At 44.0% G+C, this 72,089-nt stretch overlaps 1 protein-coding gene and 2 pseudogenes across 1 annotated transcript in view; 1 reads left to right on the top strand and 2 right to left on the bottom strand.

Moving 5' to 3' along the window:
* Nucleotides 1-2,780, bottom strand: part of LOC101002128 (putative golgin subfamily A member 8F/8G) — an 11,535-nt gene extending 8,755 nt beyond the window's left edge. Inside the window, 3 exon segments of the mRNA XM_031661785.1 lie at nt 1-43; nt 629-748; nt 2,413-2,780. The exon segment at nt 1-43 is cut by the window's left edge and continues 17 nt beyond it. Coding sequence (XP_031517645.1) covers nt 1-43; nt 629-748; nt 2,413-2,460 — 211 coding nt within the window. The 5' untranslated portion in view covers nt 2,461-2,780.
* A 29,128-nt stretch (nt 2,781-31,908) lies between these two features.
* On the top strand, nt 31,909-35,961 carry LOC101018951 (annotated as a pseudogene).
* Nucleotides 35,962-37,530: 1,569 nt separating this feature from the next.
* Nucleotides 37,531-46,996, bottom strand: LOC101001552 (annotated as a pseudogene).
* Nucleotides 46,997-72,089: the final 25,093 nt, after the last annotated feature.

The following is a 72,089-nucleotide window of genomic DNA, read 5'->3' as shown; positions in this document are numbered from 1 at the left end:
GTGCAGATGACGTAGGGCCCTCTCCGTTGATATCTGTTGCTGACTACAAGAGATGAGAGTGCACATGGAGATGTTCTGTCCCTCTCAGTGTCTAAGCCCTCTGACTTCCTTTCTTCCCCCATCAACTGGCACAACTTTCTTTTCTGCCTATCTTAGACCATTCCTCCTGTAACTCCTTTGTGCCAACTTCTCTCATGGTTCTTATCTCCCCACCATCCCACCCTGGGGCCCTTTCAGTGACTCCTGATGGCAAGTGGCTGTTCTCATTGTCCTGGCTTCCCCTTGAGACTGGGGATGAGGAAAATCAAACAGCAATGACCATATCCTGGTGTCCCGGGTGTTTACAGTAGGCCATGTAGTAGGGATTAACATAAAACAGTAACAAATCTCATTTAAACCTTACAAATGAAAGTCAAACAATAATATCGCCTGTATTATACAGATGTGCAAAGAGAGGCCCAAAGAGCTCAAGCAACTTGCCCTAAATTATATCCCTAGCAGACAGAGAGGCAGGATTCAAACCCAGAATTCTTAACCAGTACCCAACAGTCTATCCACAATCTTAACAATTACCCTCTACTGCCCCTTAGGCCCCCTGTCCCCAGGAGCCTGGTCAGCCAAGACTCACATCCTCAGGTGAGTGGCAACCAGCAGAAGTGGCTGTCTCAGGGACACTGCCATTTGTTTTCCTGTTCTTCTTCACTCCTGCTGGACCACCAGGGCTGTTTCTCTGCCAATATTCTTTTAACTGTGGGAAAGAAGAGCAGTAATCCTCATGAGAACTATCAGCCCCTACAGCCACATCCCATCTTACAGTTTTAACAAAATGCTCTTATACACCATCTGATTTAATGATGCCAACAACTGTACAAGGTGTTGTCACCATCATTTAGTGACTGAGAGGGATTGATATAATGGCTAGGAAAAAAAGAAAAATAAAAAGGTGATACTGGAACTTTGAAACTCAGTCTTCTGACTCCAAGCTCTGGGGTTTTGCAAGAATCATGCCCAGGGATAAAACCAGAGGTAGAGTTAGAAAAGTAAACGATAGAGTAGAGCAGGAACTGCATGGTTTAAGAGTTATACATCCTCACACATCTGTTAGTATCAAAAGTGCACCAGTACCTCTCAAACTTTGCTTATATCACTGTGTCCTCATGGCAGAGCAGCCTTTCTGACAAATCACAAGGAATTCATCAGAAGAGGGATAGCTCAAGCCTCATTTCAGAGAGAATCTGGTATACTCTCAAGAAGCCTATGTGACTGTCATCCCTAATTACATTAATGTTTTTTCTCCTGATCTCCAAAGAGAATGAAACTGGTAGCTTCAGAAAGATGTCCCTTCAATATTTATCCGTGGCACTCAAAGTTCCACAGGGCCGAGAATGTGCTTGAGAGAAAATTCAGGCACACATCAAGTTCAGTTTCCCAAGATCCTCATTCCACAGAAAGATGAGCAAATCTCACTTCAGAGACCACTGACTGAAGGGCAGTCTGGTCCCCAGAACCATGGAGAGTAGAATGTAAGTGGAGAACTCAGAAAAAATGTTAAAATCTCTCTGGAAAGAGAGAGTAGAAGCCTGGGAGAAAACCAACCAAACCCATTCTCCCGCCATGCACCCAGAGATACTGTCCAGCGTTTTGAGCTCGCAGGAAGTGTAGGCTTTTTCCCCTGTGTCTATGTTGAGGTGAGGCGGCCTGGAAATGCAGCTGAATCCCCATAGTCTCCATTCCCCTTGGCTGCAAATTTGTGCTGTGGAGGAACAAGAAATGGGGTGACAGCAGGACTGGGTCATAAGATCAGTACAGTCTTCCAGTATGTGTGGCAGTTAGTGGTTGCCATTCCACTCCCTCCTGGTTGGGGGTACAGGGGGCACATCAGCGCAATGTCGAGTCCCACTCCACTATGGGGGAGGGAAACACAGGGTTGGGACCCAGGTCCTTGCAGACACCAGCACAAAGAGCCCAGGGAGTTTGACCTTGAGGCAGCAGGAGGGGAGGACAGAGTCTACAGTAGGGAGCCCCAGGAATCACCAGCCCAAAGTCACCCATGGACAACTGGCGAGGGTGGGGCCTAGGGCTGGGGGATCCAGGTGCTTGTTAACGTGAGCCCAAAGAACCCAGGGAGGTCAAGTTTGGGTAGGCAGGAGGTGAGAGCCCAGTGATGGAGTGGGAAGCCCCAGTAGTCACACACCCAAAGTCACCGTGGGGTGATTGGTGAGGGCAGGGACTGGGCTTCTTGCTGAAGGGGCAGGGCTGATTGACAAGACTTTGGTGGGGGGAGCCCAGAGGTGCCGGGGTTGGGGGGCCCAGTTTGGTGTGCCTCAGGAGTGATATGGACTCTGGTAGTGGTCTTGTCGTCAGAGGGGATCTGTGGCTGGGTTGGGGGGCTATGACCTGGTGCATTTTTACCTTTCTCTTGGCTAAGGCCAGTTTACTCTGTCGAGTTTCTTCTGCCATCGTAGGGTGGGAAGGGAAGCTTGATTGGGGCCACGTCAGCAAAATCCCAGCGAGCACTGATCAACGCCTCCAGTCACCTACCAGGCAGCTGAGCGACTGAACCAGAGGAGGCGTAACCAGGGCTCCAGTAGAATGCAGAAAAGGGGCGTGGCCTTAATGCTCCAAGCCCATTGGTCAATTAGAAAGATGAAAGGGAATTGGGGCGTGGCCAGGCAGCAGGCAGCAATGTGTCCAGAGGGACCTGTGGCTCACAAGGAAAGCTGCCCATGCAACCACTGTCCCCACCCACTCTGAGAGAGGGAAGGGGCCGCCCAATCTGGGAGAGGGAAGGGGCGACTTTTGTTTTAAAAAGCACAAAACTTTTTTTTTTAAAATGTGTGTATACTTTGCCACCTTGTGTGTCTGTGTGTATGTATGTGTTCCTCCAGAGCTGTCTTCATTATCCAGCTTCTATGCAACGTCTTTGATTTTGGTTTGTATTTACCATCTTCAAATACAGTACAAAAATTACCAGTATTAACTGAGATACAGAGCCTATAAAAATGGAAAATCTATAGCATGCTTGATGGTTAATGAAGCAGACTATATTATCCAACATTCAATAGAAAATGAGATAATCACAATGATTTCTCTTTTTTGGAAAACATTTGTTTATTCTCTTATGTTCTTATTCGATTTTTTTTTTCTTAAACAAGAAAGAAGTCTAATATCTGTAAAAGCCACAAAGCTTTTGTACTGGAGTGCAGTGGTTCCACGCCTGTAATCCCAGCACTTCCGGACTGTGTGGGTGGATCACGCGAGGTCAGGGAAATGGGAGACCAGTCCTGGCTAACATGGTGAAATCCTGTCTCTATTAAAAATACAGAAAATTAATGAGGGTGGGGTGACAGGCACCTGTAGTCCCAGCTACTTGGGAGGCAGAGGTGGGAGAATGGTGTTTACAGGAGGCCAGAGCTTTCTGTGAGCCAAGATCGCACCACTGCACGGCAGCCCGGGCTACAAAGAGAGACTCTGTCTCAAAAAAACAAAACAAAAAAATAACTTCTATTTCTCTCACTTTCTAATAAAATTTTAATATCTCCTCCTGGGATTCCACTAAGACTTATTTTAGACCTTATTCTGATCTCCCTCTCCCCTTCAACCCCACCAACTTCTGCTCAATCATCTCTTCTCAAGTCTCTCTGTGTAACATACTAACATACTTTTTGGAGAGAATTGCCTAACCAATGAATTATTTCTTCTGGTGTCTAATCCATCCACTGAATTTCTTATTTCAACAATTACATTTTTTACTTCTTTATTTCATTTTATTCTGGGACAGAGTCTCACTCTGTCACCCAGGCTGGACTGCAGTGGCACAAACCTGCAGTCACAGCCTCCTGAACTCAAGTGATCCTCCACCTCAGCCTCCTGAGTAGCTGGGACTATAGGCAGGTGCCCCACACCCAGCTAATTTTTCTTTTCTTTTTTTTTTTTTTGGTGATGGTGAGGTATTTTTTGTAGAAACAAGTTCTCACCCTGTTGCCCAGGCTTGTCTCCAACTCCTGGGCTCATGCCATGCTCCCACCTCAGCCTCCCAAAAAGGGCTGGGATTACAGGTGTGAGCCACCCTACCCAGCTATATATTTTATTTCTGTAAGTTCTGTTTCTTCCATTTTCTTTTCAGATCTTCCTCATCACTCCTGGTGGTCTTACTGCTTCCTCAATTTTATGAGTGAATTTTTTTTTACATATATTAGATTTCACGTGTAACTATTTTCTCACAATTCTAATATTTGAAGTCTGTGTTCTGTATCTGATCATTCCAAAACCTATAGTCTTTGGGAAACATATGATTCATTGTTTCTGATCATTCTCAAGTATGTTGGGTTGACTACTTGAATGCTATGATTTCACTGAATTCCTAGTTGCCTGCTCTTAATCTTCAGGGATACTACGGGCTTAAGTTAGAGATAATTTCCTACAGAAAGTATCTGTGTCTGCTTTTGATGAGAGCTGTGGAGACAACTAACATAAGCCCACTTTACCACCAAGCGTAATCCTGACATTCTCTTGAATTCTCTTGGAGAATCTCAGAATTACACAAGGTTCTCAAATTTGGCTGCCCAACCTTGCTCATTTATACACAGAAGACTAGACTGCTTAGTATTGTTGGTGACTCACTTCCTCCTACCCTGGAAAAAACAAAACAGATCTCTCATCTGAATGTGATCACAGAAGATTAAAATCTGAAGGTGAATAACTGGAGGCTGTGGGCAGCAAGGAAAGACAGGTGTCTTTCCTCACCACAGAAATAGGTCAGAACCTGCCCTAAAGGCTGTGTGCTCCAGGATTTCACTATTTAGCTCAACTACCAGTCCCTCCATAAGCGTGAACGGAAGCTTGTTAGAGCACCATGTGGCCTTTAAACCACAAACTCTTGCTAAAAGTCATGCTCATGGTAAAAATCCTATGGCTTTGGAAGGCTTTCTCGGTAATGTGCTGGAATGAAGGTTACAGCCTGCGTTTCATGTTAACTGAACCGAAAACCAGCCTGAACAACATCCTTCTGCCCCGTGCAGGCTCTCAGCTCCTCTCGGTTGGGCCTTGGGCAGCCAGACTGTCTGGTTTTAATCCTTGCTCTGCCACCTGTGACCTTGGATAAGTTACCGACCTTGAGTTACCTCATCCACAAGATGCAGATATTAGTAATACCCTCTTTTTAAGTTCTTAAGAGGATTGAAAGAGTAAATAAAAAGTAAAAATTAAAAAGACTTGGTAAGCATAGGCACAGAGGGGGGAAAAAAGTAAAAAATAAATAAATAAATAAATAAATAAATAAAAAGACTAGTGCCTAGCACATAAAAGTTCATCAGGAATTAATTCTATAATATGAACTCAACTTTGCAAAACTTCAAAGTACATATAACTTTTAACTTACTAGGGTATACATACCAATAATAAATTTACAACTGTAGATATGTTTGTCTACAGTAAATATAACAAAGACTAAACAAGCAGATACTAAATCATTAAGTGATTATCAGTTAGTATCTTTAATTTTCCTGTACTTCTATATTTTCTTTTTTTTTTTTTTGAGACGGAGTCTTGCTCTGTCACCGGGGCTGGAGTGCAGCGGCCAGATCTCAGCTCCCTGTAAGCTCCGCCTCCCAGGTTTACGCCATTCTCCTGCCTCAAACTCCCGTGTAGCTGGGACTACAGGCGCCTGCCACCTCGCCCAGCTAGTTTTTTGTATTTTTTAGCAGAGACGGGATTTCACCGTGTTAGCCAGGATGGTCTCGATCTCCTGACCTCGTGATCCGCCCGTCTCGGCTTCCCAAAGTGCTGGGATTACAGGCTTGAGCCACCGCACCCGGTCTACTTCTATATTTTCTACAGATCGTCTTTGTAACAAGAAGAAAGCAAACCAAATGAAAATGAAATGAATCCTCTCAAAAAGAATTAAGGTAACAAGAAGGCACACAAAGTAAGATAAAATATATCTTATGGTTTATATAAAATTCTTAATAAAAGTACCTTCTTTGCTCCAAGCTACACTCTGGCTTTGCCTTTGAGTCAGGTGGCATTTCTTTGCACGATGACCGGTTCTATTGAGTAGGCACTGCTTCAGCCCTACCGGAAACAAAACATCTCTGGAACACAGTAGCATTCCTGATTCCCATTTGAGAAGGCCTAACAAAATGTATGCCTCAACAGCAGCAGATCAGTGGTAAATGTCTGGAGATAGGGAAAAGTAAAATTGGACATTTTCCGAGAGCTCTGCAAAGCCAACAAACTGACATTCTAAATTGCCCAGCCATGAGCAAGTTAGAACCTTAAATAAAGGTCACTCTTAATGCCGATCCTAGCATAGATTCACCACCAAGTACAATCTCATTTTACTGGTTGATCTTTTTCATTCTTTAAAGTAGGGGCTATGAAAAAAAAAGAACACACACTAAAATTTCTTTAAGAGAATCTAGCTTAAATCTAGCTTACATAATCAAAACACTCTATTGAGGGTGAAAATTGAGTATCATAAGAAAATCACCTGTTTAGGTGAAGTTCTGCCATAATGCTCTTCTGCAATATAAAGAAAAAAGGAAACATACAAAAGGTATCTCGAGGGTATTCCTGCTTAAACAATTTCTACGTGCCATTACTCAGAAAGCAAGCACACAGTAAAATTGAGAAGAGAACATGTAAGCACGAACATACTGGTTAGGGATATAGGAGCTACATGAGTAATTTAAAATTCTAATATATTACTCTCATGTAATTTGCTCTGAAATTCTAGTCAATTGTTGTTTGAAATGGCTCTTAGAGACAGGATGCTTTGACATTTTTATGATGTCAGGAGGGAGGCTTAAATTTAACCTAAATATTCAAAGCATAGGTACAGAACTTCCGTTTCCTTAAATGGCATTTGGTATTCACACAGCTGCAGCTTTCTCTCCCATTCTGTGATGGCCAAGAGTTTCCTCTGACCAGCACTGACACCCGATCAAAATCTGAACATCTGCATCGTTTCACCATGGTTGGAATTGTTTTTATCCATTCTGTGTGAGGAATCAAAGGGTTCAGACCATGTAGCTCTCTCTGGGACTCCTCAAGTCGCTTTAAGATCCTGAAGACTATTCCATACAGAACCGAGAATCAACTTCTAGGGATGTACCGTCTCCCATTAGAAAATTACTTATATCAAGACATTTTATCCTTTTAACTCTTTCTCAAACAAAATAATTTCATTTCTCCTTTACCATTACTTTAAATTTCAAATACACATTGAATGCTTGTGCCTAAATACAATCCAAGGGAGCAGTTTAGAACACAAACTGTGGTAATTTTAAAACACAAAGCTAAGACCACTAGTGGGTCTATGTGGACTGGAGTCCACCCACAGCCTGTTCTGTCCTCTGGGGCTTTTGCCCACACATTTCCACTGCCTCAGGGATTCCTTCTGCTTCCCACCTTCCAAATGCTGTATTTCCCCAGAAAACCTGCAGAGCACTCCAGCCTGCACATCTTCCATTTCAGCTTATTAAAGGCATCATGTGTTGACTAAACCGAATTATTTTGCAGAGAAGGCATCTAAAACTTCTGCAGACCTGTTCACCTTCATAATTGTCATCATGACATTATTCAATAATACAACAAGGCAGAGGCGAAGTCCTCTTCACTCCCTTATCCTGGAGAATCAAAGCCAGTGTCTTTCCCACTTGCTTTCCCCCAAACCCTACAGGACCTTTCAAATGCAAAGGATTTAATGGAAGGGAAAAGAAATCTAAAAGAAAAACTCTCCAAAAATTAAGCTCAGGCAAAAGAACCATGGGATTAAAAATTTTTGTCTTTATGTATTTCATTTCTGAAGCGTGAAATCTATCTCCCCTCCTTAAAATCTGCCACTGGGCTAAGAGGTATTATGGAATGTGCACTTACTGAGTTTAACAGAATTAGAACATCAGAGCACTCACTGAGATTTGCTTTACAACCACTCCAAAATCCTAGTGATTAGTTAATAGATTAACACCACAGTTGATCTTCATTTTGGAAATACTGGCCGGTAGACAGGACTTATTTTAGGAAAAGAAATTCTCCCAAATGCGTCACAAGCTGCATTACCCACAGCCACCACCACCTTTCCTTTAAAGTACCCCCACTCTTCCTTTAAGGTTTTCAGAGTCTCAGAAGAATTGGGAAGAAAGGAAGTTTTTGCATTTCAGATCAAAAGAAAGTACATTTGTACAACCACATAATACCTGCAAGGTTTGTTGAAATCTAAACACAAGACAGAAGTAGTTCTAGCACCTCCACCAAAGTAGGTAGTAAACTTTCCTTAATATACACTTTCCAGCAGCATCAAGCCTAAAAGGGTGTTAGAGCTTTACCCTACTGTACTTCAAATTAAATTACATTCATTTTTGTCAATATGTGTTCCAAATTCTACTGCTCTTTGTCTCCAAGGGGTTCCTGCTGAATATTGAGACAGTTGAAGATTACTAGGGGAAAAAATTCTTAATAATTGAAGTAAGGGTCATCTAAAGATAATATGCCACATATACAGTCACAGTCATATTTTCAACTTTAACAAGATTCAGTTGTCAAAGTTGTACAGCGACTTACTATCCTAAAAAGCTTAGCCTGCTTCCATTTCATTTATAAATGCACTGTAAAAGGCAGGTGCAAGTACCACATTTTGTGATTATGTTATATGAAATGAAACCAAAGAACACAATCTACAGAGAGAAATTAGATCGAGGATCAGCGGTGGGGAGATGCGTTACAGGGCGTGACTGCTAATGGGGCGCAGTTTCTTTTGGGGAGATAACGTTCTGAAATTAAAGGGAGTGGTAATGGTTAGCGTAACTTTCTGAATACCTAAAACCACTAGACTGTACCTTGAAAGGGTGACGCTTATCATACAAAAACTATATCGCAATAAAGCTGTTAGTTTAAAAAATGTTTGGCTATGTCAAGAAACAAAGAAATAGGGTCATAGCTAGAAGATGTGGGATATAAAATACATGGAACAAAACTGCTCAATAATCTATCTAGAATCACACAGTGCTTAAGCTTTACCCTGACTAAAATCATGAGCTTTGTGTTTTATTGATATTTCACATTTTTTACTTCTTCTGAGTCAGCCAATAATTCCTCTTCCTCACTTAATAGTTGACTACAAAGACCAAGACATTTTGATTCTGCCGCCAATGAGCTTTCACATTTCATTCCTCCTGCCATTCCCATGACTACCAAACCAATGTAAGTTCTCCTCACTTCACTCTAAGACAACAGTGTGGCCCTCAACTACCGTCACACTCTTCAAGGCTCTGTGAGGACAATGTGTCTCATATTCTCTTCTGCTGCCACCAGATTTATTCTGAGACAGTTTCTTTACTGTTACTTCCCTGTTTCTCAACCAGTTACACAGAAAGATGAATATCCAGGCATGCTGTCATGTGACTGTAGTCCCAGCTACTCAGGAGGCTGAGGTGGCAGGATCGCTTGAGAATGGGAGGTTCAGACTGCAGTGAGCCATGATCATGCCACTGCACTCCAGCCTGGGCAACAGAGTGAGATTGTCTCAATAACTAATTAATCACCTAACTAAATAAATGTGGTCTATCCATGCAATGGAATATTATAATATTATGAGCCTTAAAAAAGAAAGCAGCCCTGTCACGTGCTGCAACATAGATGAACCTTGAAAATATTATACTAATTGAAATGAGCCAGTCACACAAAGACAAATAGTGTATGATTTCTCTTACATTAGGTTCGAAATTAGTCAAACTTATAGAAACAGAAAATAGAACGGTCGTTTCCGGAAGCCAGGGGAGAGAGAAATGGAGTTGTTGTATAGTGGGTATAGTTTCAGATCTCCAAGAGGAGCAAGTTCTAGAAACTCGTTACTCAACAGCATGTATACACTTAACACTACTGCACTGTATACCTACAAATGGTTAATACGGTAAAGTTTATGTTGTGCGTTATCACCATAATATTTTCAAAATAAGGGGCTTGTGTTTCCCTTCGTTGTGATCTCGCATTTTTCACTTCAGCATTTTGAACTTTAGGTTTCCTGTAGCTGTTTTCCTGAGGCCTGGAGTTACCGGCTGAGAATGTCTCCACCACCTTGTAACCTTGTAGGCAGACACTTCTCAGCATCTTATTGGGCTCCTTGTGCTTGACGCTTAAAGTGACATGGAGACATGCCACTTGCTGAGAGGCAAAGCAAGGCAAAAGGTGACTGCCTTCCTGGCATCGATGAAGGCAGAGAGAAGGGATCTTGGAGACACAGATGTTAAGGCATAAACAATAACAAGAGTTGCCAGCAAAAGAACTAATCCCTCTCCTGGTAACATTTGCAGGTGTTTTTCACACGGCCAGTGGATTTCATAATGTGAGCGCTGTCCAGCACCAAAGGGAATGGCCAACAGGCATGGAGCAGCCTGCAGTGTCCAGCACCCAGGAGGATGGCCAGCAGGCACAGAGCAGCCTTCAGCGTCCAGCACCCAGGGGGATGGCCAGCAGGTAGGGAGCAGCCTTCAGCGTCCAGCACCCAGGGGGATGGCCAGCAGGCATGGAGCAGCCTGCCTGTCCCAGGAAAGCAGGAGTCACAGGACATAGCTGGACCCAGGTAGGCATGTGTATCAGTTTTCTGTGGCTGTTAGAGCAAATTACCAAAACTTTGGTGACTCAAAACAACAGAAATTTATTTTCTCACAGTTGTGGATACCAGAAGTCCAAAATCAGTATCACTGGGCTGAAATCTAGGTATTGGCAGAGCCAGTGCTCTCAGAGGCTAAGGAGAAAAATCCATCCTTTGACTTTCCCAGCTTCTGGTGGCTGCTGGCATTCATTGGCTTGCAGCTCCACCACTCCGGGCTCTGCCTCCGTGGTCACACGGCCTCCTTCTCTTCTGTCTGAAGTTAAATCTCCTTTATCTCCCTCTTATAAGGATACACGTGTCGGGATTTAATGCCCACAGAGACAATCCAGGATATAGCTCCTCAAGATCCTTAACTTAATCGTACCGGAAAAGATGCTTTTTCCAAATGAGGTAACATTTACAGGTTCTAGGAATTAGGACTTAATTATTAGTTTCCACTTATAAGTGAGAACATGCAGTATTTGGTTTTCTTTCTCTGGTTTAGTTTGCTTAGGATCATGGCCTCCAACTGCATCCATGTTGCTGAAAAGGACATGATTTTGTTCCTTTTTATAGCTTCATAGTCTTCCTTGATGTGTATGTGCCACATTTTCTTAAAAAGAGATTGATTATGGGGTCATGGCTTACATTATTACGAAGGCAAAGAATGTGCCATCTGGAAGCTGGAACACTCAGGAAAATCGGTGATTTAATTCTGTCCAAGTCAGAAGGCCTGGGAACCAGGAGAGCTGATGGTGTACATCCCAGTCCCAGGGCAGGAGAAGATAAGATGAGATGTCCCAGCACACGGAAAGAGGCAGAAAGAAAGGGGGCAAATTTCTCTTTCCTCCTTTTGTTCTACTCAAGCCCTCACCAGGTTGGAGGATGTCCATCTCCATGGGGCCATCTACTACTGAACTCACTCACTCAAAAGCTAATGTCATCTGGGAACACAAACACACCCAGAAACAATGTTTAATCTGAGCACCTTGTGACCCAGTCAAGTTGGCACATAAAATTAACCTTCACTGTGTAATCCCAGGAGCAAGGCCCACGCTGGAGTGCAATGACGGCTCACCGCAACCTCAGTCTCCCAGGTTTAAGTGATCCTCCTGCCTCAGCCTCCCGAGTGGCTGGGATTGCAGGCGTGACCCACCATGCCTTGAGAATTTTTTTTTTTTTTTTTGGTTGAGATGGGGTTTCTCCACATTGGTCAAGCTGGTCTCAAACTCCTGACCTCAGGTTATCCACCCACCTCAGCCTCCCAGGGTGCTGGGATTGCAGGCGTGAGCCACCAAGCCCGGCCCAATTTATTAATCAGAAAGGAAGGAATCTACCTGGCGTGGTGGCTCACCCTTGTGATCCCAGGACTGTGGATGGTGGAGCCCGGGAGATTGGTTGAGCCTAGGAGTTCCAGACCCGCCTGGGCAACATGGTGAAACTCAGTCTTTTTTTTTTTTTTGAGATGGAGTTTCCCTCTTGTTTTCCAGGCTGGAGTGTAGTGGTGTGGTCTCGGCTCGCAGTGGCCTCTGCCTCCCTGGTTTAGGTGATTCTCCTCCCTCAGCCTCCCTAGTAGCTGGGATTTCAGGCATGGGCCACCATGCCAGCTAATTTTGGTTTTATTTTTTTGGTACAGATGGGGTTTCTGCATGTTGGTCGGGCTGATCTGGAACTCCTGACCTCAGGTGATCCCCCTGCCTCCGCCTCGGGCGGTACTGGGATTGCAGGCGTGAGCCAGCGCCCAAGGCCTAATTTATTAATCAGAAAGGAATGAATCGGCCTGGTGTAGGGGCTCACGTTTGGAGTCCCAGGACTTTGGACTGCTGAGCAAAGCGGATCGCTTGAGCCTCGGTGTTCCAGACCGGCCTGGGCAACGTGGTGAAACCCGGTCTCATTTTTGGTGTATTTTTAAGACGGAGTTTCGCTCTTGTTGCCCAGGATGGAGTGCAATGGCGCGATCTCAGCTCACCACAACCTCTGCCTCCTGGGTTTAGGTGATTCTCCTGCCTCGACCTCCCGAGTAGCTGGGATTACAGGCAAGAGCCACCATGCCCGGCTAATTTTGTATTTTCTTTAGTAGAGATGGGGTTTCTCCATGTTGGTCGGGCTGGTCTCCAGCTCCCAACCTCGGGTGATCCGCCCGCCTGGGCCTCCCAAAGTGCCGGGATTGCAGGCGTGAGCCACCCTGCCCAGCCGAAACCCAGAACGGAAAAACAAAGCAAAACCCACAAAGATTAGCCCAGCTTGGTGGGCCGCAGGCAGGTAGTCCCAGCTACTCTGAAGGCTGATGTAGGAGGATTGCTTCAGCCCAGGGGTCTAGCTGGCAGTGAGCTATGCTGGCGCTGCTGCACTCCGGACTGGGCGACAGAGCGGGACTCTGTCACAGGAAAAGGGAAAGGAAAAAATAAAAAAGAAAAATTTAAAAAAGAAAAAATGTAAATAAAATCGCTAACTCAAGGAACAGCTTGACAGTGTATTATTGAGACAAACAGAGGCGAAGGTTAGCTGACACCAGTGTTCACTTAGTGGGAACTGCAGGTGTTCTCCCGACAGGAGGCTGCTACTTTTCCACAAGAAATCCATTACTGACTACCAGTAAAAACACATTGTAGGTTTGTTACAATATATAAATAGTAAAACTTTATATAGCCACGATCATATTCTAGCACTGCTCTAAGCCATTTCCTGCTGTGAAATAGCTACTATTGTACCTCCATTGTAGAGAAAACAGATGCCCAGAGGTGGTTGTGGAAGGACCAGGGAAACTGACTATGAAATTGACTTGTTGTAAGTTTCCGACTTAAAGGTTCTTCCTGCTCTGCTCCTTACATTGCCACATTTTAGTTAACATACCTCTTACAATACTGGTCCTTTCTATATTTGGAGGGACTTCTCTTGCAAATTGAAGTTTTTTTTTGGGCTAAGCATTTGGCCATAAGATTATCTGTGTTTTATGTCAGTTTAAGTACCTCTTTAGACATTGTTCAGTTAGGAATGTAAATAGGAGCTAACATTGTGGAAAAGCAAAGAACATCTGCTTACAACCATTTTTGTTTCATAATACAAATGTAAATTGATATGTTAATGAAAATGCAGGCTGGGAGGGGAGGGAAAATATGCAGAGAGAAAAGCCCCATCTCTGCTTGGAGTTCAGCACCGGTTCTCTTTTCCCTTCCCTTCCTTGTCAAGGCTGCCACAGTGACAGAAGCACACGTCTGCCTTTTAGTGACACCTGCTGGGACAGACCTGGCAGAAGGGATTGCCGATGTGCATGTTTCCTGGCTGCCTCTGCCAGCCTGACTCAGCAGCCCACTCCAGTTCATGCTGAGCTTGGACAGCTCAGGTTTGAAAACTTCCCCCTTCCCTTGGAGCAACCGCTTTCCAGCCTCATCATCATTCCTAAAGGAGAATGACCTACATGCCAGCGTGACAGAGATTTAGAAATTTATAGAAGCTTCATCGTGAGCCTAAATCCTTAACAGGGGCTCAAACTGCCAACACGGAATGAAGAGAGAGGTTTCGCAGTAAAGCAGGAAGTCATTGCAATAATGAATCACCCGGCTGGGTTTTGAGCTCCTTTCCCATTAATTTAATGGAAAGTTTTATTGTCTTTACAATGTACACTTTCATAAATTTTGCATAAATTTATTACTCACGTCTTAAGTAACTCCTTTGTGTTTTATCACTGAGCAAATTACATGTAGCAAACCAATGCTATATTTCAGCAAACTCATAGCTTGGAAAATACTAAAGACTCATTGTAAACTGAGGGCAGCATTAAGCAAATTATATTTACCTTTGTGACTGCAAAACTTAATGATTCAATGCTTTTCCCATGAAATTTATCTTTCAATACTGACAGTTTTTTTAAACAAAAAATATGAATTAAATAGCGATTAAAACTTTGCCATTGTTTTTAGAAACTGTGACTTCAGTAGTTATGTATGAACAGACTTGAAATGTCCGGTTTTTAAGTTTGGAAATTCTTTGTAGTTTCATTTCCTTTTCCAGGAAAAGAGTGAGATAGTTTTTGCCACTTTTTCCTGGTTTTTGTTTGTTTTTTGATCATAAACAAAATTTAATGGAGCCCCAAATCTACTAACTCAGTCCTCCTTTGGCAATATGCCTTTTTCTGATTTCTAGACATTACTTGTTATTTTTAACACACTAATTTTATTATTTAAAAATGTATAAAAGTCCTAAAAAGCAAGAAGCAAATTAAATTTGAAACCTTAATAGTAATACCATCATCCAAAATCATCAATAATATTTTGGCATATTTTATTTTAAAATGCATTTTAGCACAGTTTAGTTATATTTGTTATATTATGTCGGTATCAATAAACTATTTTCCTATGTCATTACTTTTCTGAATACAATTTTTAATGTGTGAATAATACTAAATCTTATATACTTGCTATAGTTGACCTTGTAAGAAATTTGGACTTTCAACTGTTCAGTACTTTAATAATCAGTTTTTATTCTAATATCTTATTATTAGAATATTACTATAGCATTATGATGATTATTGTAGCAATAGCTTGTTTTGAGAATAAATATCTTATTGCTCATTTAACTTGATTGGATCTGTGCATGGACAATTATGTTGGGAATATAGAATGTAATTGGCCCTATTTCAACCCCTTAGAAGTGGCCCTCAGTTCAGGGAAGGGAGGGGTTCTCTACTGGGCTGATAAAGCAGAACTCAGAAACATTGTTTTCTTTTTTACCTGGGGTTTTACAAAACCGGAATTAAGATGTGGGTGTGACTTGTAACAAGAGCATGTATATTAAATGCAAAAGCAGCCTGAAACATTTTATTCACAGTCAGATAGGGGAGGCTTGACTCCCTGCTAATTTGAAATACTTTGTGGGGAGGGGCCAGGGAAACCAAAACAAAATTTCAAAAGTAGAATGAGCTATTTGGTGTATGTCTCCAAGGCCAATAAATAACAAGAAGGAAAAATAAATTTCTTTGCTAACAATAAGAAGGAAAAATAAATTTTTTTGCTCTAAAACATTTTCTGATTATCTCCATGACACTGGAGGGAAGGACTAACAACAACAAAAAAGGCCTGGCACAGTGGCTCAGGCCTATAATCCCAGCACTTTGGGAGGCTGAGGTGGCTGGATCACGAGGTCAGGAGATCGAGACCATCCTGGCTAACACGGTGAAACCCCATCTCTACTAAAAATACAAAAAATTAGCCAGGCATGGTGGCGGGCGCCTGTAGTCCCAACTACTTGGGAGGCTAAGGCAGGAGAATGGTGTGAACCCGGGAGGCGGAGCTTGCAGTGAGCGGAGATCCTGCCACTGTACTCCAGCCTGGGTGACAGAGTGAGACTGTCTCAAAAAAACAAAAAAAACAAAACAAAAAAAAAAATTAACAATCACAGAGGAGCAGAGAAAAAACTTCTCAAAGACAGAAGACAGAAGTCATTGATTTATTTCCAACCCGGCACAAGCTCCTTAATTCTGTAACTGGTCCACAATGGTTTCCTGTCACTGTAGCTTCTGCATCAGAACATCCTCTTATGCAAAGCTAAAAAACTCCAAATCACCTCTGTTAACTATGCAATGCTCCATGGTTTTGCACAGTCCAGAGCTGGTTGTGTTTATCAAAAATGAAGCTGAAAATAAAATTCTTCCTTCACACAACCACCACATTCCATTGCACATTTACCAAAAACATTGACCACGTTGGCATTATTTGTGCATCCATCAAGGAGTGCTGAAAAGCATTCCCCTCGCACACTGCATGTGTCCTGTCAGTGGATCTTCCATTTCACTTGCTAGCTCTGGAAAACTTTGAATTTGTGTGTCGATGGAAAATTAAAGTTTAGTGGCATCTTTGCCCCACATTCACCCAACATTTCTAAGAACCATTGCAAGGCTATTTTTCACTAGTGTCACTTTTCAGTCTTAGCCTCCTGGAGTACATGTTTATTAGAAGCCAGCAAAGCACTCGTGTTAAAATGAGAAATAGTAAACATCTGATTCTGTTGTCTTTTAACTCCATGCTTTTCTCTAATGTTTCATTGTTTTGAATTTAATTCTTTGTGCTTCCCACGTGAATGCAACTTACATTTTGAATGTCTTCTTGCTTCACTAGCCAATGCACCTGTGCCAGTAACACACTGTGATTCTATCCTTTCACCTTCAGTTATGCCTGTAAAACCAAATTCAAGACAGATGATCCTCAACTTACAAAGGGGTTATAGCCCATCATCAGTTGAAAATATAAGCCAAAAATGCATTTAAGGCCAGGTGCAGTGGCTCAGCCTGTAATCCCAACTCTTTGGGAGGCTGAGGCGGGTGGATCACCTGAGGTCGGGAGTTCGAGACCAGCCTGGCTAACATGGTGAAACCCTGTCTCTCCTAAAAATACAAAAATTAGCCGGGCATGTTGGTGTATGTCTGTAATCCCAGCTACTGGGGAGGCTGAGGCAAGAAAATGGCTTGAACCCGAGAGGCGGAGGTTGCAGTGAGCCAAGATTGCACCATTGCACTCCAGCCTGGGTAACAAGAATGAAGCACCATCTCAAAATAAAACGAAATAAAATAAAATAAAATAAAATAAAATGCATTTAACACACCTAAGCTAACATCATAGCTTAGCCTAGCTTACCTTAAACATTCTCAGAAAATTTACGTTCACCTTCTGTTGAGCAAAAATTATCTCTCACAAACCCATTTTAAAGTGTCGAATATCTCATGTAATTTATTGACTACTGAAGTATGGTTTCTGCTGAATGCATATCACTTTCACACCATCATAAAGTCAAAAAATGGTAAGTCAAACCATTGTATGTCGGGGATCACCTGTCCATTAGAAATAGCACTTCTGAGTAAAACGAGGACAAACACCTTTGGTCTTCATTTCTCCAGAATCACTTCCATAATCATCTCTTGGTTTACAAGGTGCATCTTTTGTTGGTTAAAAAAATTAATACAATTTGTTTCACTATAAAATTAGGATTAATAATAAATAATACAACTTCCTTTTGTTTTCACTAACAATGCTAACACTGGCTTGATTGAAAATTAAAATTATTGCAAAAATAAGACTTTATAGAGTATATGCTCCCATTTCTCAGATGTGTGAGATTATACTATAGTTGACAGACTAACCTTAAAGAACGCAGCTTGCAGTGTGGTCCCTGTGCACGTGATTCAGTTGCAGTTGACAGCCTCTGCATCTTTCCATCAAGTCTGACAATACCTGAGTTGGTCTGTAACTGCTCATTGAGACAAGTCCCCTGATGTTACATACAGATGCTGGGAGAATGTCAGGTTTCTATAGAAATTTCTAAACATCTACCCTGAATTTCTATGTTTCTATCATCACATAGAGATGACAGAGTGTTGACAGATTCTGAGTGGACTTTAGTAACGAATTGTTGAAAGTCTGGTTTAACTCTACTAGTTTGCAAATACCTCAGCAGGTGCCTTTGCTACAGGAATTCTCAGGGTCTCTAAATACTAATGAGCATTGGAAATCTGCAGGGGAAAATAGAGTATGCAGTATCCCCCAGGAGGATTCAACCCCACATTTTATTTTTCACTGAGCATCTCACACTTAGTAGTGTATCTTTTCTATGCATTAGGCACTTTGCACTGGACACAGACCTGGCCTTCAGACTCCACCACTCACTGCCGCTCTGTCCAGGCAAGCATCAGCTTGGACTGTTTCAGAAACAAAACGAAAATGAACCACAGCCACTGAAGTCCCTCAGAACTGAGGAAAAGTTCACTGACTTTCCTGATTTGTGTTCAGTCCGGCTGGCCATGGGTACAGACACAACTGGTTTCTCCATTTGTGAGTTGGACGGATTTAATTCCTGGCTGTTTGAATGATGTATTTCCTCATCAGTGAAACCAACAGAGTAACTCAACTCAATTTTCTCTTTCTATGGCATGCCATTTATACCCATTCAATTATGCCTGTGTCAATAAAGTCAAACATTCTTACTGTCTCTATTTCTAATAAAACGTGGTAAATACTCAAAAACCCCTTTCATAAATAGGAATGTATAAAAGCGATGACCTTAGTAAAAATGTTGGACTTAATAAAATTATTTTAAAAAACAGTAGGAGCCCTAAGATAACAAAGGCCTCATTTTGCAGGTGAGGACACTGTAGAGTATAGAAGAAAGAAAGGCTTCGTGCAAGACCACCTTCCCGATTGTTGCTAGAACCAAGCCCATGACCTGGAACTCAAGTCTCTCTACTTATAGTAGACGCTCAAAGAATTACAATAATTTGTAACAACATGTCATAATCATTTGACATTTCTAAGCTGGTCACGTTTTATTTCATGTGTACTTCTCCCCTCTCAACAGTTACTGTGCCCTTGGCAATTTAATAAAGCAATGATAATATTGAACTCAATGACCTACACCTTGGCAAGCATCTCCTGCTCCCAGAAAACAGGTGTTTTGTCAAACTAACACTAAATAATAATTTTCTGTACTCCTAGAACCTCTGGACTTCCCAATTACATAGCCAATAATCCCCCTCATTGTTTAAGCCAGTTTGAGCTGGGCAATCTGCCTGGAAGTCTAGAACATCCTAACTGGCACAGAGGTCCTTAAGATGACCCTAATCCACCTGTCTGGCTTTCTCTCTTGTCACTTCCCTCTGCATCCTCTCTGGAACAACCAAATTAGATTACTCACCATTCCCCACACTGCCCTTCCCTTCCCTTCCCTTCCTTTTTTTTTTTTTTTTTTTTTTTCTTTTTTTTTGAGATGCAGTTTCACTCTTGTTGCCCAGGCTGGAGTGCAGTGGTGTGATCTTGGATAACTGCAACCTCTGCCTCCTGGGTTCTAGTGATTCTCCTGCCTCAGCCTCCTGAGTAGCTGGAATTACAGGTGCCCGCCACCACACCCAGCTAAATTTTGTGTTTTTATTAGAGACGGGGTTTCACCGTGTTGGCCAGGCTGGTCTTGAACTCCTGACCTCAGGTGATCCACCTGCCTCAGCCTCCCCACCAAAAAAAAAAAAAGCCTTCTTTTTTCACTCATGCATTTGCCCAGGCAGACTTTCTGGCTAAAATCTTTCCCCTGGCCTTGAATCCTCTATATCCGTCTGTCCAAACTTCCCTCACTCTCCAAAGTCTCATTTTAAATGTTGCTTTTCCCTGAAGTTTCTCCTGGAATGACCCATCTCTCCCTCCTCATTGTGATCATTTCCTCTTTGAACTCCCGTAGTATGAGGTGTGCCCCCCTCTTCCAGCACTGAATCCAACCTGGCCTTGAATTAGAGTTGCTTGTATACCTGACGTTAATCCCCCTGAGGGCAGGGATAGTTTGTGTTTATCCCAAAGTCCTGAAACAACTACTATAGAACCTGAGACACAGGGAGACCCCAGAATTGCCTGCTGAATAGAACAGTGATAGTGCGAATAGAACAGTGATAGTGCGAATAGAACAGTGATAGTGTGAATAGAACAGTGATAGTGCTGAATTTGGTTCCTCCTTTAACCTGCGTGACCCCAGACATTTGTTTTCTATGAAGCCTCAAAACATGGTTATGTTTCCTACTTTACAACTAACACATGGAAACCCATGTTTGAAAATGGGGGTGGGGAGGATCAACTGAAGGCAGGCTCTTCACCCAAGTTCCAAAGGCCAGGTGGCCCATTGTGAACCTTGTTTAACCACACAGAACACATGAATAGCTAGAACAAGGGATCTAACAGTTACCAGAATGTTTTCAGAAAGGTGACTTCAGAAGTGCCAAGCTTCAGGAAGACCCAGACTGAGAAGGAATCAGACAACTTTAGAAAAGTAGGCGCCGGCCGGGCACGGTGGCTCAAGCCTGTAATCCCAGCACTTTGGGAGGCTGAGACAGGCGGATCACGAGGTCGAGAGATCGAGACCATCCTGGCTAATATGGTGAAACCCCGTCTCCACTAAAAAAAATACAAAAAACTAGCCAGGCGAGGTGGCGGGCGCCTGTAGTCCCAGCTACTCGGGAGGCTGAGGCAGGAGAATGGTGTGAACCCGGGAGGCGGAGCTTGCAGTGAGCTGAGATCCCGCCACTGCACTCCAGCCTGGGTGACAGAGCGAGACTCCATCTCAAAAAAAAAAAAAAAAAAGAAAAGTAGGTGCCAAACAGCCCTTTTACAGTTTACACACAGGCCTTGGTGTCAGATAAATACTGGTTTGAGTACTGGTTATGCATCAGAGATGTGACTCTGGACAAGCTCCCCATGCTCTCTGGGACTCAGCTTTCTCATCTAAAAAATAGGGATAATAAGGCCAGGCACAGTGGCTCATGCCTGTAATCCCAGCACTTTGGGAGGCTGAGGTGTGGGGGGTGGATCACCTGAGGTCGGGAGTTTGAGATCAGCCTGAGTAACATGGAGAAACTCTGTCTCTACTAAAAATACAAAATTAGCCAGGCATGGTGGCACATGCCTGTAATCCCAGCTACTCAGGAGGCTGAGGCAGGAGAATTGCTTGAATCCAGGAGGCAGAGGTTGCAGTGAGCTGAGATTGTGCCATTGCACTCCAGCCTGGGCAATAAGAGCAAAACTCTGTCTCAAAAAAAAATAAAAAAATTAAAATGGGGATAATAGTCAGGCATGGTGGCTCACACCTGTAATCCCAGCATTTTGGGGGTCGAGATGGGTTGATCACCTGAGGTCAGGAGTTCGAGACCAGCCTGGCCAACATGGCAGAACCCCGTCCCTGGTAAAAATACAAGAATTAGCCAGGCATGGTGGTGGGTGTCTGTACTTGCAGCAGCTTCTTGGGAGGCTGAGGCAGAACTGCTTGAACCTGGGTGGTGGAGGTTGCAGTGAGCTGAGATCACGCAAGAACTGCACTCCAGCCTGGGCAACAGAGTGAGACTCTGTCAAAAAAAAAAAAAAAAAAAAAGGAGGAGACAATAATAGTGCCTCCCTCAAGAGGCTGCTGTGAACACCAAAAGAGCAATGTATAAAGTAAGTCTACAGATGGGAAGCACTTCAGAGAATGTAAGTGCTGCTAACAATGAATATGATTATTCACAGGTCAGTGAAAAAGGAGTGGAAAGTAGGAATGGTGGGAACAGAATAGGAGGAAACAAAGCACCTCTGAGTAGACCTTTCTGTATAGCTCCGACTCTTACTATGTTTCACCCTAATAATTCATTAAAACTAGGATAGGAAGGCTGAGGGTGTTTCTGGAACATAAACACTAATGAACCAAACTGCATTATAAATAACGGCCGTATGGAGAGGGATGAAGAAGAAAATAAGTAATTTTAGAAAACAGTATTTTGACTGGACACTGTAAGGCAAACTTGTCGGAATTTACTGATTTGCATTTGAAAGGAACTGCTGACAAAGATTATTCAACTGTAATAATCTGAACAAGTTGGAAACTACAGGCAACACTACTGAAACACTACTAAAATAATTCCAGGACATAGGTTTATTTGGCAGAACAAAACTCAGATGCTGTCTTTAATGTGAAAATTGACTGTTTCTTTCTTTTCTAAACACACAGTGGTATAATTAACAATATTCAATCACCTCTGTTCTTTCCTGAGTATATAAAAATTAAAATATCATTTAAAAAACTAATATATCTTCTCTTTATATCTTACAGATATGATTTCAATGTTTCACTCAACAGTGGTGTGGTTTAAGTGACTTCTTTCATTTACGAGTTAAACCACAATCCACCCAAAGGGAACTGACAGTCTATAGGCTCATAGTGCAAATAAACACTTTAGGAATGTAGCAACTGACATTTCTAAAGTACAAAACAGATACAGTTCTTAGAAGTTACATGCAAGAAGCTCTGCTACAGATGGCCACAGAATTAGAACATTGATAATTTTATCATGTATGTCCATAGGACTCAGATGTTTCCAAACGTAACTTGAACTCTCAACTGAGGCTTGTTTGTATTTTGCTTCCCAGCTTCACTAATGACACAAACATGCTATAAAATGAAAAATCCAGACATTCACATTTAAAAGTATATTCCTGAAATGAAAGGCAAGAACAACATTTTACATATAAGAACACTGTTATGTTGCCAGGTTCTTACTAAACAAACAGAGATGGTACTACTGTATTTTAGACCAGGAACTTTTGGGGAGTGTATCTTTTGAAAACAAAGCAGTAGTCTATCTATCAGTTTAATTTGTTTCTTGTCTTAATATGTAGTTTTTTGGGTTTTTTTGGTTTTTTGTTTTTTTGAGACAGAGTCTTGCTCTGTCACCCAGGCTAGAGTACAGTGGCACGATCTTGGCTCACTGCACCCTCTGCCTCCTGGGTTCTAGTGATTCCCCTGCCTCAGCCTCCCAGGTAGCTGGAATTACAAGCACACACCACTACACCTGGCTAATTTTTGTGTTTTCAGTAGAGACGGGGTTTCAGCATGTTGGCCAGGCTGGTCTCCAGCTCCTGACCTCAGGTGATCCACCTGCCTCAGCCTCCCATGATGCTAGGATTACAGGCGTGAGCCACCACAACTGGCCTCAATATGTAGTTTTGAAAGACAAATAAAGTAGGCAATTTTAAGCATATGAAAGTGGGAGGCCAGGGTAAGTGGCATAAAAAGATGGAGTAAAAAACCTGCTTTAGGTAGTGTGCTGTTGCAGTCTTCCCAAATCTTCCTCAACCATGTTCATAAACACTCCATGGGACTCCTGCCTCCAGAGTAAGAGGCAGGTATTCAAAGGACAGTGAATTAAAAGATTAAACTCGATCATTTATTTCTTACTTATGACCAGATTTATCATCTGAAATAATAATGCAACAGTTATTGTATATTAAAGCTGTTCAACTATTTCAGTCAACAAGAAGTGTCACCCTAGCCTGGCCAGGTTCCAGTTCTAAGGACGTCGATACTAGACTACAGCTTTATCTGACTAGTGGGAACCATCATTCTGTTCAAATTATGAGGTGCTAGAAGGAGAAAAAACAATTATCTTTCCTAAATTTTTATGCAGGTTTTGACAATGAGTGAGAAAAAGAAGTAATTACTTACATTCAAATCCCTGAGGTATTCATTATAGTCAAGGGCATATCCTCCAACAAACTTGTCTGGAATTTCAAATCCAACAACTGTAAAGAATCATAAGTCATCATGTAGATGCAGAAAACATCACTTTAAATCCAATACAAGCAAATGTGCCTCTCTACAAATATTCTGTAAGCCATTATAAGCCATTTCACATAAAACTCTTTTAGGTTAAAGATGGTTAAATGATTGACAGAAATAGTAATCCACTTACAGTCTGGCTTATATCCAACACTTTGGTTGGGTCCTTTTCACCAGCAAGTTGTTAATTACAAAGTGACGTATAACATACAGAGAGACTACAGGGCATTACAAAACAGAAGATTAATGTTTCTAAACACTGTTTCATTTCTTTTTTTCTTTTTTTTTTTTGAGACAGAGTCTGGCTCTGTCCCCCAGGCTAGAGTGCAGTGGTGTGATCTTAGCTCACTGCAAGCTCCGCCTCCCCGGTTCATGCCATTCTCCTGCCTCAGCCTCGCAAGTAGCTGGGACTACAGGCGCCTGCCACCGCGCCTGGCTAATTTTTTGTATTTTTAGTAGAGATGGGCTTTTGCCGTGTTAGCCAGGGTGGTCTCGATCTCCTGACCTTGTGATCTGCCTGCTTTGGCCTCCCAAAGTGCTGGGATTACAGGTGTGAGCCACCGCACCTGACCAACATTTCATCCGTGCTGAGTGTACCCTGGTCCCCTCCCCTTTTTTTTTTTTTTGATGGAGTCTCGCTCAGTTGCCCAGGCTGGAGTGCACTGGCGTAATCTCGGCTCACTGTAACCTCCACCTCCAGGGTTCAAGCAATTCCTCTGCCTCAGCCTCCTGAGTAGCTGGGATTACGGGATTACAGGCACCTACCACCTTGCCTGGCTAATTTTTTGTATTTTTATTAGAGGTGGGATTTCACCATTTTAGCCAGAGTGGTCTCGATCTCCTGACCTCGTGATTGGTCTGCCTCGGCCTCCCAAAGTGCTGGGATTATATGCTTGAGCCACTGCGCCTGGCCACTATGGTCACTTTTCCATGGTCACCGAAGGAAAGACTATGAGATGAAGAGCTAAATTACGGGGATTACTTGGAAGGGGCAGTAATGAGTTGACACTACAGACAAGGGCCTTGGTTGATCACCTGGAGCCTGAAGGACAGTTCTGAGACCTGCACCGTGACTACCCGTGTGTCCATCGCAGGGGAGCTAATCAGGAGGATGAATGGGGATACAGTGTCAATGAGCAAAGATGGAAAGATAAGGGTTCTCAGTCCAGAAGCCTTGGAGATACAATCCCTAAACTGTAGAAGGGTGGGGGAGAGGCGAGCATCACCTTTCATCACAGCATTCTCTGTTTTTAAAGAGATGAGTCTCGCTCTGTGACCCGGGCTGCCGTGCAGTGGTGTAATCACAGCTCACTGCAGCCTTGACGTCTTGGGCTCTAGCGATCCCCCGACCTCAGTCCTCCGAGTAGCTGGGACTACAGGTGTGTACCACTTCGCCCTGGCTGCATCACAACTTTTAATAACTGGCTTACAAAGAGGAACTTTAGGCTAAAACCACGAGTGTGCCAAAAGAACCAGTATTTATTTTTGAGAGCAAAAGCTGCAGGTGGTATAAGTCAACTCTACCAAAAGCTAATTTTATAACCCAAATGCTGCCTGTTGAAAAATATTCAGCCATTAAAAAAATCTATAGAAGCTGCCTTGAAAGCCTTTATAGATGTTAAAGACAGTCTCAAGAAAACTTATGCTTTCATACCTTCCTAGATAAATACATGTGTTTAAAGAGCTGGAAAGGGCCTAAAGTGCATCTCAACCTGGACGGCACATCAGAATCACCGGGGACCTTTCAAAAAACAAAACCCAGGCTGCCCAGGTCACAGCCCTGACCAATCACATCAGAATTGCTGGAGATGAGACACAGGCTACTCAGGCCACAGCCCCGACCAATCACATCAGAAATGCTGGAGATGAGACACAGGCTGCCCAGGTCACAGCCCCGACTAATCACATCAGAATTGCTGGAGACGAGACACAGGCTGCCCAGGTCACAGCCCTGATCAATCACATCAGAACTGCTGGAGAGGAGACACAGGCTACCCAGGCCACAGCCCCGACCAATCACATCAGAACTGCTGGAGATGAGACACAGGCTGCTCAGGCCACAGCCCTGACCAATCACATCAGAATTGCTGGAGATGAGACACAGGCTGCTCAGGCCACAGCCCTGACCAATCACATCAGAATTGCTGGAGATGAGACACAGGCATAGGGTGTCCTGGTTTTTGTTTTTAACTCTCAGGTGATTCCAATGTGCAGCCTAGAGAACCACTGACCTAAGCCGTAGGCTCCAAGGGATCATCTAATCATGTCACTTACGACTCTTCCAGTAAATGGATAGAGGAGACACTTCAGTTCCATTTCCATTCAGAAAGAACATAACAAGCCAGTCCCAGCAAAAACCTTTCCCTCTACCTGAACTCAGGAATGCTCCAGAATGCTATTTGCAGAGGCTTTCATGTTCATTATCCCGTTTAAGCCTCAGAACAACCCTATGGGAAGGGGAGGTACAAGTATCATCCTCTTTTTTACAGATGGAAAAACCAAAGTTCAGAAAGGTGAGGTAACTTGCCCACCACAGCTGCTAAGTGGTCAAACTGGGATTCGGACCCATGTTGATCCAACCATAAGTTCTTGTAATTTCTTGCATTCCATGACAACTGCTAGTGCCACCATCATTTTTGAGCACTTCCTGGGTGCCAAGTCACTGTGCGACATGCTCTACCCACATTATCTTGTGGAAGCATCAGCACAGCCCTTATAGATGAGGAAAAGGAGAAAGTAGCTAGTCCAGGGTCATGGAGCTCCAAAGCAGCAGAGCCAGGATGGGTGTCCTTGTCTGTCGACCTCACATCCTTCATTACCACCTACAGATGGAAAGCCGTGGCATAGCCAGGCTGGAAGGGCCATGGAGGAAACTCACTCCAAACTGCTGCATGGCAGGAGAGGATTCTCTGAGACCAAGCAAGGCATTAGGCCAGCAGCAGGCACTGAGTGGCACCAACCCAGATGGTGAGGCCTCAGGTGGTGCTGACCGGAGGGATGGGGACCAGCTGTTCCTTGTCTCAGGCCCTTTGGGTTGGGGGGCTGCACTGCATAAGATCTCGGGTCTGGATCAGCCCCAACCCATGTCCCCAGGCTCCCGTGGCAGAGCCACCTCTGGACCCAATGACAGAGCCACCAATCCTCCTGGTTCTGTGGCCTCAGCTGCTGTGTGCCCCAGACACTGATGAGCATCTTAGTGCGCCAAGCTGAGCCCCAGGAGAAAGGGGGCAGGTGGGAGGTGGAAAAGGGGAAGAGCAGAGAGCGGCAGGCCCCAGGACCCAGCAGAGGCCAGACATGGGCAGAAATCCCAGCTGTACCTCCTGCTGCATCTGTGGGCAGGTGGGCAGGTCAAGGGACCTATGGACTTTGGTGTTTGTTAAGTGTGTGTTCAAACTCCAGCACCACCAACCTCCCTCCCTATCAGCTTTTCACTGCAAGCTGGGGCGGTAGCTTCTTGTGAGGATAAAATGATGAAGTATCCAGCACCAAGCAGGTACCCAGTATATTGTGGCTTCCTCCTCACCTCTAAGAGATGAGATCAAGACCCTGCCCCGTCCCTGGAGTTTTCGGGGCCTGTGTGGGGCTGATGTGACCCTTTTAACAAATCATTCTGCTAAGGGCTGAGGGAAGCAAGCCTCCCTCTGGAGCTGCTGAGGAAGGGAAGGCCCTTGGGGAGGGGCATCCGGGTTCAGGTGCATTCCCAGGGCCCAGAGAGCCACGCCCCACCTTGGAAGGAAGTAAGCCAGGATTCAGTGAGGGAAGAAGCAGAACCATGTGAGTACAGGCCAAGGGATTTGTTGTGGAATTAGACCTTACAGGATTGCGGAGGGGCTGGGAACGAGGTGTGGGGATGGTGCTGGAGCGTCAGCGAGCAGGTCACCAATCGGTCACTCTGAGAAGCTGAAACATGCCCAGCCACCTAAGTAGGGCCACCAAGGCCGGCGAGGCCCTGAGAGGTCTCTGGGCCGGCTGTGCTCAGGAGCCCCCACATCTGTGGGTCTGCCACCCCAAGTGCCTGGTGCTGGGCTTAGGCCACCGCAGGTCGCCAGTGCTGCACCCTGCTTGCTTTCGCTGGCTGCTTGCTTTGTGTTATTTTTTGTTTCCCTTTTCCATGAGCCCAAAGGCCACGGTACACTAAACGCTGAAACTCAACCTTCACTGGCTACATTATAGATAACATTCATAGGTCACAATGGTCATGGTGCTTCTATTGTCTTTCAGGACCTTGGGTCAACTCCTGTCCAGTTCAAACTGGTTGAGACCACTGACCCTTCAACTGGACCCGTGCATGTGCCTGAGAAAAGGTCCATCCTGACATCAGAGGGTCCAAAACTCCACCTTCAGAGCCCAACACTCCACCTTCAGATCATGCTAATGCCACCATTTTCTGTACGTATGTCCTATGAAATGCCAAGAAGCCCGATGACACTTGCACAAAATGAACCTATTATTTCATTGTTCCCCACTGCCAATCACCTCCCCCGACATCTTAGACATCACGCTTTCCTAACCTAGAAACAGCCCTCAGCTTCATCTTCAGGGAGGTGGATTTGAGAGCTCTTCTCCCGCCTCCTCACTTGGCGGTCTTGTGAATCTATCTTTTTTCTTTTGCAAAACCTGTGTCACAGTGATGGACTTGCTGTGCACAGGGGAATGGACCTGGACCTGGCCAGTGACACTGTGGATGGGCACCGCTGCCTCCAAACAGCAAAGGCTGCCACTGTCCATCTACCCTTATCATCCCAGGGCCATGCACCAGGCAACTAGGGACAACCCTAGATATTCCTCTTTTTTTTTTTTTTCTTGAGAAAAAGCCTCACTCTATTGTCCAGGCTAGAATGCGATTGCACGATCTCAGTTCACTACCACCTCCACCTCTCTGATTTGAGCAATTCTCCTGCCTCAGCCCCCTGAGTAGATGGGACCACAGGCACGCACCACCATGCCCAGCTAATTTTTATATTTTTAGTAGAGATGGGGTTTCACCATGTTGGCTAGGCTGGTCTCCAACTCGACCTCAGGTGACCTGCCCACCTTGGCCTCCCAAAGTGCTGGGATTACAGGAGTGAGCCACCATGCCTGCCAGCCCTGCTACACTATTCTTGGCCCCTCAATGACTACATGAATTTTAGGATCAGCCTGTCAAGTTCCACAAAAAAATTCTATTGGGATTTGTGTGGGAACTTATTTAATTTATAGATTAATTTGTTGAGAAGCAGTATGTTTATAGCATTGAGTCCTACGATTCATAATATATATGGCATATATTTCAATTTAGTCAGTTTGTCCTTTAAGTCCCTGGGAAAGTTTTGTATTTGTCTTAGTCCCTTTGTAGTGCTATACCAAAACACCTGAGACTGGGTGATTCACACAGAGCAGAAGTTTATTTTTTCAGTTCTGGAGGTTGTGGAGGTTGGGAAGAACAAGATCAAGACTCCAGCAGATACAGTGTCTAGTGAGGGCCTGGTCTCTGCTTCCAGGATGGTACCTTGAATGCGGCTTCCTCTGGAGCAGACAAATGCTATGTTCCCATGAGGCAGAAGGGACAGATTTACCACCACCCCCAAGCCCTTTTATAAGGCACTAATCTCATGCATGAGGGCTTGCCCTTATGTCTTAATCACTTCTTAGTACTATCATCTTGGGAATTAAGTTTTAACACATGAATTTTGGGAGACACATTCAGGTTATGGCAATACTCTTCAGCAAAAGCCTTGTGTATATTTTGCTAGATATATTGTCAGGGTTTTGTTGCTATTGTGAATAGAATCTCTTTTTCTATTGTATTTTCTAATTTGTTATTACTGATGTATAGGAACGCTAATAGTTTTTTTTAAGTTGATCTTGAATTCAACAACCTTGCTAACTCTCTTACTAGTCTTAATAGTTTATCTGTATATTCTTCTGGATTTTCTGTGTAGACAATCATATGGCCTGAAAATACAGGTAGTTTTTTTCTTTCCAGGTTAAAAATTTAATTTTCTTCATTTCTTTCTTTCTTTTTTTTCCTTTCTTTCTTTTTTTTTTTTTTTTTTTTTTTTTGTTGAATGCGTGTTTTTTTTTTCCCGGGGTTGGTGTGCGGGGGAACAATCTTGGGTCACTGCAACCTTCACCTCCCGAGTTCAAGCGATTCTCCTGCCTCAGCCTCCTGAGTAACTGGGATTACAGGCACCCGCCACCACACCTGGATAATTTTTGTATTTTTTTTTTAGTAGAGATGGGGTTTCATCATTTTGGCCAGGCTGGTCTCCAACTCCTGACCTCAGGTGATCTGCCTGCCTCGGCCTCCCAAAGTGCTGGGATTACAGGCATGAGCCATTTCGCCCGGCCGATTTATTTCTGTTATAGGTTGAATGATATACATTTCTGATGCTGTGCCACTGCACTCCACTGCACTCCATAACCTAAAAAAAAAAAAATGGCAATTTCATATGTATTAGCCTAACACATTACCTAGGACCTCCAGTGGCATGTTCAGTAGAGACAGTGATAGAAGGTACCCTTGTCTACGTCCTAACTTTGATGGAAAGTGCTTCCCAAATTTTATTATTAAGTATGATAATTGCTTTACATTAAAGAAGATAGGGCCAGGTGTGGTGGCGCACACCTGTAACCTCAGCACTTTGGAAGGCTGTGGGGAGGATTGCTTGAGCTGGGGAGGTGGAGGTTGCAGTGAGCCAAGATGTTGACATCGCACCCCAGCCTGGGTGACAGTGAGAACTTGTCTTTAAAAAAAAGGAAGCTGGCTTGCTAATAGTGCATTATCTGATGTTGACTCTGCCCTTGCATTATTGTAATAAAACCTAATTCACCACAATGCATTATTTGTATTTGTGTGTGTACATTGCCGTATTCGATTTGGTATTATTTTATTTAAAATTTTGGAATTCATGTTCATAAAAGTTAGTAATAGCTAACATCTATTTGTTTTTCTATGTTCTGGGTATTGTTAAGTTAGTTTCCTTGAGTTATTTCATTTCATCCTAGAAGGCTTATTGTAAAGGTTATTTCCCCCTTTATCTACGAGGGAGTTAAGGCACAGTGAAGGCAAGTTATTTTCCCTAAGGGAACAGGGAAGATAAGCAGTGGCAGCAGGAGTACAAATCCGGATTGCCTGGCTCCAGAGGCCGAGCACTAAGCACTGCCCTGTGCCCTCTCCCTGTGACAAAGACTCGTCATTCAGACTGTTCTACCGTGAACTGTTCTTGTACATCCTTGTTCCAGTTTCGTACCAAGACTATATTATTCTCGATAGATAATTAGATCACTCTTCTTTTTCCTTTATTTAAAATAAACCTATTTCATCCTATCACCTTTTGCTAGCCTGATGCCAACAGTTTTGCAGTGGCCTCCAGGTTTTACAGCATTTGCAAGCTCCTGTCCTGGGGATATTGGGGAGGTATACATCCCATAAAGCCAGAGATACAGATCACAGATCAGAGCAGACTCCCCCACCCTCCAGCACCCTTGTTTTTTTGTTTTGTTTTGTTTTGTTTTTGAGACGGAGTCTTGTCGCTCAGACTTGAGTGTAGTGGTGTGATCTCAATTCACTGCAACCTCTGCCTCCAGGGTTCAAGGGATTCTCCTGCCTCAGCCTCCCAAGTAGCTGGGATTACAGGCGCCCGCCACCACATCTGGCTAACTTTTTTGTATTTTTAGTATAGACGGGGTTTCACCATGTTGGCCAGGCTGGTCTCCAACTCTTGAGCTCAGGTGATCGGCCCACCTCAGCCTCCCAAAGTGCCGGGATTACCGGCATGAACCACCGCACCTGGTCAGCATGCTTTCAAGTACTGGGGTCCACCCAACCCCCCAGCTTCCAGCTAGGAGTCATTTGGTCCCTTTATCCCAAAGGACCTGCCACTGTCTTCGGTTTCCAACGCCCAGCAGGGTCCAGGCTCTTCAACCTCCAGCCACTTTGTATTCTTTTCTGCTTTTCGTTCATGGAGATAAAGATTAACTTATTTTTCAGACTCGGTATGTCTTTTTTATTTACTTACTTTTTTATTTTTATTTATTGAGATGGAGTCTCACTCTGTCACCCTGGCTGGAATGCAGTGATGAGATCTCCATTCACTGCAACCTCAGCCTCCCGGGTTCAAGTGATTCCCCTGCCTCAGCCTCCTGAGTAGCAGGAACTACAGGTGTGCACCACTATGCCTGGCTAATTTTTGTATTTTTAGTAAAGATGAGTTTTCGCCATGTTAGCCAGGCTGGTCTCGAATTCCTGACCTCAGGTGATCCGCCTACCTCGGCCTCCCAAAGTGCTGGGATTACAGGCGTGAGTCACCACGCCCGGCCTTTATTTACTTTCTATATCTCACCTATTACTGCTGCAGTTTGCAGAAGAGAGGATGCCCTCAACCCTAACTTCTCCAAACCATCCCAAAGGGGACGTCTGCTCCACGTCAACAGTGTTGTTGTTTTTAAAGACCATCTGTCTGTCTACATGCCAGATGATAGCAAAAGGATGTCGAGGGAGCGATATGAAAGCAAGCCTGAGAGTCCTGGAGAGAAGGTGATTGAGCTGCCTTCCGAGGTGGTCACTCCCTCAGACCCTGCCCTTCCTGCCTCGTTCCTCCAGTTGTCATATTTGCTATTGGGGCCCTCACGGGGGAGGAGGTGAGGCTGGACTGGGAGGGAGATGGAGAAGCTGCCAGAGGTTCTTTGGGATCCAGAATTGAGGCAGCAGTTCCAGCCAGGTCTGGAGGTGTGAGCCGCCCCCCAGCCCCCAAGGGAAATGTACTGATTCCAAAACGTGGCGAGAACTCCCTGGTCGGGAAAAGGAGGTGTTTGCTCCCTTGAATCACCTGAGCCCAGGCTGGAAAGCCCAAGGGGGAGAATGAGGCCAGCTCACTCCAGCTCCATCCCCTCCCTTTAACCCTGAGCTGGTCAGCCTCCCAGACTCCAGTCCCTTTTCCTAAGTGCCCTCCCTACAAAGTCTGCACAGAGCCGTGCTCGCTCGCACCAGCTCACCCTGTACTGTCTTGTCTTTCAGCAACCCCATGGGTTTGAACTTGAGATGATTCATTTTCCTAAAAGCCTCTTTGGGCTAAGGGAAGGCATGGGTGGCTCTGTGAGTTTTGAAGTGAGGGCTGCCTCTTCTCAGAGCTGCTGTGAGGGCCGGGGACACCCTCCCAGGCGGTGTCTGTGGGCTGGACAGCAGCTTTGCTGGCAGCCTTGGTCATCCCCACTGGTCTGGGAGGCTCGGGGACACCAGCTCCTACTCCCGATAGGGCCAAGGCACCTTCCTTACCTAAGAGCTGACTGTCTTGAAGAATGGGCACAGAGAAGCCAGCAACCTGGGCGGTGTAGGCACCCGGGAGAACATCTGCAGCTCAGTCTCAGAGAGAAGTCTCCTCCAACACAGCTATTGTAGAGATGGGGAAACGGGGCCCAGAGGGAAGGGGGTGTGCCCAAATCACCAGCCCTGGAATGTTTTGAGCTTTGGGGGTGGATCTCCCAGGAAACATGTTTTATGGCACCGCCGCCTCTGGTCACCCACCCTGAGGTGTGGCGGGCCTGGACAGACAGCTTGACTGAGGGCCAGGCTGGTGAAGCCAAAACTACCACTCAGGAAGGAGACCCAGTCCTTCTCTAGACACAGTTCAAATGTGAGGACTCCCTTCTTTGGGTCTCAGTTTCCCCACCTGAATTCCAAGGACCCTTCTAGCTCCTACACTCTGGGCCAAGCATTTCCTCTGAGCCCCAGTCAGCCTAGAGGACCAGGGCTACATCTTCCTTGGACAGAGACCCACCATAGGGGCAGCAGGAGGTAGGGGTGGGGGTGGGCAAGGTTCCTGAAGGCAGGTGGAGCTGTCATCAGAGATGGTGTCCGCAGGCAGTGGGTGTGTCGTGGCTCTGCTACTACTTGCTGGGTGACCCTGTGCCATTTCTTTCCCCACTCTGGACCTCAGTTTCCCTATCTGTTCTATGAGATGAGATGCCTGCCTACGTATTTGGGGCTTGGATGTGTGTGTGGGGCAGTTGCAGTGTTTCTTAGGTGTGGTCCTGGGGCAGCCTGCACCACCCCATAGAGATTTCCGGGCCCCACCCTAGGCTCACAGGACCGGAATCTCCGAGAATGAAGCCTGGGAACTTGCATTTACACAGACATCCGGGTGATTCTGACATGATTGAAAACGCACTAATAGTATGTGGCAAGTTCTTTATAAAAGTTAAATTCATAGCTGCCTTTTACTAAACATAAACCTCACCTTCCCTTCCTCAGTGAAGGACACACACCCCAGTTGAAAGTCACTGTGCCTTTCCAGATGCAGAATCTCACCTTTCCAATAAGATTCTGTTAACTATTGCTTTCTGTAGTTTGTATTCCAAAACAAGGGGAATAGCTTTCCATTTTTTCAATATAAATGTTGAAGTCGGATTTGCTTTTTCAAACTGGACACACACACAGTTTAGAATTTCAGCTACGGCTTCCTCTCAAATTATCAGCCCATTTCTGCCAGGGAGCAGTTTTTCCAGACAAGACCCTGGACAGAGGCTGGTGGGGCCCCCTCCTCATCAGAATCACTAGATCATGACTGACCCCTAGAGGCGGCTTCTCTGCTTAACTGTCAGCCCGTGGGCTGGGATGTGACCCCCAAAGCTGCAGCAGAAGCTTCCACCCATCCTGGGCCCCCCTGTCATCTGTGGGGAAAGGCCTGTTCCTTGTCTTCTGGGCCCAGCCGGCCTCACAGGCATTCTGCAGATTGGAAAGTGGAAGCATGTGCTGTGCTTGGCTGGGCTCTCCTGTGCCCCTTTTTGGGGTGAGGCGGAGTGCATTCCAGCCCCAGCATCCCTGCCGTTTATTCCCACTCCTCATCCCCACCCCCATACACACTCACAAGTACAAACACAGGCACAGTCACGGGCACACACCGCCCTGGACAGCACCATTTCCAGCCTCGGCGGGGCAGTCTCCTTACAGGCAAGTTAATGAGGCACTAAAAAAGGCTCAGGGGACAGGGAGAACCTCTGTCAAGAAGAGGTTCCTAGACCCGGTTCTGCCTCTGACTTGCTGGGGGTCCTGGAGAAAGTTGCTTTCCCCCTCTGGTCTCAGTTTCCTCAGCTGAGAAATGGGGGAGGGGGCCAAATGGTCTAAGGTTCTTTGAATCTCCAAGTCAGAGCCCATAGCTGGTGGTCAAGATGAGGGAGAGGCCCTCAGGGTCAGCCGAATGCCTGAGAGGCAGGACAGGCCCAAAGGTGAGCAACCTGAGCACATCAGGTGGGCTCAGAGCTGGTGCATGAGCCCCACAGCCTGCAGAGCAGCCCGGGACTCGGGAGCCCGCTCACACCAGCCCGGTGGGACTGTAGAGATACGGGTCCAGCCTCTCCTACTGTTGCAGGGCTGGGGCTAGTAGCTGCAGATTCTGACCCCACAACTGCCTTAGACATGCCAGACACACCTATGAAATGAGCAGTCAGTCCAAATAGATGCACTAAAGAAGGGCTGTGGGATGGACACAGACAGGCTTCCAGGGTACTCGAGCAGCTGGCCTCTGGGGTAGCAGCTCTGGGTGTGAGAGGCAGGACTCAGAATCTAGGCCAAGCCTCCACAGGAATCCCCTCTGGAGAGCCCGGGCACTCTGCAGGAGGGGCAGCAGGCAGCAGGTGCACCAGGAGCACGTTTCACAAGGTGCCCAATATTGCATCTCCTCAGATGGGCAGCAAGTTGGAAAGTGGATGCAGTAGGCAGGGTGGCGGCTGCTCCCCACGGCCAGGAGTCCAGCCCAGCACCCACCTGAGTCCGCCTCTGTCCTGCGAAATTGGGTAATCCGTGCTCTGGGTCCTTTGGTCCTACCCACAGAGGGAGGGCTTTGTGGCGACCAGGTGAGCTGGCCCTTGAGGGAGGATGTAACCAACTCCTGAGCCTGGCGAGCCAGGCAGCCCCTCGCCAGCATCCCCACCCCCACCTCTCCAGCGCCCTCATTCCCTGATCCTCCCATCCGATCCCCTGCCCCAGCAGTTTTCTCTGCTCACGCTCATCCCTTTTCCTGCTCCCAGGCTCGCCTGGTCAGTGTCCTTCACTCTCCTCTGAGTCTCCCTCTTTCCAAGCCACCTCCACTCTACTTGACATTCTCCCTTAAGACACCAGAGTACACAAGCTCAAGTCCTGCACTCACCTTTACTCCCCAGGCGTGGGAGGGAGATAACATGAACCCAAACGCCATGGCAAGGGCTCTGGGGGTATGCAGAGGGGCAGATACAGGCTGTGGAAGCTCAGGACTCCTGCAGGAGGCTGCATTTCAGCTGGCTATTGAATGTGGCTCCAGAGCTGGCTCTCCTTGAGCTCCAGACCAGGAGCCAGCTGCCAGCTGGACCCTCCATTTGGTGTCTCAGGAAGCACTCATGGGTCTAACTCTGAGCAGAACATCTCCCACATCCAGTCCCTGTCTCTTCATAGGAAAGCACCACCTCCAGACCCGGTTGCACCACACCCACATTTGAGTCAGAAGCTCCTGCCCACTGTGGCTCTGGATGAGCCAGTGCCAGGAGGAAAAGAGCTCTGAATGTCCAAACCATGAGTTTAGGCTCACCTCCAGCTCTGAGGCTGTGTGGGCAGAGAAGGAGCCCTAGTCCAGTGTGCTGCAGAAAGACCAGTCTGCTGTATGGCACATGGATGGCGGAACAGAGTGCAGGTGGGCAGAAGGTGGACAGGGCAGGGGAGGCAGGGACATGGCTGTAGCCGTGGAGATGGGAGGACAGACAGGACTTGGTGGCCACTTGAATGAACCAAGGGGAGGAGTCTGCAAGAGACACCCAGTTTGGCGTATCAGATGTGTGGAAGCGTGGGATGCTGTTCATTGATCGAGGGAGGAGGAGGAGGAGAGGTGTGGCATGGGAGGAGTAGCACAAGGCGTTGTCGCAGATGTCATTTGAGGGTTCCCAGGAGGCGCCAGGCCCATAAGCGCCTTCACTGCTTGAGCGGCCCTCAGGTGCACCGGCACTCCCTGGCTCTCAAGCTCCCTTTGTAGCTGTCAGCTGCAGTGGGGGACAGCTGCTCAAGGGTCCAGCATGTCTGTGTGTTTACCCAGGGGACTGCCGAATGGCCCATGCCGAGCAGAAGCTGATGGGCCGACCCTCTAGACAAAACCCGTTACAACAACCTGATCGCCCGGCTCCCTCACAGCTCATCTCCACATGGCCGAAGCGGAGCTCTCCCTTGGTCATCGGTTAGTAGGTGCAGAGACACGTGTGGCTCAGGCTCAGGTGAAGAGGCAGCTCACGCCCAAGCCCCCAGGCAATCAGTGTCGGAGGAATGAAATGACCAGAGTTGACTTAGACTCACCAATACATGGGAGGCTGAAGGAAGTCCATGAGGTTTATAGGTGTCAATATTTAATGAGGTCATGGTTTTGTTTAAAAGAAAGAAGCAGGGGGTGAGCAGGATCACCCACTGGCTAGGCAGCCAATGGGTCTGCATAGACTCTGCTCGCTGAGTCTCCAGCACGACCATAAGCTTCTCCTCCTCATCCTCCCAGCCCCACCTACTCTCTCCCAGCTTGCTCAGCAGGTGACGCCCACCCGGCTCCCTAGTTGTTGGGAAATAAAGAACAGACTGGGAGCAGTGGGTGGGGGCCCAGGTATGGGGAGGCAGGACCCCAGGCAGTGCAGCAGCCCTACTGTAGGCCAGGTGGGTGGTCTGGAGGGAGTGGGCATGTGCTGCATGGAAGGAGGCAGATGCAGCTCCCGGGGACACGTCAGGGTCTCCGTATGTGGACGGATGTGTGCAGAGGTGGGTGCTGGGGAGGAGGTGCAGGGAATTTCTCAGCTTCTCTCACTGCCTCTGAGTTAAGGAGATGTCAGGGGAGCCACTTGGCCCCTGTAAGCTAACACAGTGTCCCCCCACAGGGGTTGAAGCCCTGGGCGGCTCTGAGGGCAGTCACATCAGTGCAGGCTGTAAAGCCAGGGAAGGAGAGGTCACCAAGGGTTGACCCCTCCTCTGGCCAGGTGGCTGCCTTCTGACACAGCCTCTCTCTAGCTTTTGGTGGCCCCGCAGCCTGTCAAACCTACAGCCCTCAGAGGCGGCTTTGGCCAAATGAATGAGCAACTCCGTCTCCCGGAGGAAGCACAGCTGAAGGATGCGGGCCCAGTAGGATTGTGGGTCTCCGCCCCTCTCTCCACTGTCGGACCAGAGAAGGGGGCTTTCCAAGCCAGGCTCCCGCAGGCTGGGGTCTGAGTGTTACATCCAGCTATTGGCCTCTTGCTTAACAGAGTGAGCCCAAGCTGCTCCTGTGCAGCTGCCACCCCTAGTGACAGTGAACAAACGAGCGGTGACATTTCTGATGGTTGGGGATACAGGAGAATGATTAGGCTGTGGGCTGCTGGAGCCAGGAAGGTGTTTATTTTCAGGAGTTTTATTTTATCTATTGACGTGGTGGGAGGGTTATAGGCACAACCAGTTTAAGGATGGAAATTTTGAGAGAGCAGGCAGGGACTTGGCGTGCTGGAGAGTAAGGCAAGCAGGCTTGTCAAAGCAGCTTTTGGGAGGCCAGAATCACCAGCACCAATGTCCTCCAGCACGTTCATCCCAGCTGCTGGGAGTGCCAGACAGGGTTAAAGCCTAGGAGAACTTTCTGGATGATAGGAATGTTCTATATCTTCAAAGGAGGTGGGATACATGGGTAAAGCATTTGTTGCAACTGATCAAAATGTAAAGAAACAGATCTGTGCATTTCACTGAATATAAATTATACACCTCAAATTAAAAACATTTTTTAAAAGACAGATGGGTCAGATGCAGTGGCTCACTCCTGCTTTTAATCCCAGCACTTTGGGAGCCAGGGCAGGTAGATCACCTGAGTCAGGAGCTCGAGACAAGCCTGGAAAACATGGATAAATCCTGTCTCTATTAAAAATACAAAAATTAGCTGGGCATGGGGGCACAGGCCTGTAGTCCCAGCACTTGGGAGGCTGAGGGCAGGAGGGTGGGCAGGGTGGAAGTTACAGTGAGCAGAGATTACACCACTGCACGGGCCTGGAGCAACAGAAGCGAGACTCCATCTGGCCAACAAAACAAAACAAAGTGGAAACAAAAACAAACAGAAGGACAATTGAAGGTTTCAACTTACACTAAAGGCAGAGTAGCTTGTTACAGGTTAACCTCCCACAAAGGCAGTTAGAGAAACTGGACAAAAATGTGCCCCCACCAAAACAACTGTTTGAAGGTAATTGGAGACCTCAGTCAGGACTTGATGACCAGGCCTAGGAGGAGGTGACCCTGACAGTCTGAGTGCTTTCCCACATTTGGTGATTGGTGAACAGTAGAGGGCTAAGAGGTTAGAAACTGAGTCTGAAGTGGTGGTTAGAGGCTGGAAGCCCTAGCTGAATATTTGGCACTCATAGGGCTGAAATGACCTCATGAATTTGGGTCCCAGTAAGGAGTTGGGACCTTGGTAGAGACCCTGGAAGGGTCACCCTAGGAGTCAAATGAATAAAAAATAGACCAGCCGTCACAAAACTAAAGCCTGCTTTGGGCCAAGCCAGTCCCCAAACTTCTGCGAGAAGGTGATCTAAACACTCAATTGTGTGCCATAAAGTCAAGTCAGTACTCTCACGGAGGCAGATAAAGTTTACTAGCAACGCCATAAGACAAGACAACACAAGACTAAACAGAAAAAAAGAAACAGCGGTAATAGAAACATACAGGTAAGGGAGGAAACTTTTTTTTTGGAGGCCAGTCACCAAGCTCTGTCCTGAGCTTGAGTGCAGTGGCGCGATCTCAAGCTCCACCTGGCCTCCCTTGCCCCTCAAGTCTGGTGATTCTCCTGCTCAGCCTCCCAGTAGCTGGGATTACGGGCACATGCGCCACCATGCCGGCTAATTTTTACGTGGCCAGAGCTGGTCTGGAACTCCTGACCTCAGGGTGGTCCATTCACCTCGGCCTCCCAGTGCTGGGGATTACAGATTTGAGCCACTGTGCCTGACCAGTATTTTACTTACAATTTAAAATAAATAATTTTTTTTTTTTGGTTTGGGCTCAGACTATATTCTAAACAGTCACATGACGTGACTCTTCTCCAGGTAGCACTGCGGGTTTTATGTTTATTGTTTTGCCTTCTTGTCATGTGCTTTCGGTAGATGGCAGCTTCCAGGTGCTCCTAAGGGGCCAGGAAAGAGAGTGAGGGAGAGCCGCGGAGGCTGCCAGGTCATCCCCCTCCAGGGCCTCACCCTCATCAACTCCTCAGCTGGTCTCCTGCAACTATTGGGGGCCACCTGCGACTGGCTGGCTTTGCCCTGGGCTTCCTGCTGCTGCAGCTGGGCCAGAAACCTCCCTTCTCAGAGGCCAGCTGCTGATAGGCGGCCAGAGCCTGCAGGGGACCCAGGGAATGGTCTCGCTGCTGCTGCGGGCCTCTGAGCCTCTTGGCTCTTCAGCTCCACCTGCAGGATAGGCGTCAGGGTAGGCAGTGGCTGGCTTCCAGATTCTGGAGCCCATAAACCCGCAAGGCTCTGTTATCTGCCAGGCCCCTATACCCTCCATGGCCACCTCCACCCATGCCTCCCAGCCTCATCCACCCTTCTTCCATTCCATTATTTCCTTCCTTCCACTAAGTTATTCCATTAAGTCCACTGTCTCCAGTTTCCCCCTGCTCCCCCCAAATCCTTCACTCCCCCCCAGCCTCTCCTCCAGTTCCTGCCTCCACTCCACCATCTTCTCCCTCCTCCCTTCCACTCCACCTTCTCTTCTCCTCCACCACCTCATCTCTCCTCCCTGTTCCTGCCATCTTCTCTTCCTATTCCCATCTCCTCCTGCTCCACACATCTTCTCCTCCATACCATAATGCCTGCTGCTCAGTCTTTCTTCCTACTTTCTACATTATCATCTCCTTTCCATACTATCGCATCACGTCTTTATCATCACGACTCCGCATCTTTATGTCATCATAGCATCGTAACATATCCACGTCATGTTTATATAATCACTCCGTGGCTGTCATCATAGCATCACGTCTTTATCATCATATGTCATTTTGTCGACTGTCATCATATCGTATTTCTTCATCATAACCATCTGTCATTTATCATCATGGCATCCATTATCTTTATCATCATATCGCCAGCATAACCATCATAATACATATCTTTATCATCACTGTCCGTTAATGTTTTGTCATATCGGTAAATCATTTCATCACTTGTCCGTTGTCATTTATCATCATAGCATCCATCATCATCATCGCGACCGTCTTTATATCCTTAATATAGCATATTTTATCTGCATCCATGTATTTTATTTCTTAGCAATGCGATGATATATACGTATTTCATCATGGTTCTGGCATATTTGTCATCATAATACGTAATGTTTGTCATCATAATCGCGTTTTTTTTCATCATAATAAAAGATGTTCTGTCATCCGCTCACCTTCTCCCTGCTCCATTATTTTCTCCACTCCCAGCCTCTCCTCCAGTTCCTGTAGCCTCACCTCCTGCTCCTGCATCTTCTCCTCCTGCTCTCGCAGCCTCACTTCCTGCTCCCGCATCTTCTCCTCCTGCCTCCGCATCTTCTCCTCCTGTTCCTGCATCTTCTCTTCCTGTTCCCACATCTCCTCCTGCTCCCACATCTTCTCCTCCTGCTCCTGCATCATCTTCTCCTGCTCCCATATCTTCTTCTCCTGCTCCCGTATCTTCTCCTCCTGCTCCCGCATCTTCTCCTCCTGCCTCCACATCTTCTCCTCCTGCTCCCGCATCTTCTCCTCCTGCCTCCAGCATCTTCTCCTCTGTTCTGCCCTGTTCTTTATACATATCATATGTTCTCCTCATATGTTTTATCATCATAATAAGTAATGTTTATCACTCCTGAGTTGTGCATGATATAAACTACTTCTCCTGTATCTTCTCCTCCTGCCTCCACATCTCCTGCTCCCGTATCTTCTCCTCCTGCTCCCGTATCTTCTGTTCCTGCTCCTGTATCTTCTCCTCCTGCTCATGCATCTTCGCCTCCTGCTCCAAATCTTTATAAGCTATAATACATCTTCTCTTCCTGCTCCTTCTCTTCTCCTCAGCTATCTCTGTGTCTTCTGCTCATAATAAGTAGAAATGTTTATCCTGCCTCCCAAATCTTCTCCTCCTGCTCCTGCCTCTTCTTCTCCTGCTCTTGTATCTTCATTTCTTCTGCTCCTGTATCTTCTCCTCCTGCTGTTAAATCTTATATCCTGCTCGGTGTCTTCTCCTCCTCTTTATCACATCTTTATATTTCATATCCTGCCTCTTTCTCACTGTCGTATCTTCTCCTCCTGCTTGTGCATCTTCTCCTCCTGCTCCTTATGATTAATCATCATAATAAATGTATCTGTCATCATAATAAATTGCATCAACTTCTCATCACTGTCACTGTATCTTTATTCCTCCTCCTTGTCTTCTTCTCCACCTCCATCTTCCTCCTGCCTCACCTTCACTGTTATCCTTCCTCCTGCCTTGTCCATCTTCTTCTCTGCTCCATATCTTCTCCTCCTGATCCTTCCATCTTCTCCTCCTGTCCATGTCTTCTCCTCACCTCCAAATCTTCTCTTCCTACTCCCTGCACCCTTCTCCCTGCTCCGTATCTTCTCCTCCTGCTCATGCATCTTCTCCTCCTGCTCATGCATCTTCTCCTGCCTCCACATCTTCTTCTCCTGCTCCAGCCTCTTCTTCTCCTGCTCCCGTATCTTCTCCTCTTGCTCATGTATCTTCTCCACATCTTGCTCCCTTATCTTCTCCTCCTGCCTCCACATCTTCTCCTCCTGCTCCCGCCTCTTCTCTTCCTGCTCCTGTATCTTCTCCTCCTGCTCCTTTATCTTCTCCTCCTGCTTCCACATCTCCTTCTCCTGCTCCTGTATCTTCTCCTCTATCTTATATTATATTTCCTTAATAAATTGTCTTTATATTTCCTTAATACATCTTCTTTTCCTGCTCCTGTATCTTCTCTTCCTGCCTCCACATCTTCTCCTCCTGTTGCTGTTTAGGCTTGGTTCCACAACTAGTTCTCTCTTCACCTGGGCTTGGAGCTTGGCCGGACACACTCTGCAGCTCCTTGCAGAGTGGTGGCCATCCTCACTGCAGCTGCTGCTGGAATAGTGAGTGTTAGTTGAACTCAGAGACTCGTGGGTAGTCTTCAATTGTCCCATCAGTGGTTTCATATGATCATGTTTAATCTAGTTCTGTTCCAGGCAGGGCCCCACTTTGTAGATTTTTGGCTCTAGGGGATTCTATGGGACCAGAACAAGGACCCCAAATTTTCTAGCTCATAGGCTGGAACCTCCCCATACCCTGCATAGTCCTACACCATGGTCCCAGCCGGACGGGGATCCCACAACCCCCGGGGCTGTAGCTGCTTGCCTGTGGCAGCAGGAGCTTGGCCTTCTCCAGCTTCCTTTTTAGCTCCTTTACGTTGAGCTGGATCTCAGACTTCTCAGATTCTACAAGTCGAAATTTTTCTTGTAGTTCGGCATTTTTCTCCTTCAGCTCATCATTGGTTATGCTACGACCAGAGGCAGTAGATAAAGGAATGAACGAAGAACAGAAAGGACCGCTTTGGTGATCAACCCTCTGCTTTCGCCCCACAACCACAGAATCGAGAGACATTCAGATGTGGACCCAAAGGACTCCCCATAAAGGCCTAGGTCAAAGTGCCAGAGTTGAAGGCATGAGTGGGTGCCAGATTCTACCACCTTGCAATCTGCTGGCACAGCCAGCGCTAGAGCTGTAATAGAGCGCCGTCTGCAGCTCAGCTTTCTCACATGTAAGGATTCGTATGGTATGAACCTGGGCCTTTGGGAGAAAAGACAAGCAAGTGCTGAAAGAGAAGCAAAGAAACCTTCTCCAGAGGACAGGAGGGAACTTCACACCTTCCACTCACCTCTAGCTCCCTCCTTAGGGCTTCCTGATGTTGGTGGCTTGCCTTCTTTTCCTATAGAAAGAGGAGGACAGAGCTCTTACTAGGGGGAGGCAGAGATGGCACAGCAAGAGACATGCCCCCAGAACACCACCACTGCCCCAGGACAGGCCCACCCATGGGACCAGGTTATCAGGGACCCTGTGTGGACGGGGTGGGATCCGGGGGGTGAGCCTTCTTCCCCAGGCTGGGAGTGGGCGAGACGAGACTGGGGCCTCTACGGCTGAGTGCCCCCCAAACCCAGCAGCCATGTGAGCAAACAAAGAAATCACGTTACTTCTTCCAGCTGGGCTCGGTTCTGTTGTTTCTGTGGGGAGAGTCAAAGGAAGGTGACTGAGGGTGGCCCCTGGACTCTATTCCCCAGGCCAGGAAGCGGTAGGCAGGGGCCAGGGATGGATTTTAAAGGCAGTTCTCAGACCCAATGGGAACACGAAGCTGGTAAACTCTCCTCAACTCCCAAAGAAAAAGGACTTGGGTCTTTGTTGGTTTTTGCCCACAGCCACAGAACTCAAAGTCTGAAACTAGATTCTCTCAAAAAGACAGTCACAGAAACGTTCAGAGATGGAGTGTGAGCAAGAGCCCACCCTTCTGCCAGCTTGTGATTTAGAAAGGTGCATTCATTCAACAAACATTGACTGAGCACATATGGGCCAGGGACGGTTCTTCACAGCGGGGATATAGGACGGAAAAGGCAGACAGGAGCCCTTGGTCCCGAGGTTTCCATTCTAGTGGGCCTTTAACTCTCAGGACTCTCAGAGCTAACAGACACCTCTGATACTCTCTAACTCTACCTCAGGAAATGCAAGCCCGAGAAGGAGAGTTTACAGCAGGCCCTGGACTAGGGATTAACATAAAAATGACAATGACAAATCTCATTTAAACTTCACAAAGGTAAGTGAAACAATACGACTCCTATTGCACAGATGTGAAAAGAGAGGCCCAAAGAGCTCAAGAAGTTTGCCCTAAATCATATTCCTAGCAGATGGAGAGGATTCAAACCCAGAATTCTTAACCAGTACCTGGCAGTTCTTCCACAATCTTAATTACCCTCCACCCCTTGGGCCCTCTGACCCCAGGAGCCTGGCCAGCCAAGACTCACATCCTCAGGTGAGTGGCAACCACCAGACGTGGTTGTCTCAGGGTTAGCACCATTATTTATGTTCTTCTTTTTGGCATTGGATGCTCCTGTGCCAACACTAGGGTTGGCCTGGGGATGATAGTCTCTCAACTGTGGAAAGGAAGAGCAGTGATACTCATGAGAACTAGAAACTCCTACAGTCACATCCTGCTTTACAGTTTCTACAAAATACTCTTATACACCATCTGATTTAATGCCACCAACAACTGTAGGAAGTGTTGTCACAATCATTTAGTGACTGAGAGGGATTGATACCATGGTTGAACAGAAGGCAATAATGGAACTTAAACTCAGTCTTCTGACTCTGAGCTCTGGGATTTTGCCACAAATTGGCAGCTGCCAGGGACCAAAACCAGAGGCAAAGGCAGAAAAGCAAATATTAAGTAGGCAGGAACTGTACACCGTGTGGTTTAGAGTCATACACCCTCACACGTCTGTTAGTGTGAAGAAGTGCACCACTACCTCTCAAAATTTTATATTAGTGTATCCTCATGGCAGAAGGCAGCCTTTCTGTGAAATCTGGGAATTTAACAGAAAGAGGACAACCCAACCCTCATTTCAGAGAAAAGTCTTGTATACTCTTATAAATCTATGTGACTGTCATCCCTAAGTACATTAATGTTCTGTGTCTCAATAGACTCAAAGGAAACTGATGCTTCAGAAAGATGCCCCATATTTATCCTGTGGCACTCAAAGTACCCCAGGTGGAGATGAGATGAGGAAGATTCAAGCTGTCAAGTTCAGTTTCCCAAGATCTGTTCCACAGAAGATAGGCAGATTTAACTCCAGAAACCACTGACTGAGGAGCACTCTGGTCCCAGAAAATGGAGAATTCAAGTCTGAGGTGGAGAACTCAGAAACAATGTTAAAGTCTCTCTGGAGAGTAGAAGCCTGGGAGAAAATCAAACTAAACCCATTCTCCCGTTGCCACCCAGAACACTGTCAATGTGTTGAGCTCATGGGGGAGGTGAAGGCTTTTCACACTGTCAACGTCTGTGTTAAGGGAGTAAGGCAGCCTGAAACCTCTCTCTCTGAGGTCCCACAGTCCCCAATCCCCTTCCAGCTGGAAACCTGTGCTACAACCAGAGGAACCAGAAATGGGCAAGAACACTTAGGGGACTGGGTCCTAAGACCAAAGGCTGGTCTCATGGCAGTAATGACAGTTCCTAGAGGGACTGCGACATCACTACATTCCACTCCTCGGTGGAGTGGTGGGGGGTACATATGAGTGCAATGCCCAAGTTGCCACTTTGAGATTGGGGATGGGGTCACAGGATTGGGACCCAGGTCCTTGGAGATGCAAGCCCAAAGAGCCCAGGGAGGTCAGGCTGTGGGTGGCGGGAGGTGAGGGCCGAGTATGGAGCGGGGAGCCCCAGGAGTCACCTGCCCAAAGTGACTCTGGAGCAACCAGTGAGGGCAGGTTCTGGGGCACCCAGGTCCTTGGAGACGTGAGCCCAAAGAGCCCAAGGAGGTCGGGTTTGGGGTAGCAGGAGGTAAGGGCAGAGTATGGAGTGGGAAGCCCTGGGAGTCACCAGCTCAAAGTCACCCTGGGGTGACTGGTGAGGGCAGGGGCAGGACTCATGAGGGGGTTGGGCTGGCTCACAAGATTTTGGTGTGGGGAGCCCAGAGACACTGGGGGGGTCCCAGTCCAGTGTGCCTCAGGAGTGGCATGGACTCTGGCAGCAGTTCGGCTGTCAGAGGGCGCCTGGGGCTGGGTGGGGGAGCCACAATCTGGTGCATTTTACCTTTTCCTTGGCCTTGGCCAATTTTCTCTGTTGGGTTTCGTTGGACATCATGGGACAGGTAGGGAGGTGGGGTTGGGGCCACATCAGCATGATCCAGGCGAGGACAACTATACACCTCCAGTCACCTACCAGGTAGCTGTGTGACTGAGCCAGAGGAGGCATAACCAGGGCCACACTAGAATGCAGAATAGGGGTGTGGCCTTAATGCTTCAAGCCCATTGGTCAATGAGAAAGATGAAAGGGAAAGGAGGCGTGGCCAGACAGTGGCCTGTCATGAAGGACCTGTACTGTCACAAGTAAATCCCCCATGTAACCACTGTCCCCTCCCACTCCAGGAGAGGGGTGGGCTGGCTTTCACTTTAAAAACTTTAAAACTTTATTACCTCAGTCGAGGTACAAATCCTATTACAATGGAAATTTTGTAGTGTGCTTGATGATTGATAAAGCAGACTGTATTATCCAACATTCCAATAAGATAATATAATCACAATGATTTATTTTTTTTGGAAAAATTTTCTCTTTTTTTCCTACATTATTATTAAGTTTTTTGTTTTGTTTTGTTGTTGTTTTTTTAAAAAAAGAAACAAGTCTAATATCTTTAAAAACACAAAGCTTTAGAGCCAGGCACGGTGGTTCATGCCTGTAATCCCAGCATTTTGGGAGGCTGGGGCAGGTGGGTCACCGGAGTTCAAGACCTGCCTGGCCAACATGATGAAACCCTGTCTGTACTAAAAATACAAAACTAGCTGGGCATGGTGGCAGATACCTGTAATCCCAGTTACTTGGGAGGCTGAGGCAGGAGCATCCTTTGAGCCTGGGAGATGGAGGTTGCAGTGAGCCAAAATCATGCCACTGCACTTCAGCCTGGGCTACAGAAGGAGACTCGTCTCTAAATGCATGCATGCATGCATACATACATACATACATACACACACACACACACACACACAAAGCTTTCCATTTAATAAGCACTCAAAGTTCTTTACAAGTTAAAACAAATACAGGACCCTTCTAAAGTAAGGCTAAATGCTAAGTGATGGGGGAGAGAAAAAGGACATAAATAACTCCTACTCTCATGAGGTTAATCACTAAATCCTATTTTTCTAGAATCACCTGGCCTCTCTAAGCCCTGCAAATGAAACTGAATTTCTCACTTGATACTTGGCTATGACTTGCAATCATGAAAACCAAGAATTGTGCTATGTCACTGTGTATTGCTGGTTACCTGAATTCCGCATTAGCCTGGGATCAAGGGTTGAGTTTTTCATGATTTGCTCCATTACCTGTGTGCTTCTTATCCCAGACCAAACTAAGCTTTTTTCTAGAGTTCTATAATTTACAGTTAGTAGATAAGAGTGGGTCTCCAAAATATAGTCTCTGGACCAGCATCACCTGGGAACTTCTTATAAATGTAAATTCTTAGGCCCACCCTAGATCTGATGAATCAGAAACTCTGGAGTAGGGCCCAGCAATCCACGCTGCAATAAGCCCTCCAGGTGTTCAGGAACCGCTGGCATACAGCAGGTAGAAAAATGTGTTTCCTTCTGTAGGTCCAAAGCCAGGGATACTATATGTTCTATCTCGATATGAAACAATGACATGCAATTAAAAGACATAAATCTCCTTCCTACTTTCACCCTCCAGCCAATGTGTTTTATTTTTATGAGTTGAATAAGAAAATAAGTGGCAATCAGAGATTTCATCTAAAAAGTATATTTACAGATATCAGTTCTCATCCAGCCTGATCTCATCCAGTATCATTTACATCCTCTTACATCTAAAGTTTTAGAAAAGGATCTTCACAATGTAAGACTCAGGCACACTAGGAGTTCTATGATAAAAGACCAAGTAGATCTGAAAGTCCAAACTTACTAGAGAAGAAAGGTGGAATCATTGGCTATATTTTCAAATTGCATTCAACAGGAAAATAAAGTTTTAGATTTTTTTTAACCTTCATCCTTCCAAGTTAATAGAATTAAACCAGAATATTCCATTCTTTCAAAGCCTCTAGCCAGGCAAAGTTTTACTGTATTACTTCTTGCTTTTCAATGGATATAAAGCAGAGTCCTGGTAGGCACATTTTGCAAAGTTGCAGAACTAAACACTTCTCTCCGTTTAATATTAAAACAAAAGTCCTGAAACTTCCGATGGTGAGTGTAATACTTCAGGAATAGCACGAAAGCCTCAAATATAAAAAGATACCAAGAACACCACTAGCAAACAAAAGTAAGCTCTTGGCCGGGAGCAGTAGTTCACGCCTGTACTCCCAGCATATTGGCAAGCCAAGATGGGGTAAGTCAGGAGTTCGAGACCAGCCTGGGCAGCATAGAGAATTCACATCTCTACAAACAAATTTAAAAATTAGCTGGGCATGGCAGCACACACCTGTAGTCCTAACTACTTGGGAGGCTGAGATGAGAAAATCACTTGAGCCCAGGAGTTTGAGGCTGCAGTAGCTGTGATCATGCCACTGCACTCCAGTCAGGGAGACAGAGTGAGACCTAGATATTACATTCTGTCCTGCTCATGTTTCCACTAAAATCACTAAGTTAAAATGTTTTCATTCAGCAGGATAAAAATTAAGTGAAATGTGACGTTGGTGCTTGAGTAGCAAAAAATAAATAAAGTTAAATGAAAAATTACTTACTGGGAGAAAGTCTTTGTAACCTCAATGACAGATAGAAGGTTTGTATCCTTAGCCTATAAAGAAATCTTTACAATTACTTGAAAAAAAGTGAATGATTTCCAGCAGAAAATGGGCAATGGAGAAACTGGCCCTTCCCACAAGAATAAAAATGGCCAATGAGCATATGAAAAAGATTCAAAAGCACTAGAAATCAAAGCAATGTAATGAAAACAGTGAGATGTTCTGTTTAAAGACCAACAAAGATGACAAATGGAAGGGGGAATGTGGAGCTCCGTCCCTGTTGATGGGAGTATAAACTCAACCAGTTTTCCTACAGGATAATTTGAACATTTCTTTTAAAAATCCTAAAACTGTTTTATATTATTTTCCTCCAGAAATTCTACTTCTATGAATTCAGTGCAAAAATCCTTTCTCGAGTCCATTAAAATGTGTATAGAAGGAAATTCACCTCTGGGGTGGCAACGATTCACTTAACGTACATCCAGCTATTAAAAATGATGATGCCAAGATGTATTTCTGCCATAGAAACATGCTTAAAATATAGTAAGTGACAAAAGACCATATATTATGATTCTACTTTTAAAAATGTTTATATGCATAAAAAGCATAAAAAGCAACAAACCAGAAGGTTTTCAGTGGCAAAATTAAAGATTTTTCTTTATATTTTGTCATCCAAATTATTACAAAAAGAATGTGATTTCCTTTATAATCAGGGAGAAGTGTTATTTTCATTTATTTATATTTACATTTATTTTTGTTTTCTTCTTTTTTCTCCTGTATATATCCCATGTAGGCTAGAGAGCTTAAATCCCTGCCTCTTGAGGGAAATCAGCCCATTTTCTGGGCGTGCAGTACACAAAGCTGCCCCATCTTCCCTTTACTTTTGTATTTTTATTTATTTATTTATGTTGAGATGGAGTCTCACTCTGTTGCCCAGGCTGGAGTGCAGTGGCGCATCTCAGCTCACTGCAACCTCCATCTCCCAAGTTCAAGTGATGCCCCTGCCTCAGCCTCCCAAGTAGCCGGGACTACAGGCATGCACCACCATGCCCAGCTAATTTTTGCATTTTTAGTAGAGAGCGGGTTTTACCATCTTGGACAGCCTGATCTCGAACTTCTGATCTCAAGTGATCCATCCGCCTTGGCCTCCCAAAGTGCTGGGATTACAGGCATAAGCCACTGTGCCTGGCCTGTCATGTTATTTCTAAAAATTTCAGTGACATTTCAATTAAGTTACATTTAATTCTTACTGACCTGATCTCTTATTCTCTGTTTAATGATATCTTCCAGTTGAAAGGTGTTTCCTTTGTAATCACAGGTGCTAAAGGAAATACAACATGTATTCATTAGGTAGATATCCACTAAACCACTGATCCTCGCATTGTAGTCCTTAGACCCTCAGCATCAGCGACACGTGGGAACTTGTTAGACATGCAGATTCCTGGGCCAGCCCCACACCTCCTGAATCAGAAAGTGGGGAAGAGGGACAGCTATCTGTGCTTTAATAAGCCTTGAAATGCTCCCTGGAGTTTGAAAACCACAGAACTAGAATACATGTGGTAGTAAGTGCTCATACTTTCTCCCAGGTACCTAGGGACTCTTCCCCTCTTTTCCGTTCTCTTTTCCATTGAAAGAAAATGAGAGCTCAGTTTTACTTAATGGGTATAAGAAAGAAGGCAGTGAGATGACCAGGGTTTCCAGTTACAGTTCAAAATTTAATCAGTGGACGGTGACAGGATGCAAGCCTTCTGAACAGATTACTGCAAGAAAGCTGATTATAATCTATAGAGCAGGTATCATTAGTGTATTGATGTTAAATTTTTTGGGTGGATTAATGATACTGTGATTATGTGGGAGAATGTCCTGGTTCTTAGAAGATATCTGCAAAAGTACTTAACAGTGAAATGCTCTGATACTGGCAACTTACTTTGAAATGATTCAGGAGGAAAAAGGGCACATATACAATCTTCCATACGTGGAAGAGAGAAAACAAATATGACGAAACGTTGATTTGCGAGTCCAGTTGAATAGCATACAGATGTTCACTGTATTATTTTATCAACTTTTCTGTTTGCACGTTTTTAAAATAAAAAGTTGATGGAAAAGAAACATCACCCCAAGTCTTCCTATGAAAGGGAACCACAGGGAAAGCACAGAAGTGAACACTGCAGAAGAGGGCCCCGTACCCATCCGGACAGCATGGTCACAGCGCAGGGTCTCCTCCAGGAGGCTATTCTCTGGTCTCTTCTGTGCTGTCACTGCCCCCTGACGCTGCCGAGGCTTTTTTTCTAGCAACTCTTTTTCTAAAGGTGTAATTTTTTTCATTCATCTAAGAGAGACAAAAGGATTAGTATACATTTAGAAAATAAAATTACACTTATACTTGTGTAAAAGCGAAAAACACTGAAAAGTCGGGAAGCAAGAAATGTACTGTGCTACAATTCTGTTCTGTTCTTCCCGTCTTTTGATTTGGCCAATGACTTCCTATTCCTGCTGCCTATGGTGGGGTGAGTTGCAAATGATTTCTTTACCTCATTGATTTAAAATGTCATGTTTATAATATACTAAACTCCCCCAGAAGCATTTGGGTTTATTTCTGGGCGCTATTCTATTCAAATGATCTATCTGTTCACAAGCCACTTATCAATCTTGATTATTAGAGCATCCTAAAGTTAAGTAATCTTTTTTTTTTTTTTTTTTTTTTTTTTTTTGAGATGGAGTCTCTCACTCTGTCACCCAGGCTGGAGTGCAGTGGCGCAATCTAGGCTCACTGCAAGCTCTGCCTCCCCGGTTCACGCCATTCTCCTGCCTCAGCCTCCCGAGTAGCTGGGACTACAGGTGTCCACCACCACACCCAGCTAATTTTTTTGTATTTTTAGTAGAGATAGGGTTTCACTGTGTTAGTTAGGATGGCCTGGATCTCCTGACCTCATGATCCACCTGCCTTGACCTCCCAAAGTGCTGGGATTACAGACGTGAGCCACTGTGCCCGGCCAACTCTTGCTGTATTTCTTACCATTTCTACCATCTCACCATTTTGTTTAGACCGGCTTAACATAGTGTGGCCATGGCTCACAGACTGAGAGGTGCAATTCAAGCTAAACATCCCCTTAGGGGACCAATCGATAATGATTCCATAGGAATCGTTGCGCAGCACCTCTGCCTGTTCTGCAATGAAATCTTCCCAAATAAGTACGTTCATTATTTCTGGTCAGGACCAATTCTGTTTACAAATAGGTTTTTGAGGGTGGTATACCTCAATTATAGGAGCAGATTTATTATGGTAATTACTGAGATCACAAAGCATGTGTAAGTGTGTCATACAGTGATTACATCCAGGCATTATTGACAGCCAAGACTGATAAATATGCCCAATGAGTATAATTGTTCTCTGTGTCAGCCCTTGTTGAAGGAATAGTCATGACAATGGTGATCACCGCTATCATAGTTACCATTAGATTACTCATTGTGACTGGTCGTCCCGCTTTCCTCAGATTTTCTTCCACCATCTGTGACAGCTTCTTGATGTGTCCCCAGGTGAGTGGCTGTGTTCGACAGGTGTTGCTTGTGATAGTTGGGGTCCTCCTCAGCGTCACTCTCAACATGGTTGCAACCGGGGGGTCCTTGGGATCCTCCCAGAACCTCTTCCTGGGTATCTGACTCATAGTAAGGCTTTACATGTCTTGATGGCACCCAAATTGGCTGTTGATTCAGTCCTGGAGAAACACAAGCATAACCTCTACCCCAAGTTATTATTTCACCTATTTCCCAACTTTTTTATTATCAGATCTCTCCAGCCAATCAGTTGTTCTGCTTCTGTCTTTGGAGCTGGTTTCTGTAGATGCTGCTCAGCTGCTGCTAACATCTGGCCTTTAGGCAGACTCAAAAACTTTTAAGTCAATAATGTCAATAATGCAAGGTTTGATTGCATCTGGGGTGTCCCATAGTCCTTCTTTCTCCCCTTTTGCTTTTGCAACTGCTGTTTCAGGGAGAGATTCATTCTTTCCACTACGGCTTGCCCTTGAGAATTATATGGGTTACCAGTAATGTGTTTAATATTCCATATAGAGAAAATGTAGCTAGAGCTTGGCTAGTATAGCCTGGGGCATTATCTGTTTTAATAGAAGCTAGAATACCCATCACCGAAAACATTGCAAAAGGTGATGTTTAACACAGGCAGAAGACTCTCCTGATTGGCATGTAGCCCAGACAAAGTGAGAAAAGGTGTTGACACATACATGTACATGTACATAAGCTAGTCTCCCAAACGAGGGAACATGTGTGACATTCATTTGCCAAAGAAAATTAGGTTCCAATCCTCAAGGATTAACTCCTCCCATAAAAGATGAGGAATGTGCCATTTGGCAAGCTGGGCATTGCTGGATAATAGCTTTAGCTTCCTTCCAGGTAATGCTGTATCTGTGTTTGAGACCAGAGGCGTTAACATGGGTTAAATTGTGAAAGTGTCTAGCATTAGATATTGCAGTAGCAACTAGGCGATCAGCCATTTGACGCCCTTCAAAGGTCCTGGAAGAGGTATATGAACCTTAATGTGAGTGATGTAAAAAGGACGCGTTCTACTCCTGACTGCTGTTTGCAGTTGGGTAAATAAAGTCATAAGTTGTTCATCTGTATGAAATCGTAACTGAGTTTTTTTTTTTTTGATGGAGTCTTGCTCTGTCGCCCAGGCTGGAGTGCAGTGGGGTGATCTCGGCTCACTGCAAGCTCTGCCTCCCAGGTTCACACCATTCTCCTGCCTCAGTCTCCTGAGGAGCTGGGACTACAGGTGCCCACCACCACACCTGGCTAATTTTTTGTATATTTAGTAGAGATGGGGTTTCACCAGTGTTAGCCAGGATTGATTGTCTCGATCTCCTGACCTCGTGATCTGCCCACCTCGGCCTCCTAAAGTGCTGGGATTACAGGTATGAGCCACCATGCCCAGCCGAGCATTTTCAGTGTGGAATGAACCATATATGAAGAATCAGAAATCACATTAATAGGCATATTAAAAGCAGTCAATACCTTGATTACAGCTACAAGCTCCGCTTTTTGAGCTGAAGTATAAGGTGTCTGGAAAACTTGACCTTTCCAGCCAGAATAAGAAGCCTTAACCATTACTAGACCCATCTATAAAAACATTCTCAGCACCTTCAGTTGGTTTACATTTAGTTATTTTAGGGAAAATCCAATCAATTAATTTCAAAAATTGAAACAGTTTCATTTTAGGAAAATGATTATCGAGAATACTCACAAAGTCAGCTAAACGGGTTTGCCAAGTAAGACTATTTATAAAAGCCTGTTGTATGTGTGCCTTCGTGAGAGGGACAGTCATTTTTCCAGGATCATATCCATGTAATTTAACCATCTGAGTTCTCCCATTTCCTATCATAGGAGCGATTTGATCCAAATAAGGAGTTAAGAGTCCGTGAATCAGTCTGTGGAAGACAAAGCCACTCTACAAGATCTTACTCTCGAACAGTAACACCAGTAGGAGAATGTTGAGTTGAAAAAAATTAGCAAATCTTAGGTTCAATTGTTTACCCTACATAAGTCTGGCAACTTGTTGGACTGTTTATCATGGCTTGTGGCAACACTTTCCAACGAAAACGCTTAGCAGGCTGCAGGTTGTTGACTGCAAGAACTGCAAACCGTTCAGTCTTGCTCAGCTAAGCGGATAGTAAAGAGACACGCCCGCCGGCTGGGAGCCAGGGACTACAGGACCCCAACGTGTCCAGCTCCGGGGCTGCCAGGAAGGCCCTGACCTTCACGGGGCACCTGGCCTCCTCTTCAGCCTCACCACTTTCCTCCCAGGCCTACCTCAGTCTCTCCCAGCCTGGCCGCCTGTCCCCATCCCCCGATGGGCTTCTTGCTGCTGTGGGATGCTCCCGGTGGGGAGAGACACACACCCCTGATTGCAGCCAGGGACTCTACAAACTCCCTGGTCCAGCGGGAGGGGGGCTGGCTGAGAGGCGTGATCTCCAGTGGGATCTCCCCGGCCTCCTCTTTGGCCTCGCTGCTTTTCTCCGAGCCTGCCTCAAACTCCCCCTGAAAGACTGGCCGCCTGTAGTCTTCCCCCAAGAGGCTTTTTGCCTCTTTGTGGTGCCCCAGGGGTAGAGACACGCACCCTGGGTGGGAGCCAGAGACTCCATGAACCCCCTGCTCCTGCGCGGTGGCTGCCGTGAAGGCCCTGACCTCTGGCGGTGCACCCCGGCCTTTTCTTTGGCCTCCTGGCTTTTTCCCAGGCCTGCCTCAACCTCCCGCTGAAACCCTGGCCGCCCGTCCCCATCCCCTGGGGGCCTTCTTGCCGCTTTGGGGTGCCCACATGGGGAGAGATATGCACCCCGGGTGGCAGTCAGGGCCTCCACGACCCCACCGTGTCAGGCACGTGGGCTCCCAGGATGATCCTGACCTCCAGAGGAGCACCCTGGCCTCCTCTTCAGCCTCACCGCTTTTTTCCCAGGCCTGCCTCATCCTCCCTCTGAAAGCCTGGCCGCCTCTCCATGTTTGAAGGGGGCTTTCTTGCCACTTTAGGGTGCCCCAGGGCAAGAGACACGCACCACGGATAGCAGCCAGGGACTCCGCGAACCCCCAGGTCCAGCCGGGGGGCGGGTTTGCGGGGAAGGCCCAGACCTCCGGCGGTACACCCCTGCCTTTTGTTCAGCCTTGCTGCTTTTCTCCGAGGCCTGCCTCAACCTCCCCCTGAAATCCTGGCCGCCTGTCCCTGTCCCCCGGGCTTCTTGCCACTTTGGGTGCCCCCAGGGGGTAGAGACATGCACCCCGGGTGGGAGCCAGGGACTCCACGACCCCCAGGGTTCAGTGTGGGGGCTGCCGGGAAGGCCCTGACCCCAGGCGGCGCACCACGGCCTCCTCTCTGACCTGCCGGCTTTTTTCCCAAGCCTGCCTCAACCTCCCCCGAAACCCTGGCCGCCTGTCCCCGTCCCACGGGGGCCTTCCTGCCGCTTTAGGGTGCCCCCAGGGGCAGAAACACGCTCCCCGGGTGGGCGCCTGGGACTCCACCACCCCACCCGGTCGGGCGCGGGGGCTGCCGGGAAGGCCCTGACCTCCGGGGGTCACCCCAGCCTTTTCTTCCGCCTCGCAGCTTTTTTTCCCAGGCCTGCCTCAACCTCCCCCTGTAAGCCTGGCTGCCTCTCTACGTTTCAAGGCGGGAGTTTCTTGCCGCTCTGGGGTGCCCCCAGTGGGAGAGAAATGCATCCCGGATGTTAGCCAAGGACTCTACAATCTACCCGGCGTAGCCGGGGGGCTGTTGGGAAGGCCCTGACCTCCGGCGGGGCACCCCGGCCTTTTGTTCAGCCTCCTGACTTTTTTCCCAGGCCTGCCTCAACCTCCCGCTGAAACGCCTGCCGCCTTCCTCATCCCCTAGGGGGAATTCTTGCCACTTTTGGTTGCCCCAGGCGGGGGGAGAGACATGCACCCCGAGTGGGAGCCAGGGACTCCACGACCCACCATTGATTTTGTGTATACCGTAAAATAAGGGTCTAATTTCATTATTTTGCATGTGGATAGCTAATTTTCAACACCATTTTTTGAAGAAACTATTTTCTCCTAAATTGTGTAAAACTACCATGTGATCCAGAAATTCCACTTCTGAGGATTTATTCAAAGGATTTATTCAAAAGAATTTAAATTAGGATCTTGAAGAGATATTACCAGCATTGTTCATAATAGCTATGATGTGGAAACAAGTGAATCCCCATCAACAGATGAATAGATGAAGAAAATACGGTATATACATGCAATGGGATACTATTCAGCCTTTAAAAAGAAGGAAATTCTGCAATATGTGACAACATGGGTGAACCTAGAGGACATTATGCTAAAATAAGCCAGTCGTAGAAAGTCAGGTGCTGTGTGATTCCACTTATATGAGATATCTAAATAGTCAAAAGGATAGAGTGAAAGAGTGGAATGATGATTGCCAGGTGCTGGGAACTGGAAAGGTTCTAACCAATGAGTATAGACTTTCAGTCAGGCAGGATGAATTAGCTCTACAGATCTGCTGTACAACATTGCACCTGTGGTCAACAATAATGTGTTGTACACTTAAACTGTTGTTAAGGGGCTAGATCGTATTAAGTGTTCTTGCAAAAATAAAATAAAAATCTTACTTACATGCAACATTCATAAGAATATTAGTTATAGTTATAATTCTACTTCTGTCAATAGCCTCACATTAGGCTTTGTCTATATCCATTTATCTATTTGGGTTTTATTATAGTATAGTTTGTATAAATCCATATAAACATACCCAAAACAAGAAAGTTCATCTATGCCAATCCATTTAGAAATTTCATATTTTCCCTTCCTCTTTTTAAGCTTCATCCACCATTCCAATAATACTGTTTTAGATTTAAGTCAGACTGTCCATGATTTATTTTTAAGCACAGGGACTTTTGCTATAATAAGGACATTGATTTATTTCAGAAATTTTTTGTCTGTTTTTTGGTTATTCTTATTATTATTATTACTATTTTTGGAACAGTGTCTCAGTCTGTTGCCCAGGCTGTAGTGCAGTGGTGCCATCTTGGCTCACTGCAACCTCCGCCTCCCAGGTTCAAGTGATTCTCCAGCCTCAGCCTCCTGAGCAGCTGGATTTATAGGCACATGCCAGCACGCCCAGCCAATTTTTGTATTTTTCAGTAAAGACGGGATTTCCCCATGTTGGCCAGGCTGGTCTCAAACTCCTGACCGCAGGTTATCCACCCGCCTCAGCCTCCTAAAGTGCTAGGATTACAGGTGTGAGCCACTGTGCTTGGCCCAGAAATCTTTTGCTTGTGTAGCAGTTGTCGGGGAGATTCTGTGAAGCCCTTTTTAGTCCATAGGATTAAACTACTAAAAGTAAAAATAACATATGGATAGATTGAGTGTAGTTTGAAAGGGTGACGCCTAAACAGGTGTTGGCTTCCTTTGCTTGTAAGTACCTCAAAGACATAGACTGTCTTATTCACCTCTGCGTGCCCGTGAAATTACATTGAGTCAGGTACATGGTGGGTCTTAGTAATTGTGTGTTTATAAATAAAAGCATATATTAAAATTAACATTTGAAAACTTTTGTTTTTTTTTTTTTTGAGACAGAGTCTCACTCTGTCACCCAGGCTGGAGTGCAGTGGTGCGATCTTGGCTCACTGCAAGCTCCGCCTCCCGGGTTCACGCCATTCTCCTGCCTCAGCCTCCCAAGTAGCTGGGACTACAGGCACCTGCCACCACGCCTGGCTTGTTGTATTTTTAGTAGAGATGGGGTTTCATTGTGTTAGCCAGGATGGTCTCAATCTTCTGACCTTGTGATCCACCCGCCTCAGCCTCCCCAAGTGCTGGGATACAGGCGTGAGCCACCTAACCCAGCCCTGAATACATTTTTTAATCAAAAATTAAATAATAAAATATTAAGACCTGTAGTTATTTTTAAAGATAAAAGAGTGCTTAGTTTATATCTTTTTATATCTACCACTTTTAAAAATAAAACTAGACTTTTTAAAATCAGCCCCAAATATGAAACAATGACTTTAAAAGGCAATGAATCTGTGGGTGTGAGATAATAATTTAATTGTTATTGTTCCTTTATAGAATGTTGTAAAATAACATCCTTGATATAAATAAGGGCAAATGAGGTCTTAAAATTAAGTGTATGATAATAGTAAGTGCTCAAATATTTGTTCATTATTAAACAAATTAAGAAAGAGGAATGCTGTGTTTGTTTCAATTAATTTTTAATTTGGTGCTTCTTTATACAGAGTATAACACTGTATTTTCATAAGATACTGTTCTGTGTGTTTATTTAATATTACGATGAATAAAATGTTCGACTTGTGTTTCATTTACTTTAAACTCTCTCAGTGCCTATTACAACAACTGACAGTGTCTCAGAAATGTTTCAGAATAAGCAAAGTGATGAGACTGTTAAAATTTCCAAGAAAGTTTCATGTGTCTGCACGTTACATGAATATATTTCTTTCTCAGTTTCCTCTATTTACTTGAGACTTCTTGTTAGGATCTGGGTCAATTTTTTTTACGTTGTCTCAAATCAAATTACATCATGAATGATTGGAAGAAGTCATTAAACAGAAGTTAAGCAAAAGGATCCTAAAAATAATTTTTCTAGTACAATTTTTATTTGTTCATTCTACATGTAACTTTCCTCATCTGTCAAGAAAAATTAATGCTATATATACAAAATTGCTTAAAAAATAATGGTCACATTTGTGTTCACTAGGCATATTCAGGAATATCATGGTTCATTAAATGAACTTGAACATTTTATACTAGAAATGAATAAAACTGTTATTTGCTGTTATTCTCAGCAAATGAGAAGCACTTACATTTTATTATGATTTTGGAGTTATTCAGCCAAGATTGAGATTCCATACTTGGTGTGTCTATGATATTTTGATTGAAACTTAGATCTGTTTTTCCTTAAAAATGATCCTTTGCTGGGAACACACACACACACACACACACACACACACACACACACACTCTCTCTCTCTCTCTCTCTCTCTCTCTTATAAATGTATTTTAATCAAGTGTATTTATCAATAAAAATCTATTTTTATATTGATCTATTTAGTATCCTCAAACCATTTTAGTCAGTCTTAGAAAATAGCCCTCATTTTACATGAAGCCTTTCAAAATTATCCCCAAGACTTGTTTATATAGTATTTACTCAATAAGTAGAATCAAGTCATTTATTGACAACAAATTCCAGGTACTTTGTGAATCGTTTTAAAACTTAAGTTGATTTAATTCCCATAGACATCCTATGAGGTGACATTATTGTACCCATTTCACAAATGAAAAGCATGGTTTAAGAAAGTGAAATGATTTCCACAGGATTATATATGTCTTAAACGGTAGGGCCAGAATTTAAGGCTATATTTTGATTCTGAGTCCCAGACCCGTAAGTGTCAATTATGGTGCCTAATAAATTAATGAATCAACATTTAATTTCAGAAAGAGGGCCATGCTTTCTTCTTTGATTTGGTTGCACAGTCCTGTGAATCCATCCATTTTCACTGGTATTAGCCCCTAGACCTCTTGTAGGAAACTTTCTTTTTGTTTTATGTATTTTCAGTGTTTAAACACCTATATTGGCATGGTTCTTCTATTTGGATCCAGAAACAAACATTAATGATTTCTAGTTCTCTATCCTGTGATAATTTACCACCAATGGAAATACAGTTATTCATGGTACTGTCGTGGTCATTCTCCGGACCTCTCTCCCTTCATCTCTTACCACATTGGTGCTTCCTCCACTTCTCCCTATTTCTTTCCTTTAAAAAAGCTTTTTAATATATCAGCATGAGCTACAATAAACTTTCTCAACAAGTAAAACTGTTTCTATTCTTATCCCACATTGTTTAAAATTTCAGCAGCATGCAATACTGCTATGACTCTCTCTCTTTAGAGTGGTATATTAAGATTCTTGCTTCAGGTAAAATATTCCTCTTATGCTTACCTCCAAATAGGGGTTTATCTACTTAAGAACCTTTGAGATGAAACTGTGGAGGCATATTTCAAATGACCAAATACAAACTTATTGGTGGTTTTTTTTTCCTCCTCTTACCTCAAAAGAATTAATCTGCTATAATACACATAAATCATACATGTATTGCCTTGGAAAAGAACCTAATATCTTTAAAAATTTTATGGCTATGGGTATAAGAATTATAATTGTGAACATTAGCATTTCATTTTCACAAGCAGCTGCCAGTTTATGATCCCTTAGGATTTTATTAAATTCGTGAATAGAGTTGAAAGTCATCATGCTTACTCAGATCTATTCCCTGTCATCATACATCAGAAACAGCCTTTCTAAAATGAAACCTTTGGTGGCAAAAGTATTTAGGAACTAATCTCTACCCTTTCCTCTGATACTGTCTTCACTTACCATATTTTTGCCTCCCCTTTTTTTTGTTGTTGTTTTTCTTCTCTTTAAGCCCCCCTTTGGCCAGGATATGGCTGCTTCACTCTATTCTTTATTGTTATATTTGATTTTAAGTAAATTCTAATTAAGATTCTGAATTTATAGTTGGACAGTTTTTCCCAAGACTACACAGGTCTCAAGAACAAAAGACAAAGATGAGGCTTCTCAAGTGACTCTTTTTTTCTCTTCTCTTTCACCCCTGATCTCTCCTCCAGAACATTCTGTGTACACAGACAAAGACTAAAACTTTCAGAAGGAGGAAAGGCACGGTCTAAAATTTATTTTTCATTAGTTTTCTTCCCTTCACTTCCTCATGCCCAGGTGATGGAGAAAGTCCATCAGCTCGTAAGCAGATGAGGGGACAAAGTAGTGAGAATTCCACATCAGAAGTAGTCAGTGAAGCTGATGCTGGGGTCTGGCTTGCTGCAGGTCATGTAGTATAAACTGTGAAATAAAGGTAAAGATCTCAAAGAATAGGCCCAACCGTGTCAGCACTTGCCCAGTGCATGTACAGGGAGAGGGATTGTGTACCCTTTTTGTCCATGAGACACTTCTATCATCTATGGAGTAGCATACGCATGTCCATTATAAGTCTTGGTTTTACTTATTAGTATAGATAGTTATCTCTTTATATACAACCATAAATCAATATGATCCTTGATATTTCTGGTAATGCACAGTTAAATCATTATTTTTTAAATTCTCTGAAGCAGTGGTGCATACATACATTTTCATAGGTGACATAGAAAAATTCTGTCCTAAAGTCAATTTTTGTGAATGTCTTGGTTCTTGGGCTGTTTTGAATCGAAATTCATGTGAAAAAAATAATTTTAAGAAAATTATTGCAATCACATATGATCTCTAAGTATAAACATTACTTCCACAGCACTTCCGAGCAGGAGGTAGAATTGTAACAGAAATGATTTCTTGTAAATAAAGACAAGGGGATTAAAGAACTAAGAATGTTTTTCCAGCATACCTGTCTTTCCTTCTTAAAGTATCTAAATCCTTGTTTTTCTAGAGAAGTAATACATATTATCATGGGAACAAAAATTTTATTCAGATATTTTTATTCATAACATATGCAAATTATTTAATAATGTATAGTTTCTTTACATAAATATTCATATATTTTGCATATTTTGTAATATATGTGTTAGATTATAAATTCCTAAGTCCAAAACCAGACTGTTTTTTTTAAAGTAAATTATGAGCAAAACAGAGTTCTCAATACTTTCACTAAGGTAAATGTAGACACTACTTAAAGATACCTTACAAAATAAGAGGTTTTTTTCTTCTTCTTTTTTTTTTTTTGTATTGAGCTAAGCAGCAGGCCAAGAAGATATTTAATTGAATCATTAATCATAGAATTTGCAGGATCTGAGTGACTATAGAGCCATGGAAATAATGAGGTCCAGCTACCTTATAAAAATATTATCCTATTTTATAATTGAATTATATTGATACTTTATTTTTCTTAAGCATACCTACTGCAGTGTTGCCAATCATAAGATCTAATGAGAATATATTGTTAAAAATATCTCTGCTCTTATCAGGATTAATGAAAAATTATTATTGGTGAAAACTGATATTAGTTGGAGACATTATATTGGTGACTAGATATATATAGCTTACCACATTTTTGGAGCTGAAATAGAAAAACTATCTCTGTGTCCATAACAAAGATTCATTCTATCAACATGTTTCAAAACTATGAGTCTAAAAATTTCAGATGGCTAGGTGTCAAGTGATTTGTTTTGATTCCATGGGGTATTTAGTAATTTTAACAGAACTTCCTAAGAATTTCACTTGAGTATGTATTTGAATGATCAGTGCATAGCCTGCCACTATGTTCGCAGCTGACTGCCAGCACTGCAGTAACCTAAGCAAAATTGACTGGATTTTACAGTCAACAATGAATTAAATTGTAAAACAAGTCTTTGTTGAAATCATGAAGGATTCATGTGAAAATAATTGAGTCATATCTGATGTTTTATCTCCAACTTTAGTAAGCACATAATTTTGTTTTAGGAGAAAAGTGAAATAAATTATAGAAATTCTATAGAAATTATAGATATTTCTATAGAATTATAGAAATATCAATGAAATAAAACACTTTTTGGTGGTTTTAATTTCCACATATGTGATTTTTAGTTAAAGGGTAAACTGCCTGTACACCGTACATTATGTTCTCACTTAACGTTGTTGATAAGTTCTTGGAAACTGACTTTAAGCAAAGTGATGTGAAACAAAACCAATTTTTTTTCTCATCAAAATTATAATGAAATGATAATATTGAAGGAAATTATACTATTTGAGGCCCTGCTGTACATTGTTTTGGTTAAAGTCACGGTTTTCAAGAACCTTAAGTGAGGACATTCTGTTCAGTGTTTGAAATGTACAAGGTGATTTCACAAGCATTTTATCGTATTATCTCACTTCATTTCCACAATGTCTCTGTAAGTCTCTGGCGTAGGGATTATTACAGCTACTTAACAGTTGAAAGAAGTGAATCTGAATACCTTTAACTTCTTTTATTTTTAACCATCTCCCACGACTTCCCAGACTTTTTCAAGGGAATTTCCACAATTTCTCATTGCAAAGGCACAAAACTTACTGATTCACTTAACAACATAATAGATGAATAAAAGCAGTGAATGGACGTCCCTGAGATAACCAGTAAGGAGTAGGTGGCAGATCCAACACTGCACACAAGGGTCACTGGTTCAGTGACAAGACTACCTTCATTCCCCACCAAATGCCAATATGCCTTATCCCTTCCAACCTAAAACATCGATAGGCAAAATATTTTTCATCAAAATGGACATGACTAATAACAAACAAAACTGGAATTGAACTAACTCCTCGAATTTCTTTTGAAATATAGATGTTAGTAAAAAGTAAGTGTCAATAATGTTAGGTGTCAATTTGGAGGAAAAAACAACTACAGACTGCAGGTGGATTCCTAGTGATATGTAGAGATGCTTGGCTGACTTTCTATTATAATCTGTGTTTGAAAACCAAACATTATATGATGATTAACATTTTTAAAATAGTTGATACCTGCTTGCATGGGAGGGGGAATCTCGCCAGATAAAAACAAACTTATGACTCATTAAATCAGTAGCACTACTATAAATCATAAACCTGTTAAAAATAAATTATTTAATATAAAAACAGCAGGTGCAGCTGTTTAAATATCATATAGCATATGGACCTTAGTAACTGGATTCAAATGCTATCTGCTACATCATTTATACTTCTGTTAGAGTGCTGTGCTTCTATAGGGAGGGGCAAACTAGTTCTTAAATTGCTATTATGCTGAATAATTTTCTTTTAACTTCAGGTGACTGTCTCCCAAATTAATTTCTAATTGCTGAATTCAATGGGTTTCTTCTGAAAAAGAATCTAAAATGTATTTGTGCTGGGTAATTTCACTGAGTCATTTATCACGTGCTTTATTTGGCTTTGAATTTCAACCTAACGTTTACTTCATATTTTATGTTTGTATTTTGTTTGTTTGCCTTTTTTTTTTTTTGAGACGGAGACTCACTCTGTCGCCCAGGCTGGAGTGCAGTGGCTCGATCTCGGCTCCACCTCCCGGGTTGAAGCCATTCTCCTGCCTCAGCCTCCCGAGTAGCTGGGACTACAGGCACCCGCCACCATGCCTGGCTAATTTTTTTTTTGTATTTTTACTTTTTAGTGGAGACTGGGTTTCACCGTGTTAGCCAGGGTGGTCTCGATCTCCCGACCTCATGATCTGCTCACCTCTGCCTCCCGAAGTGCTGGGATTACAGGTGTGAGCCACCGCTCCCGGCCTGTTTGTCTTTTAACATTGAGCACTTCTACCTTAAAACAAGGTTCACTTAAAATATAATCTTGTCACTCTACTAACCCTTTTGAATATCTGTGGTAAGAATGACATAGGGAGGAAAGGGAAAAACAAAGCAAAATTATTTGTTTTATAAATCATTATAATAACAAAAAGCAAGTCTCTCTATCGAGAGTTGAAAGGCTGTATCCTCACTTAGGATGTCAGAAGCTACGAAAGGAGCCAGAGCAATGACTACAGTTACATTCCAGGATGTTGGTGGCAAGAAATTCATATACAGTAGAATGTGTCCCAATATGTTTATATTTGTTCCCTGAACATGGCTTCATTAAACTCTTCATTAAAATTACTTGTGTTTGTTTGTTTTATTTAAATTCGGATTTATGAGCCTCAACTCAAACTGTCTCATATGACCCGGAAATCTACATATTTACCTAATTTCTTGAAGAAATTTTTACTAGCTCAGCATCGCCATTTAGAAATCATTACACAGGTAGTGGGGTAAGAGTGGATAAAATAAGTCATCTTTGTGAGGATGAAAAAACAAGGGGGGAGGCCGAGCGCGGTGGCTCACGCCTGTAATCCCAGCACTTTGGGAGGCCGAGTGGGGCGGATCACAAGGTCAGGAGATCGAGACCCTCCTGGCTAACACAGTGAAACCCCATCTCTACTAAAAATACAAAAAATTAGGCAGGCGTGGTGGCGGGCACCTGTAGTCCCAGCTACTTGGGAGGCTGAGGCAGGAGAATGACGTGAACCCGGGAGGCAGAGCTTGCAGTGAGCCAAGATCGCAACACTGCACTCCAGCCTGGGCGACAGAGTGAGACTCAGTCTCAAAAGAATAAAAATAACAATAAAAATAAAATAAAATATGCTGATATATAAAAATATAAATTTTTAACCAAAACTACATAACCAGTTCAGTAACATCTTTTTAAAAAATTTTTAATTTTTATGGGTACATAGTAGATATATATATTTATGGGTTACATGAGATATTTTGACACAGGCATGCAATGCATAATAGTCTCTTTTTCATGTAATACATAATAACTGTCTTTCTATTTCAGTAAATAATAAAAGTATCAAAATTTTAATGACTACATAGTATTCCATTATATGGATATACCGTGATTTCCAAATTTCCACTGTTTTGAACAGTAGTGTAGTGAACTTTCCTTTATACATGTCTTTGAGTATAGGACAGATTATGTCCTTGGAATAAATTTCTAAGGATGGAATTATTGGGTCAAGGGCAATGTATATTTTATATTTTGATACATGACAATACAACAATCAATTGAGATACATTTTTCCCCACCTCCGTATTATTTTCTGATTTCTAAATTTCATACTACATAATGGCCTTCTAGATAGTTTGTACATTTAAAATGACACTCCCAGGCTGTGTGTGGTGGCTTACGCCTGTAATCTCAGCACTTTGGGAGGCTGAAGGGGGCAGATAACTTGAGGTGAGGAGTTCAAGACCAGCTTGGCCAACATGGTGAAACCCTGTCTCTACTAAAAATACAAAAACTAGCCGGGTGTGGTGGCAGGTGCCTGTAATCCCAGCTACCTGGGAGGCTGAGGCAGGAGAATTCCTTGAACCTGGGAGGTCGAGATTGCAGTGAGCAGAGATGGCGCCACTGCACTCCAGCCTGGGTGACAGAGTAAGACTCTGTCTCAAAAAAAAAAAAAAAAAAAAAAAAGATGCTCCCATCAGCAGAATATGAGTGTGTATATTTCCCAGACTCATGCCATTCTTTTGCGTTTTTGCTTACTTGACAGAGAAAATGGCAGTCTTCCAATTTTCATTTATTTAATTATGAGTGAATATTGAACAAAATTTTGTGTGTTTGCAAGCCATTTGTACTTATTTTATGAAATACCTATTCATAGTCTTTGTCCATTTTTCTTTGGACTATTTCCTTTCCACATTAAGAATAATATCCTCTATTGTCTGTCATGTGTTGCAAATAATCTCTTCTTGTCATTTGCGTTTCCTTGCCTTTCAGAAATATTTAATTTTTATGAGGTCGCATTTATCCATTTTTTTCCCCTATGACTTCTTCTTTTAGTATTATGTCTGGCAATATTCTCCTATCCCAAAATTATGTCAATATATACTTATGTTTTCTTTTCGTATGTTTATGATGCTGCTTTTTAAAACGTTTAATTCTTTAGTCCGGGGTAAATTATTCTGATTGTGGTAGGAATTGAACCTTTCCCTCAAATTGTTAAGCAGTCCCAATCACTGATTTTAAAAACATTTTCCCTAAATGTTTAACATTTCTCAAGTTAACCATTAGATTGACTTTGGCCTGTTTCTGAGTTGTTCTCCTCCCTTGGTTTGTGAGTGGCTTCTGCTGCTGGCTCCATACTGTTCCCATGACTACACCTTGGAGGCACCTTTTAGGGTCTGGTAAGGCAAGTACCCCCCCATTACTTCTCCACAAGTTTTCTGACTATTTTCACTTCTTTATTCTTCCAGATGAAATTTAGAATCAAGTTCAAAACAAAAACTCATTGGAATTTTGATCGTGATTTTGCTTAAAATTAGAGATTACTTTGGGAAGAACGGTGGTCTTTGCAATTTTGAATCTTCCTACCCAAGAACATGGTCTGTCTCTTTCCATTTATTTAAATCTTTTTTCCTAAAGTTCCTCCAAGTTTAATAAATTTCTTCACATAGATCCTGAACTTTTAGTTTAATCCTGAGTATTCAGAATTCTTTGCAGTAGTTTCAGGTTATAAGCATTTAACATATTTAGGAAAAAAATTACATTAAAAAAAGAAGTTAATCTGGAAGGATGCATGCCAAATTGTTCATAATGTTTTTCATCTGAGAATAACTCAGAAGGTTTGGGGAAGGAGCAAGAGAATTTCACTGTTTGTTTTATGTACTTCTGGAGGGTTTGAACTTGTTACAGTAAGTATGACTTTAAAAACATCAATATGTAATCAAGATTAAATATCACTAAGGCATCTTAATAATATATTGCTGGTAGAATATAAGTTGTTTTTCTGGAGGGCAATTTGGCAATGGGTATCAAGATCCTTAAATATTTATCTGCTAAAGAAGTGATAAAAAGTGTACACAAAGATTTATACAGAGATGTTCATCACAGTGAAATGAATAATAATGAAACATTGGAACAGCCTAACAACCTGGATTGCTTAAATTAGAGAATACTATGCTGCCATTAAAATTTATCTTTTTAAATTTTTTTATTTTTTATTTTTGGAGATGGAGTCTTGCTCTGTTGCCCAGGCTGGAGTGCCGTGGCACGATCTCAGCTCACTGCAATCTCTGCCTCCCAGGTTCATGCTGTTCTCCTGCCTAGCCTCCTGCCTCAGCCTCCTCCGTGAGCCACCACGCCTGGCCTAAAAATTTATTTCCATCCCATGGAAAATGTTCTTTTAGAACTCCATTGATATGTGTAGCTATGTAAGTAGTATGTGTATGTGTGTGTGCATACGTATATATACGTATGTCTATATATATATGTGTATATACATGCATACACCACTGCTTACATGTATATACACATACATGCTACTTACATACATGTATCTAGTCATGTATGTATACATGTGTATATGTATATTACATGTATACACATATTTTTTATATATGTTAATAGTACTTTTCAGTGGTAGGATTATAAGTGATCTTTATTTTCCTTACATTTAAAAAAATTCAGTGCATTTTAAAAAAATAATAAAATATGTTTTAAACAACTATTAATACATTTTCAGAAAAACAGGATGAAGTTGTCTATGACAATCCATGTGAAAGTCCAGAGGAACTTAAAGTCATTGCCTGTGTGGTGGGGCTGCAGGACGATAAGAATCTGGAAGTGAAAGAACTCAGAAGGCAGTGCCAGCAGCTGGAGTCTAAGCAGGGCAGGATCTGTGCCGAAAGAGCGTCTGTCAGGAGGAGAAAGGGAGGGACGCTCAGAGCGCCTTTCTTTTCTTTTCTCTTCCAGAGATTTATTATTGTATGAAGGATAAAGAGGTATTGAAATAAGGTTTTTACTGTCACAGTGATTAATTTTTTGTGTGCTTATATCCTTATCTATGGCTATAGTTAAAATGCTTTTAAATATTTTTCTTAAAAATATTATTTATTTCTTTTGGGATTTAAGCATTTAGCAAATCTCAAGCTTTTAATGTATTCATTCAACAGCTATTTGTTGAATGCCCATTGCATACACAGGAACTTTATTTTTATTTTTTTGAGACAGAGTTTTGCTCTGTCACCCAGGCTGGAGTGCAGAGGCATGATCTTGGCTCACTGCAACTTCCGCCTCCTAGGTTCAAGTGATTCTAGCTGGGCTTACAGGCATGTGCCGCCACGCCCAGCTAATTTTTGTATATTTTGTAGAGACAGGGTTTCGCCATGTTGGCTAGGCTGGTCTTGAACTCCTGACCTTGAGTCATCCGCCCACCTTGGCCTCCCAAAGTGCTGGGATTACAGGTGTGAGCCATGGCCCCTGGAGCACAGGTACTTTAAAAACACAATAGGTAGAAACTCTATTTCTAATAAACAACTATAACAATTCTAAATGTATTGTACTGTAAATTATTCAGTACACAAAACAATTACAGATAACAATATTCAGCTCACCTCAGACCTTATATTTGGTGATTTTTTCTTAATTTTTAAAAATCCATGAATACATAAAAAGATAACACTAAGAAATTTAATTTTTTTCTGACAGAAAAGGAAGCTCATATATATCATTTTTATGCAGACTTTTATATGTATTTACTCATATTTACTATACTTTTCTCCTTATTATTATTATTTTTTTTTTGAGACGGAGTCTTTCTCTGTCTCCCAGGCTGGAGTGCAGTGGCGCGATCTCGGCTCACCGCAACCTCTGCCTTCCAGGTTCAAGTGAGTCTCCTGCCTCAGCCTCCCATGTAGCTGGGATTACAGGTGCCTGCCACCATGCCCAGCTAAGTTTTGTATTTTTGGTAGAGACGGGGTTTCACCATGTTGGTCAGACTGGTCTTGAATTCCTTACCTCAAGCAATCCACCTGCCTCACCCCAATCCCGAAGTGCTGGGATTACAGGCATGAGCCACTGTGCCCAGCCTACTATAATTTTCTTATTAGAATTAAGAAAACATGAAAATTGTGACTTTTGTGGCTTACAAAAATGTTAAGTACTCTTCCATGTAAATACAAATACTTAAAAAGAACTTGGCTATGTGCCGTGGCTCATGCCTGTAATCCCAGCACTTTGGCAGCCTGAGGTGGGAGAATCACTCAAGGCCAGAAGTTCGAGAGCAGGGACAACGCAGTGAGACCTCATCTCCATGGTGCGCACCTGTAGTCCCAGCTACTCAAGAGGCTGAGGCAGGAGGATTGCTTGAGGCCAGGAGGTTGAGGCTGCAGTGAGCTATGATTGTACCACTGCACTCCAGCCGGGGTGATAGAACAAGACTCTGTCTCTAATAAAAATTAAAAATAAAAAATTTTGTTAGAAGAGTATATTCTTTGCATGTTCGTATTTAAGAATCGTACTTCTGGATTTAGGAACTGTTATTCAGAGGATTTGAAGATACATAGGCATTTGCCCTTTGCTCCACATTTCAGAAAACCCATGAGCCCCAAGAAGAGTCTCCTTTGGCACTCCCATGTTGCTGCGGAGGAAGAGGTGCCTCTACTTCCTTGGCAGTTATCTATCTATCTATCTATCTATCTATCTATCTATCTATCTATCTATTTATCTATCTATCTATCTACATGTATGTGTGTGTATGTATATATATCTCTCTCCTATGCCTTCTCTTATCCAGACTTGGAGCATTAACCTTCACTCTCAAGATATAATCACTCCCCTTATCCCATTTAGAGGAGCACTTCCCACTGATTCTGGAACTGTTGGAATTTGGAAGGCACTTGGTTAATAGAATGGTAGTTCAGGTGAGCTCTCAACTTGGGTTCAGATCACAGCTTGGCCACTTAGGTAGCCACGTGACCTTAGGCATATTACTTCAATCTCTTTTGAGCTCACGGTTTTCTCATCTGTTAAAAGAGGATGATAGGCCGGGCATGACACCTATAATCCCAGCTACTCGTGAGGCTGAGGCAGGAGAATTGCTTGAACCCAGGAGGCAGAGGTTGCAGTGAGCTGAGATTGCGCCATTGCACTCCAGTCTGGGCAACAAGAGTGAAACTCAGTCTCAAAAAAAAAAAGATAATAGTGGTAATAATACAAATTTCATATGAGGATAAAGTAGGGTAAGGCATGAAAAGTACTTGGCATTGAGGCTAAAACCTACTCAATAGATGTTAGTATTATCTGTGAGTATTACTGTATTTTTTTTACATAGATCAAGGATTTTATGTACATATAGTATATTATATATTGGTATAGTGAGTGGTTAAGCACAGGTGAAACACAGTTATTACATAATTTTTCAGGTATTTGTTGGTTGCTCTGCTTTTGTAGGTATGCTTGAAAATGTAGTTAGTATTTAGAATGTTATGGGGAAATACGTTTAAAACAATCACATTAAAACATTGTTGGGACACATCCCATTTAAGAATGGGGCCTGCCTGTATGTCCTCTCATGGTTGGCGGATTGTTTTTCATCTCTTAAAGCACTCTGCTGGGAACAAATTATTTCCACAAGCAGCCAGGCAACTCTCATCATAGACTGTGGAGGAGACAGTACCACTGGGCCACGCCAGAACTAATATTAATGAATGCCTTACGCTACAGCCCAAATGCAGTGCTTTTTTCTTTAAACCTTTTATGCTACACCAGGGTAATATTAAAAACCATGTAGGTGATTTGTATTATTCCACCAGGATCAGTGCAAAGAAAATCATCAGCTCAGATAGCAACAGGCTGAAGAAAGCGTAAGATGCTCTTGTCAGCATCACAGTATTCAGATGATGAGTCTCCTCCGAAGGAAAATGTTCTGTTTGTGTAGCGTGACATGCAGGCCTAGACTTGTGGAAACTGGAGTTGCGTTGCCCTGGACCTGCAGCTGACAGCCATTCGCCTCCAGGCCTGCAGCCTGGGCGCAGCCTTGGGGTGGTAAATGTTGGGGTACAGCCTCTTTCTTTGTCAAAACATTTTTATTGTATGCCAAGACATTTTTTGTAATGTGGAGCAATTTACAAATATACATTTGTTTCAATATAGGAAAGAGACAAGATAAAAAAAGAGGAGCAAAAGAAAAAAGAAT

This window comes from Papio anubis, unplaced genomic scaffold (genome assembly GCF_008728515.1).
Source record: "Papio anubis isolate 15944 unplaced genomic scaffold, Panubis1.0 scaffold249, whole genome shotgun sequence".
Classification (NCBI taxonomy): domain Eukaryota; kingdom Metazoa; phylum Chordata; class Mammalia; order Primates; family Cercopithecidae; genus Papio; species Papio anubis.
This window is presented reverse-complemented; position numbering and strand designations above follow the sequence as displayed.